We start from the raw sequence: 72,089 nt of genomic DNA, 5'->3' as shown, positions 1-72,089 counted from the left end.
CTTCCTGTAGTATTTAAAAGAAAACTAATACTTCCTATTTCTTAGCTTAGTGACAAATATCAGGAATTTGTCATTGATTCGGAGAGGGAAGAGTTTACTACTAAACTCCAGGAGGTAGAAGATTGGTTGTACGAAGATGGTGAGGATGAAACCAAAGGCGTTTACATTGCTTCATATTAGAGAAGCCTAGGGTAACTCCAAGATTAATTTGCTTGTTCTAAAAGTACATGAATCTATGATGGATTTGGGTTAGATTTAGGTCTCCTAGACCATGATAATTATGTTTAACCATCTTGTGCAATGGCATTTTGAATATTGGTAAATATACAAATGTTTTTTTTTTTTTGAGAAATTTTACAAATACACACATACATTTGTAAATATACAGATGTATGTGTGTATATAATAAATAACAAATTTATTTTATATTTCATAATATGAGTCACTATTTATCTTCATTGGTTGCTAATAACAAATTTGTACAATGGACATGAAAGAAAATATAATCTTTTTGGGTTGGACTGCCTCATTCCAAATCTCAACTCCACTATTCTAATGAATAAAAATTTAGATATATATCTACCTAGTGCCCCCAAGAATATTAATATTATATAAACAATAAACTATGTTGCAATGAATTCCTTATAAAAAATATATATATAGAATTAATAACTAGTAAATATAAAGTAAAAATAAATATATAAATTAAAATTAAATAAATATTAAACATTGAGTTCAAATTAATTTAAACTAACATAATTTAGCATTCTTTGTAACTCTAAAAATCAAATTTACATATATTAATAGGTAAAACTCATAGAAAGTTCAATTAGAATTTCAAATTAGAGTCCAATTTTAGGCCATGTGTCTTGAATTATTTATTTTTAGAAAGTTTAATTTCCTAATCAAATGTGGGATCACATTATAAATATTTAATCAAGTGAGTTATTGAGTACAAAAATTAAAGAGTTTATAATAATTAAAGTGTTTATAATAATTAAAGTGTAAAAAAAAAGTACAATAACAAAAATTAAGAAGTAATAAAAATAAATAAACATGGATAGTTTACATTTTATACCTAATAATATATTCTTACAAGAATTTTTAAAGAATTAACAAAATGTAAGAATGGCTATCAATAATATTTAAATTATGAGAAATGATATGTCCACAACATTTTTACAACATTTTTACAATAAATCCTAAGTGGCAAGTTGTTACTGGTTGTTATTGTTGGGACAAAAAAGTAATCTTAGTGTTAGATTCAAATTTGAACCTATAACAACTAACCACCTATGATTTGTTGTAAAATTGTTGTAAAAATGTTGTGGACGTAGCACCTCTCTTAAATTATATATATATATGAGAATTATACTATGCATCTTATTATATATTTTTAAGTGTATTCATGCATATGCATGAGGTTACAAGTTAGTTAATAATCTATGTATGATGAAGGGAAAAAGCATGTGGCTTTTATAAACTTACTTGGTAAAAATATAAGAAGTGAAAAAATATGAATTTCTATACTGCCTGAATTTATAACTAAGCTATGACCCTCATATTAGATTTTCTATACACATGACTAGTTTTACAATCATGAAACTAATCAAGCACTTCTTGTATGTCTATGATATCTAACTTGACTATCAAAATAGTTGTTTCTTAATAATGCATCAGCATGCTTATAAACAATATGAATCTCCCACTTGCAAGACTCAAAATATGAATTAAACAAATTTGAGCAAACATTTAATTTACATGTGTAAACACAAAAAATGTCGACATTATTCACAAGCTCAAAATACATAAAAATTCTTTGGACTGCCTAAACACAGAAAATCTCTCCATTCCATCCACATGTTTATATAATCCATTGGATTGCCTTAAGGCCATAAATATTGCAATACTCTACATCAAATATGAATCAATTAAATAAATAAATAAACAAATTTCAATACTGAAAAAGAATGTATGTCGTTTGTCGTTATTGGGAAGGAGGCAGGTGGCTTGGAGAAACCATGCTCATGGTGGCATTGGTAGTGATGGGATTGCAACACTATTCCCAGCCATGGTTCTAGCGGCTTCTTCAATGAATTTAATTTGGGGTTAGAGACTGAAGAGGCAAGGAGAGAAGTTTATGGCGAGATGTAGCGAAGTTTGAGGCGAGATGCAATTTGTGTCGTTCCGACGTGAGGCAGAGATGCAATGCCGTGGAGGCAAGTGGCACTGATAAGGCAAAGAGGGAGGTGTCGTTTGTCGTGAGGCAAAGAGGGAATATTTTGTGTCTGATACATTTTAGGTTTAGGATAGAAAGTAAAGCTGATCTGGATTTCTTTTTTGTTTTTTTTAATTAGAATTTGTTCATATCTTATGTGGCATTTTAGTTTTTAAAAAGCTGATGCGAAGAATGCCACATCAGCCGTTTGTAAAATATTTGTAGAATAATTTATGTCTATAGCATTACTTTATAAATAATATAAGTTGTGTATTCTCTATGCTTACTTAATATAGAGAATGACGCTCCCTTCTCTCACATTTATGAGGTGGTCTATTTAGCTACCTTCTCTTACATTTATGGTGTGGTTTATTTATTAAATTCATGGTGGGATTCACCATGAATATGAGAAAATGAAGTATCATTTCACTCCACAAGTATAAATGCTTGTAAGGTGTGGGGGGTAAGGGCCGGAGTTCAAATTTCCAAGAGAGAGTTTCACACATATATACACTTAAATTATATTCGAGTAAAATTATATCTTCTAAAAAAAAAAAAAAACGTACTTAAGAATTTCTCAAAAGTATATAACAAGTCATGCATATCCGAAGGTGACAAGGTGCATTTATTTTGGGTCAGCGCATATTTGAAAATTAATGAGTGATAAATATTCCCATTTTATTAAAACATATTCCAATCTCTGCTAAGGCTAGCAAACGGAATGTTGTTGTTTATGGCATATCACCAGCTTTATGTTGATTACGAAAATAATTAAACTATCACAATAAAATTAATAAAAATGCATGTCTTTCATATTTTATTTACACTTTTTCTTATCTACGGTGAATGTTGATTGCTCATCGTTGATGGAATATTGTTCGCACATTTTTTGCACTAAATTAAAGGCCACTCTTTTTCTCTCTCTCTCAAAGAGTCTTAGAGCAATATTTTTTTAATTTTTATTTGCCGCCTTTACCTTCTCTTCCAAAAGTCTTAAATATTTACTAGGAATTGCAAGAAGCCTTAGCTGCTGATGGCCAATTGAGAGTTATATGACATAACATTCATTTTAGTTGCAAGGAATTATATATATATATATATATATATATATATATATATATATATATATATATATATATGATTGAGTTCCAGTTACACCTGGTGTTACACCACTCAATATTTTTTAATTGGATGCGAATATTGACAAATTCATCTTTAGATTATATTATCTTTGTATATTATTCATACTTGCAAAATTTCAAGGTGATAAAAAATTAATAACCATGTCATCAATCAATTGTTAAATTCAAATTTTTGTAGTTTAAAATAATGCATAAAATATGAGTTTATGGATCAAATGGTAAATAGAATCTAATTGATATGAAAATTGGTATACATGTTAAGAATATAGAGAACATGTAATTCAACAGTTGGATTTTCAAAGTATTAATTCAATAATAAGTTATTAAGTGGTGTAACATTACTTAGAGTTACACCAAATATAACTTGAACCCAACTCATATATATATATATAAACCCAAAATTGGGTTTGTTTAAAAAAAAAACAAAAACAAAACAAAAAATTGTGGCCCACAGCCACTCCAACAACTCTTTTTCCCAAAAAACGCTCTCTGTTGATGTAAGTGCACAATTGCGCCTGGATCCAAAAACACATGTGGACTCAAGCCCAATGAGCCTTAAATAATTAAATTTGTAGAGTGTGGGTTCGCAATCTATTTTAGTGGTGTTCGAAGCTTGATGAACAGGCCAGAATGTTACAGTATTTGCAAACAATGGACGAATAGGGCAAATGAACCTCCTCAGACGTAAGCCGATGACTATTTATGTATATTTTCTCTTTTCCTTTCAAAGATTACAGTTCTTAGTCCTTCTCTCGTTTCTTTCAGCCTCCTTTTCTTTACTTTCTTTCTTCCTTAAATACTTCTTCTCCTTCCCTCTTTATCCACGTGTCACACAAATCTTACCCTCAGAGCCTCTCCCCTACTTTCCACCACCTTCCTGAAGTCCTTCAACAATGGCCAGAAGGTCCCTCCTACTGTTCAGTGGTCACTTCCCCATTAATGCGGCTAGGGAGGTAGGTGCAGGGTCTTTAATGTGGAGGTAGCAGCCTTTTTATGAGATATTTCTCTCACTCTGTAGCGTCTAGAAGGTATCTAGATCCCCCTCTTAACCAACAGTTCATCCAGAACACTGCCTATAATCTTCACGACGAATCTCAGGGTCACCATGGGTCTTTCCGAGGAGAGATTATTCATCGGACGAATTCTCAGACCTTCGCTCTGTGGGCCGACCTACAATCTTAAAGGCCTTTAGTAAAAAACGATCTGGAACCCGTCAATGAAGCCCAAGGGCCAAATACTTGCTCAAGTCCCTTTACTCCCCACAATAGCCCCTCAAAACTTTATTTTTTCCCATTCGAGGAGAAAAATAGAGTTTTGATCCAACCAGAATACCCTCCATACATTTCATACATCACCGTAAGTGTGGGAACCCTTTCGTTTCTCAGGAAATGCCGTCAGGCGCTTCGAATTTCAAAACGCGCGCATTTTTGACCGCAAGTTATACCCTGTTCCCCACGTTCAACAGTGAGATGAACATCTAATGGCCCGTGTCGCCCCCTAAAAATTTGGGCGGGAAGAATCCAATTTCGAGGCCGCCTCCCGCACGTCATGACGCTTGGAAATCTGCACCTTCATTCATTTCTTCAGAGTTTGATCACATCAAAGTATCAGTCATTGCCTTTTCTCTCCAGAAACCCGTGGAAACTCGCACAACTAAACTTTGTAAGTTCTTGCTTTCTTTACTCCTTTCTTCTCGGATTCTGTCCTTGGCTCCCTCCTTAACTGCTTTCCCTCTCAAAACTTGCTTTTTCTTTCCTCCTAAATGGGTAGATTTAAGTGTTTGGTAGATACCGCCGCTGGGATGGAAGGCTTTAGGGCCAAATACCAGATTCCCAGTGACATAGACTTGAAATACTGTCTGGCGGAAGCTGTAGGTGGTTTTAGGAAGACGGGAGAGGTTATTATCCCTATGATTGCCTTCATAGAAGGTGGGATGACCCTCCCTATGAGGAGTGTAACTAGGGAATATCTTCGCAACCATAGATTATGCCCAGATCAATGCGCACCCAATGTATTTAGGGTCTTAGGGAGTGTCGACGCTCTAAACGAGCAGATGAGCATGAACCTCACATGGCACGATATTGCCTTTATGTACGAATACCACAAACTTAGGAGCGTAGGTTATTACATTAAATCACGGTCTAGTGTAGTTAGGTTAATTTCTTGTCTGCCCAAGTCCAATAAAGGCATGAAAGACGACTACCTCATCGCCTCAGGCAACTGGCACGACGGCCCTCACTGCCCAGTCGTATGGGGAGATCTAGGTGTGACTCCTCAGGAGTTAATTTCCCTTCCTCATAACTCAATCTCAACCCCTTTAAATATTTTATTCCTTTTTGCACACTGTTATTTCTGATTTTTCGCATTTATCATAAATCTAACCATATTTGTCATCTCGGGTGTTGCTTTTCGCAGATAAACATCTCGTACGCCCACGCTTGAGCCACTGTAACGTCGCCGACTTAAACCGCGTCCTCCGTTCAGAAGTCTTCGTGAGCGAAGACTTGCAAGTAAGAACGACTCACCTAATATTAGGATACGACCCCATATCCTCGGATTTCCAAGAGATAGAGAACGCGATTATCGTAGGGGACAGGCAACGCCAGAGAATAAACGTAGCAAGGTCGCATTTTCTCGCCAACCACGACATTCCTGACGAGTCCAACACCATCCTATACACGCGACCCATCCCGGCGATACCTCTTTCAACGCACTCTCAGACAACCGCCGCCCTAGAGGAGCAAGTGTCCTCGTCGCACTCGTTGGACGAGGAGATAGACCAATTCCAGCTCGAGGACGTCGAAAGACCCCGAGGAAGCCAGTTTGTCATACTCACTGACGAGGAAGACGAGCCCGCCGAGGCCTCTGGAGTTGCAGGTTTAATAGTTGCCCGTCCTGACGATGATTTCGAGGAGGAAGAAATGGACGTGCTCAAAGGCCTTCTGACTAAGAGAGGCGAGAGAGTCGCCCAAAAAGGAGCGGGAGGGTCCCAAGTTCCTCCGTCCTTGCCACCACCCCCTCCTTCAGCCGATCCTAAGCCTAGGGTTGAGGAGCCCAAGAAGAAAAGAAAGGGGGAGGCCGAGAAGGCTGGTGGTGAAAAACAGAAAAAACTAAAACAGCAGCCACAGCAAGCTCAGCAGCAGAAACTGGACAAAGGCAAGGGACATGCTCATTCAGTTGAAAGCGGGGAGATTAGGGATTTGGCCGACGTGCACCGAGCACCGGCTACCTGGTCTCCCGAGTTAAGACTGGACGGAGCACCAATCTCTTGCCAGTCCAGCATTAGGGCATTCCAACAAGGCCACGCCCACCACCTGGCTGATGCGTTGGAACATCCCCTTCTGCTGCCCAAGGATATGGAAGCCTTGGAAAAAATGAGCCAGCCTCAACTGTTCCTTTCTTTGAAAAGGGAATTAGCCCTGGTAAGTTTCACTCTTTATGTACATTTCGTTTTTCTTGATATCTGACTATTAATGAATGTCTTCCTATGTCTAACCCTCTGATACTTTGTCACAGGCTGTTCAAGAGGTCTTTGCTGCCGAGAAGTTCGTGGAGGACTCTCGGAAGAAGTCTAGAATGAAGCAGGAGATCCGTATGGAGACTGAGAACGAGAAACTTTCCTCTCAACTGTCCATTCTAAAAAGGGAAAGAGATGGCGCCGAGGCCAGACTGAGAACCATGAGAACTCAAGTAGAGGGGTAGCATAAGCTCCTTCATCAAAAGGATGAAGAGCTCTCCAAAACTCAGAAGGCACGCTCTGACTTGGAGAAGGAGCTTGCGAAGATGAGGGAGGAAGCTCGCACCTTCAGGGATTTGCTGGAGGCCACGAAGAAGGCTGGATATGAGGAAGGGGTGGCGGCAACAGAAGACCAGCTGACAGAGGCGTTCGCGGCCTTGTGCCGAGAATACTGTCAGCAGGTTTGGGGCGAAGCCCTAAACGTAGCAGGGGTTCCTTCGGCTTCCGAGCTGAGGAAGCCCGAGAATGTTTGGCTTCCCCTTGACATACAGGAGATAGAAGAGGCTCCTGCTGTCGTACCTGCCCTTGAGACAGCCCCTTCTGCTCTCCCTCCTGCGATCCTAAAGCCCATTCCGGATCCTACAGAACCTATAGGTTCCCAGAAAGAGAAGGAAGTGGATGGAGGCACTGAGAAGGACCTAAGCCAAAGTGCTGAGCCCATAGTTCTTCCGTCAACTACTGCAGACAAAGGGAAACAAGTCTTGTCTTCCTTTGAGTTGGAGTTAAATAATACCGAGGCTCCCAGCACTTCCCAGCTAAACCCCCCTCCAAAATCTTAAGGCCGAACCTAGGGCTTCTTTTTTCTTTGTAATTGAGATTTTCCATGTAATGTATATCAAAACAATTAATGAAAGTCAGTTTCGTTTGATCTTCATCTGTCTTCTATTTATTTTATCTTTGTGTTTACCATTAGAGTTCTCCTTAGCACATAGCGAAAGAATGAATGGAACAATTAACTCCACTTTCAGTAGCTGATCAATTATAACTTTAAGCAGCAGTACGCATACTTGCCTTGTACCTCGCAATTTACATCTTAGGAGTGTAGCAAGCATAACACAATAAAGAACGCCTAACAAGCTAACTTAACTTTTTGCTAACATCTGTAAAGTAAAGTGTTCAAGAACCTAACAAAAACAAACTGGGTTAAGATGATAAGTAGTACCTCACCTTGCAAAGCAATGTGATACTTAGAATTTGTAACCTGAAACGTTAATTTTAGTAAAGTGTGGGGTCCGAGGACTATGCATTTCCAGCTTTCTTTTTGATACTTGAAAATGTATAACTTAAAATTCCATTTAACCATAATTCCGTTTATCAAATAATAAGATATCAATTTTCACAAGGTAGGTGGTCTGAGGACCGGACATAACCAAGTTTCTGTTTGATACTTAGGAACATATGCATTTCCATAAGGTATGTGGTCCGAGGACCATCCATTACCAATTTTCTGTTTGATATTTTGGAACATATCAATTTTCACAAGGTATGTGGCCCGAGAACCATCCATTACCAAGTTTCTGTTTGATATTTTGGAACATATCAATTTTCACAAGGTATGTGGTCCGAGGACCATGCATTACCAAGTTTCTGTTTGATATTTTGGGAGTTGTAATTTATAAGCCCGTATACATTCATAATTTAGACCACAAACGACAAAAGTACCTTACATTAATAATAATACCTTCGGAGGTTGTTTACATTCCACGGGCGTTGTACAACCTTTTCATCTAGATCAGCTAGCTGATATGACCCTATGCCTGCTACAGAATTAATCCGATATGGTCCTTCTCAGTTCGGTCCTAGTTTACCCCAAGCTGAGTTTCTAGCAGTACCCACAACTTTTCTCAGCACCAGATCCCCAGGCGCGAGTGGCTTTAGCTTCACATGGGCATCATACCCTCGTTTAAGCTTATGCTGATAATAAGCCATTTGGACCATAGTTGTCTCTCGCCGTTCCTCAACTAAATCCAGGCCTTTCTCTAGGAGGCCGTTGTTGTTTTTTGGACTAAATGAACTCGTCCTTAGTGTGGGGAAACCAGATTCTAAAGGTATCACTGCCCCGGCCCCATAAGTCATAGAGAATGGTGTTTCTCCTGTGGATCTACGCGGCGTAGTTCGATACGTCCATAGAACATGTGGTAGTTCTTCTACCCATCTGCCCTTCGCATCGTCCAGCCTTTTCTTTAGTCCACTAACTATGACCTTGTTAACGGCCTCGGCTTGCCCGTTTTCCTGAGGATAAGCTAGAGTGGAGTATCTATTTATAATGCCCATGTCACCACAATATTTCCTAAAAGCTCTACTATCAAATTGAACGCCATTGTCCGAAATGAGTGTATTTGGTACCCCAAATCTAGTGATGATGTTTATCCAGATAAACTTCTTGGAATCGACGTCCCTAATATTTGCTAAGGGCTCAGCCTCTACCCATTTAGTGAAGTAGTCAGTCCCCACAAGCTGCCACCTTTTGTTTCCTACAGCCCTCGGAAATGGCCATACTATGTCCAATCCCCATTGAGCGAAAGGCCAAGGACTAGAGAGAGGGTTAAGGACTCTTCCAGGCTGATGAATGTTAGGAGCGAACCTCTGGCATTGGTCACACTTTCTTGCATAGTCCTGAGCTTCCCTCTGCATATTGGGCCACCAATATCCTTGAGTCAGGGCCCTATGAGCTAGGGACCTTCTCCCAGTATGGCTCCCACAAATTCCCTCATGCAGTTCTTCCAAAAGCGCCTCCGTTGATTCGGGGTGCACGCATAACAAATATGGTCCGGAGAAGGATCGTTTATACAATTTTTGATCCTCAGACAACCAGAAATGCGGTGCCTTTCGACGGATCTTGTCTGCTTCAGACTTGTCATCGGGAAGAATGTCGTTTTTCAAAAAAGATATCATAGGATCGATCCAACTAGGTCCAGGCCTTATTAAGTGGATTCGGGCTGCACTAACAGTGGTAAGAGCTGGCTCTAGCAAATCTTCGACGAGGATAATCCTAGGCAAACTCTGAGCCGAGGATGTCACTAAGGTAGCCAAAGAGTCTGCATGTGTATTTCCACTTCTAAAAACATGAGACAGGATAAAGGAATCGAATTTAGATTGTAACCGTTTGACCTGGGTCAAGTATTCTCGCATTCTTGGGTCCCTAGCCTCCATGGTCCCCGTCACCTGGCCGACCACTAACTGAGAATCCGAGAGCATGTGAACCCCCTTTCCGCCCATCTTATGCACCATGTTCATACCGACCAAGACTACTTCGTACTCGGCCTCATTATTAGTAGCCGAGAAAGCCAACCTCAGAGATTTTTTGAAGACAATTCCCTCAGGGGATACCAGGACAAGTCCGATGCCAGACCCTTTCTAGTTAACTGCCTCATCAACGGACACTTCCCAAGTGGGAGGTCCTATGCCCGTGATCACGCCAACTGATTTTTCATCCATGTGTGATTCCTTCACAGCTTCCTCCAACAATGGTTTCGCGAACTCCGCCATCAAATTTGCAAGAACCTGGCCCTTTATCCAGATGCGCGGTATGTATTTGATATCAAAAGCTCCCAAAATAGTTCCCCATTTAGCCACCCTTCCAGAGTAGTCAGCGCTGCGCAACACTGACTTGAGAAGCAGCTGGGTCAAAACTACAACGGTGTGGGACTGGAAATAATGAGGAAGCTTCCGCGTGGCATGAACTACGGCTAAAAGCGCTTTCTCCAAAAGTAGGTAACACACATTGGCGTCATTCAAAGTTTTACTGACGTAGTAGACCGGTCTTTGCACCCCACCGTCGTCCCTTATGAGGACCAGGTTGACCGCATGGACGGCCACTGCTAGATACGCAAAAAGGACCTTATCTACTTCAGGCCGAGACATAATGGGTGGCCAGGAAAGATATTCCTTAAGTTGTTGGAAGGCTACAACGCACTCCTCGGACCATTGGAACCCCCTCCACTTATTCAACAGTTGGAAGAAAGGCTTGCATCGGTCGGCTGACCGAGAGATGAACCTGCTGAGAGCAGCGATCATTCCGGTCAATTTCTGAACTTCCTTTGGATTCCGAGGTGGCTGTAAGGTTCGAATAGCTCTGACTTATGCCGGATTCACCTCTATCCCTCTATGAGTAACCATATAACCCAAGAACTTCCCAGCACCCACGCCAAAAGAACATTCCAAGGCATTAAGACGCAACTTGTACTTTCTAAGTACCTAAAAAGTGTCGTCCAAATCTTTCATGTGTGCAGATATCGTCTTGCTCTTCACTACCATGTCATCCACGTATATCTCAATGGTCTTTCCAAGCTGCAATTCAAATATTCTGGTCATCATCCTTTGGTAAGTACCCAGCATTCTTCAATCCGAACGGCATCACTTTATAGTGATAATTCCCTGTTGGAGTAATAAAGGCAGTTTTCTCCTGATCTTCTACCGCCAGTGGAATTTGGTGATAACCCTGGAAGGCATCCAAAAAACTCATCCGAGGATATCCGACGGTGGCGTCCACTAGCTGGTCGATGCGCAGCATCGGGAACGAGTCTTTTGGGCAGGCTTTGTTTAAATCTGTGAAGTCCACACATACCCGCCATTTTCCATTTTTCTTTTTGACCACAACCGTATGCGCCAACCACTCCAGATAAAAAACTTCCTTAATAGCCCAGCCCTCTTGAACTTGAGCACCTCTTCTTTAACAGCTTCGGAGTGCTCCTTGGAGGAACGCCGAGGGGGCTGCCTTCTAGGAGGAATAGCAGGATTGACGTTCAAATGATGACAAATGAAGCTTGGGTCGACCCCCGGAGCCTCGTAGGGGTCCCAGGCAAAAACATCAATGTTGTTCTTTAGAAACTCCACCAATTCCATCTTCTCTTGGTGTGGTAAACGTACCCCAACCTGGAAGAACCTTTCAGGATCATCGGATATTAGAAACTTCGCCAGGTCCTCGCATATGGCCTTCTCTGCTGTCACCACGTCGGGCGCATCCAGAGTCGTTAATTGCTATAAGTCTTTCATAGTCGAGGTCGAGGACTGTGCTTCGGTCTGATGCAGCACTGCGGCCGATATGCATTGTCTGGCCATCAATTGGCTGCCGAGAATCTCTTCAATGTACTCCCCCGAAGGGAACTTAACCTTAACATGCAAGGTGGAGGAGACAGCCCCCAGAGCGTGCAGCCAGGGCCAGGCAAGGATGGCTGTGTATGGGGAATATGCATCGATCACAATAAAATCCACCTCAACCGTCTCCGAGCCAGATTGCACGGGCAACCGAATCTATCCTTTTGGTATAACGGCCTTCCCTTCAAAACTTATTAACGGTGAGTCGTAAGGGGTGAGGTCCTCCAATTTCAGCTTCAGCCCCTTAAACAAGTCAGGATACATGATATCTGCGCCGCTGCCTTGATCAATCATCACTCTTTTCACATCATAATTCCCTATCCTCAGAGTGACCACTAGGGCGTCGTTATGGGGTTGGATGGTCCCAACCTTATCTTCCTCTGAAAATCCCAAGACGGGCACATTCAACTTCAATCTCTTCGACTTGGAGCCCGCCTTCTCAGCTTGGGAGTGCGAAACTGCCATCACCCTGGTGGGACATGAGCCAGTCTTGCTAGGCGCAGCGAAGATAACGTTGATCGTTCCCAAGGGAGGCCGAGATGAATTATTTCATTGATTATTCGAGCTAGATTAACTGCCCTGTCCGTTAGGTTGGTACAGGTGCTACTTTAATTTTCCTTCGCTGACAAGCTTTCCAAGTGGTTCTAAAGGGTCCGACAGTTTTCGGTAGTATGACCCACATCTTGATGGTACTGACAAAAGAGATTCTGATTCCTCTTGTCAGGATCTCCCGCCATCTTACTGGGCCATCTGAAGTAGGGTTCCTTACGGACCTTCTCTAGTAGCTGATGCACTGGCTCTCAGAATACAGTATTAACAGTCTGAGATGCTGTCGAGCCAGACTGCCCGGAGTAATCTCTTCTCGGCTTGTTGTTGTGATATCTGTTCGACCTGAAATTCCTTTGCTTCTGCGGGATAACCTTCGCCTTACCCTTCCCCTGCTGTTGGTCTTCCTCGACCCTTTTGTATTCGTCAATACGATCCATGAGGCGACGTACACTTCGTACGGGTCTTTTGGTCAAGGACTTCCTCAAGTCATGATCAGTTGGAAGGCCTACTTTAAAGGTATTGATCGCCACCTCATCAAAATCACCATTTATCTCATTAAACATCTCCCAATACCTGTCGGAGTATGCTTTCAATGCCTCGCCATTCTTCATAGCCATAGACAACAGGGAGTCCAACGGTCGAGGAACTCTGCTGCATGTAATAAACCATGACGCGAATGCTCTAGTCAGTTCCCCAAACGAACCTACAGACCCTGATTTAAGACCGTTGAACCACCTCATAGCAACAGGTCCCAAGCTAGAAGGGAAGACTTTGCACATCAGGGTTTCATTATGAGAATGCACCGCCATTCTCTGGTTAAAGTGGCTCACATGTTCCATCGGGTCAGTCCGGCCGTTATAAATGGTGAAGGTGGGTTGGGTGAACCTCCTAAGGAGCCTCTCATTCTCAATCCTGCGTGAGAATGGCGATTTGGAGAGTTGGTGCAACGCCCGGCTCATGGCATCGTTCCCTAAGCCCCTGGAGGGGAGCTTCCTGTTCCTACGACCTGGTGGGTCATCCTCTTCGCAAGAGGATGTTTTACTGGGGGGCGACCATGACCTCGAACTGTAACTACTTCCCCGGGATTCCCCTGAAGAGGTATTAGATGAGGGCGAAGCACGCCTCCGCCTGACGCGACGCAGCTTCTTCTTAAGGTGATCAATCTCTTTCTGCATGGCCTTAGCATCATCTTCGTGGGTGGCCCTGCCTCCACCGTGAGTATGACTTGCTCTAGGATATTCAGTGTGAACACTACCCTCTCGATCCTCCCAGCGTTCAAGACGTTCGAAAGGATTCTCAGGTTGCGATCCCTGAGATTCTGCATGGTACGAGCCTAAGCCTGCCATGGTGTTCGAGTTCTTCCAACACTAGATTCCCACAGACGGCGCCAATTATAAGTGCACAATTGCGCCTGGACCCAAAAACACACGTGGGCTCAGGCCCAATGAGCCTTAAACAATTAAATTTGTAGAGTGTGGGTTCGCAATCTAGTTTAGTGGTGTTCGAAGCTTGATGAACATGCCAGAATGTTACAGTATTTGCAAACAATGGACGAATAGGGCAAATGAACCTCCTCGGACGTAAGCCGAGGACGATTTATGTATATTTTCTCTTTTCCTTTCAAAGATTACAGTTCTTAGTCCTTCTCTCGTTTCTTTCAGCCTCATTTTCTTTACTCTTTTTCCTCCTTAAATACTTCTTCTCCTTCCCTCTTTATCCATGTGTCACACAAATCTTACCCTCAGAGCCTCTCCCTTACTTTCCACCACCTTCCTGAAGTCCTTAAACAATGGCCAGAAGGTCCCTCCTACTGTTCAGGGGTCACTTCCCCGTTAATGTGGCCAAGGAGGTAGGTGCAGGGTCTTTAATGTGGATGTAGCAGCCTTTTTCTGAGACATTTATCTCACTCCGTAGCGTCTAGAAGGTATTTAGATCCCCCTCTTAACCAACAGTTCGTCCAGAACACTGCCTATAATCTTCACGACGAATCCCAGGGTCACCGTGGGTCTTTCCGAGGAGAGATTATTCCTCGGATGAATCCTCGGACCTTCGCTCTGTGGGCCGACCTACAATCTTAAAGGCCTTTAGTAAAAAACGGTCTGGAACCCGTCAATGAAGCCCAAGGCCCAAATACTTGCTCAGGTCCCCTTACTCCCCACAATTGATACTCCATTTTGCAACCCGCATTTAACCTCACATGGAGGGTAAAATGATAATTTCACCTTGAAAATAGACATCTTAATTATGGCCATTAGATCTTTAATCTCATTTCACCAAGATGATCTTGATGTTATAACGATCAAATTGACTAGTCATAAGCCCTTATCAGACCATCAAATTGAAAGCTATCATCAAATCAAGTTTTAATGGATGAAATGCACTATCACAAATTGAGTCCGATTATATGTGATTATGAACAATTGATTTTAATTGGTTATAGTTATAATTAATTTGAGATTAATGACGTATCATAATTTGATTAGCTAAGCCTATATTTTATGGTAGGTTGCACATAATTAATTAGAAAGTCAAACATTATTTATTCAATAAGTAATTTGTGCAATTATCTTTTTAATTAGGGTAAATTTGGAACTAATTAAGTCTGAAATAGGAGTGATTGGAGCCTATTAATATTAATTGGAAACTAATTTGGAACTGAAATTATTTTTTAACAAATGACTTCTGCTCATTATTTTGTTGATATTTCTTAGAATATTTTTAATATATGAATGAGGTTAATTTTCCTAGAAACTAGACATCCGAGCCTTCAATTTGAGCACAAAACAAGACAATTCCGATCAGAATTGAGTAAAATATGATTTTTTGAATTTGGATCTGCAGGTTGTTACAGTACCTACGGGGAAACCAATTTTTCTTGCTCCTCACTCCCGCCAATCTCTACATTTAATGCGTCAGATTTCTCTAAAGTCTAAAATAAGATTTAGGTTCATGATTCTTTTTTATCCTTTGTCAACCCTCATTAAATGACATTCCATTCATATTTTCTCCACCATGTCTATATAAACTTCTCATCTCCTCCATTCCAAAGCACACAAAAACCCCATCTCTTATCCTCTCTTGAGTTATAGTGAAGTAGAGTAGTCTTGCCATATCTTGATTTTCCTGAGACTCAAGGTATTAAGTGTGACTCATTTTCCCTGTATTAACTTTTCTTTTTTATTCCACCCATAGGACCTCCATCAAAAGTCTCTTCCTCCACCTTGTGAATCTTGCATGAAGGTATAATCTATTTCCCTAACTTTTTTATTTTATTTTATTTTAAATGTTGCTATGATGAGAATTAAAAATTAAAGCATAATAGTTGTGCGGGCCAAATATATGTTGTTCAGGTTTTTGGGCTCACAATCTATTTATTTATGGGCTTTGAGTTCTCCTACTGTGGGCGATCCCTCGCTTTAAGACCCATGCAAACACTCAAGACCCTACGAGCTCCTCCCTTTGTCTTAATTTCTCCCCTTCTTCTTATGATAGTCTCTCTCTTCTCTCTGTGTTTCTCTTTACCCAATTGCCAACCCCCATCTCCCCTTCCATTCTTCTATTTATAGCCTTAAGTAAGTGGAGGTGTCATGATTACCTTGTCTCACTAGTGCAAATAGGGGTCCAATTCTCTTAGTTTTAGGTGAGTTTCTGATAAGAAAGCGGTAGTGGCATTGGAACTGGTTCCCACCCTCATGACTTTGCCTGGCAACAATGTTCCTGAAAGCACTACTGAGTAACGAGGTGCGGGGGTCCTCCGAGCAATGATATCCCCAACCAGATTAAAGACGATAGAGAGAAAGGGGGGGGGGGGAACTTACCTGTGGTGTTCAACTTAGTGAGGCTTTGTTTCGGTTTTGGGTGCACATATTGGTGTAGTGTTTAAGCTGATTTTTGTTCCTAAGGTCGTCCTTGAAAATGTATACCACTTAGCTGGTCAGGCTACTAATGTGCCAATTCATGTTTGTTGGCCTCATATGTCTCTTGTTGTGACTTAACTGATTGCATGTCTTCCTTTTTTGGTATTAAAAAAAAAAAACTTGTAACACAATGTTTTAGATTTTTACAAGAAACTCATATTTATTTAATTTTTTTGAGAAGGAAGAAACTCTTTTTTTTTTCTTTTTCTTTTTTTTTGAGAAAGAAGAAACTCATATTTAAACCACTCTTCTTAATGAATGAAAAATAGCATAAGAGGTCAGTTGTGCATATTCAACTCAAAAAATCACCCACATTAGTTTAGCCAAACTTGTGTAAAATAGCATCAAAGTTACAATAACCATGTAAATATATATATAAATATGGCAAAATGCTAAAAATAATTTCCTAAAAATATTTTGCAAAAAAACAAAGAAAGTGTAAAATTCAACTTTGTGTTGATGGAATTAACATTTATCTATATGAATTAGTACATTTTGTGTTGATTTCAAGTTAAGCAGGTCAAATATGAAATTGCTCCCTATCTACCCTAAACACTAACTCACAAAAAAGTTTGTATCAAACATTGTCGTCCAATATATATATTATACAATAATTGAGTTCTAATTAGCTCAAATGCTAGTGTTTTTTTTCATCGAGCAAGAAATTTAGTGGTCAACTTGATGATAAAGAGGAATTCATAGGTTAAAATTCTATTATTTCTATATAATCTATATATATACATATATATTTACATTACCCTAAAATTAAATGGTATAAAAAACATGTCAATTCTCAAATGACATCGTTTATCGGCAATACTCCTCATCACTACACTGTAATTTTAAGCTCTAGCAATTCTTATCTTATATATATGTATTTGTTTTGAGAATTATGCGTAGGGATCAAATTTTGTTAGCTTTAAAAAAAAAAAAAAAAAAAAAACCAATTTTTGTTAGCTTTTGAAATTGAGGTGAAAATTCTATTGAAAGAAATAAGTTCCTTTACCCAAAAAAGAAAAAAGAAAAAAGAAAAAGATAAAAAATAAAAGATAGGGGTATTTTTGGTAATTAAAACTGGAACAAACCCTAATCACTTTTAACCTTATATAGCCGTAACTCCCTCCCCCTCTTTTTAGTTTTGATCTCTCTCTCTCTCCTCCGTTCACTCTTACCCCCTTGGGCTGTCTCGCTGTTTATTTAGCCAGCACCTCTGATTACTTTCTGCTCTAACTATTCGAGAAAGGTCGCATCTTCTACACTACAGTCAAGTCCAGGTAATCATTCTAAAGCTTTCTTAACTAATACCCTTTTTTTATTTATTTATTTATGCGTTTGGAGTGTAACAATTGTGTTGTTTTTTTTGGATTGGGAATCCTACGCATGGTATTGGGTTGGGGATGGAATTTGTTGATACTAGAAGAGCTTAGGCTAAATGGATAAAAATAAATAAATAAATTACTACTACATGAGGGTGTGGTGTGGAGTGGAGTAGTTGGGGAAGTGGTTTTGATATAGGTTAATCTCGGCCATTAATGGGCCCTCGCTCTTAACAAATTAATTAATGCGAGCGGGGGATCATCCTTACTCACGGGCCAAAAGTGATTTTAAGGGGCATCCTCAAGGGGTTTTTATGTTGTTCCTCTTCTATGTTTTAACCCAGGGAAACTGCCCTAAATACATGTACTCTGTCTGGGGGTATCTTAGACATTACTTTTTTTTTTTATTTTTTATTGTTGATCTGAGTGTCAACGAGAGCTTCCCGTTCTCAGTTGCTTTGTCATCAGCAGAGTACTGCTGTTTCAAAAGGCAGAGTTGGTGTATGGAGGAATGGTTCCAGCAGATGTGCAGAAGGCAGTGGAGAAGGAATTTTGAAATGGCTTTGCAAGATAGAATAATGGAAGAAACAAAAGACAGGAAGAATGCCGTTGAGGCCTATGTCTATGACATGAGAAACAAGGTAGCATGCTTAGTGGTAAAAAAATCTGGCTTTTGGTTTTGGGCTTCTAAATTAATACTTTGTTGTGGTATTTAAAAGAAATCTAATACTTCTTGTTTGTTTCTCTGTTTCTCAGCTTAGTGACAAATATCAGGAATTCGTCACTGATTCGGAGAGGGAAGGGTTTACTACTAAACTCCAGGAGGTAGAATATTGGTTGTACGAAGATGGTGAGGATCAAACCAAAGGTGTTTACATTGCCGAGATGGTGATCCCCATTGAGGAGCGTTACAAAGAGTGTTAACAGGGAGCTATAATTGATCAGCTTGTTCGTTGCATTAATAGCTACAGAGTAGCAGCAGTTTCAAATTATCACATTGACATCTCTGAAAAAGAGAAGGTAATATCCGAATTGATCTCTAATACACCCCCCCCCCCCCAAAAAAAAAGAAAAAGAAAAAACCATTTTACAACACGTGTTAACAGAAAACTAACTTTGCTATTCAAACTATACTTTGTATGTTATAGGTCCTAAATGAATGCGTAGAGGCAGAAGCTTGGTTGAGAGAGAAAAGGCTCCAACGGGATTCAATTCCTAAGTATGTGAATCCAGTTCTCTCGTCTGCTGATGTGCTAAAGAAGACTGAAACACTGGAAAGGTAGCTTTTCTTTCTTTTTACCTTTTAATCCAATTACCTTGTTTGGAAAGAATTTAATTTTAGCTTTACTTGTTAAAATTCTGCAAGATTAGTATAATTTTCTGCTTTGTCTTGATTCTGGATTATAATTTTGTCATGTTTTAATTATTTAGTTGCTGCTTTCGTAAGAGTAATGTTAGGGACACGACTAACTGACGTGGTAAGTTGTGATTGGTACACTTTCACTTGGGCTCACCACTGATATTAGTTCTATTGTGCATCAATCACAACATGTTTCTCAGTAGTTAATGAAAAAAAAAAAAGTGTGTCAGTATATTTATTGTTTTCATAATTTATTTATTTCCCAGCTGCCAACCTAAATCCTGGAAATTTGAACCTTTCTTGTCTTCCCTACTTTAATTATAGTAATCTTCTTTGAGGATGTTGAAAGTGTACTTTCTTGCACAGGTTTTATAAACTAATAACGATGAAACCAAGGGCAGCACGAGCCAAGCCAGCTACTCCTGAGGCCCCACCAACCCCACCTCCTCAGGCCAGTGAGCAGCAGCAACCTCGAGGAGTAGATGCTAATGCCAGCCGAGGGGGCAGCAAATGGCAGTGCTGAGACACCGGCTTCTGCAGAACCAATGGATACAGAGATTTCTACAACTTCTGCGCGTGGTCCTTTCAAGTGGTTCTTGCCTCTTAATGTTTGTTTTTCAAGAAAGAATTTGGTTTTTATGTATGAGTACTTTTCTGATTCTGTGTCTAGGGAAAAACTGGGGGGTGGACCTATCATGAAAGCATCTGGAGTGTTTCCACCACTTTCAGGTTGGTGAAACCTTTTCTGTTGTGGGTGGTCCACCAAATTTTATAGTTAATTAAGGTGGATCTCCAGTATCCGGTTTTTATAGATTTTTTGAGGGTTTTCAAGATATACTATTGGTAGTCTTCCTGACAGTTGTAGGGGAAGAACAAGAGAAAAACGTTTGATAAGGTCCTAAGTGTCATTGTTATTATGTTGGTATGCTCTGCATAATTAATTTCTGGAATCTGTTCTTTCAAACGTTATTGTATGCTTGATTTCATGCTTCATTCTGTTATCTTTTTTGTCACTTGGAAGTCCACGGCGATGATTTTGTTGACCTTCTTGTGGATATTTATTCTTGTAAGATTTGCTATGCAAGGATGTCAATCATTATTTTTATCTTTTTGTTTAGTAATCCTTATTCCTCCGATGCTAAAAAGTTCAGGTTCTGCGTAGTTGCTGCGTAGTGCAACTGTAATGAGTTGTTGGATCTGGCACACGGCATTGTGTTTGATACCATGATGTCCATCCTTATAGAGATGCAAGCTCTATTTTTAGCAAATTGGGATATTCGAGTCATCTGTCATTACAAATTATAATGACCCTTTTAAAGTTGTCCATTAATACAGGAAGCGTACCGCTTAGATCCATTGGAAGCTTTTAGCTGGTTCTCGATTATGGCTGCTAGCTTACTGCATAGATGAATAAATTTGATTGTTCAATATATGGTGATGCCTACTCTAGTTTGGAATTTGGAATGGCACTCGTAGTTGTAACTTGTAATGCAATGTTTTAGATTCTTGTAATGCAATGTTTTAGACTTTTATGTTTCTCTAGTTTACCCTATTATTCATCCTTCTGCTATTTTTATATAAACTTTCAATCACTATATTTTGATTTCTAATGGAACTCTTGCCATTTCATTTTAGACCAAACTATAGAGATCTAGCAATTAAAAGTTGGTATGCTGAAATTTGATTGAATCAAACCACAAACAATAAAATATAATTTTACTTTAAAATATACAAAATACATGTCTTAGAGCACTTGCAGCAGTGGAGCTAAATAGCTATATAGCTATTTTAGCTCCACCAAAACACCAAAAAGAAGCATGCAGCAGTGGAGCTAAATCTATATTTTTTTAGCTCATTGCTACAGTGCACATCTATAGATAGATGTGCACTGTTCATGAGAGCTAAAAAAAAGTAATTTTTTATTTTGTGTTCACATTACCTTTTTTATTGTGGTGTTTTTATTGTAGTGAGATGTATTATTTTATTGTGGTAGATATATTATTTTATTGTGATGTTTATATTATTTTATTGTGTTGAAAGCTAAAATAGATCCACTGCTGCAGCATGTGTGTAGGTAAAATAGATAAAGTAACTTTTAGTGGAGCTAAATTGCTAAATTTTTAGCTCCACTGTTGTGGATGCTCTTATAATAAGAGAACAATGGAAAATTGTAGAAGATGTGAAAGCAAGGAAAGAAAAGTAGAACACTATAGAGAGAGAGAGAGAGAGAGAGAGAGAGAGAGAGAGAGAGAGAATTGTGTGCTCTGGCCAGACGGCCACTAAAAATCAAATGACTATATATTTTTGCAGTCACTTGCGATTCATAACATATTACAAAGAAAATCATATTTAGAGCACTTAGAGCAATAGCATCAATATGTATAAAAATTTTCTTATACTTTAGCATAAACACCTACTTTTTCTTTATTTTATACAACTAATTTACAAAAACACCTGCATCGGATTATTTATATTACACATTCTTTTATTTAAATGATACTTTCTCACCTTTTTATTATTATTTCACACCAATCCATGGCCCCACCATCTTACCATACACTCCAATAATTACTTCTTTGTACTCTCTCTCTCTCTCTCTCCTTCATCTTCGTCTTCCTTTTGCATTTTTTCTTCTTTGGCATCTTCTTCTTCTTTTCATTCTCCTTTTTCTTTTTCTTTTGCTATTTTAGTTTGATTATGGGTAGTGATTTTGGGTTTGCAATTTGAGTGGTTATTTTAGGCAGATTTTTCCACTACAGTGGGTAGTAATTTTAGGCTCTTCGCTAGACCATTGTTGCTACTTCTTCTTCTTCGGCATTTTCTTCTTCTTCTACTATTTTTGCATTTTCTTCTTCTTCTTCTTCTTTTTCTTCTTTTGTAATTTGGGTTTGATGATTTTTTTTTAGGAGAGGATTTGATGAATTTGGGATCTAGAGTTAGATTAAGTTTGAAGAACTTGATGATTTGTTGTTGGATTTAAGAGAAGATAAGAGGAGAAAGAGGGTAAAAGAAAAAAGAGAATTGAATGAGAGAGGAGAGATAAAAAATAATAACAAAATCAAATAGAAAATTACTATAGTAGTGTAAATATACACTGTTATAGTAGATTTTGAAAATGTATAGTGTTATAGAAGGATTGATGTGAATAGTTTAGAGCAAAAATTTGTAAAATGATGCAATTGCTCTTACGTCAGTGAATGCAAGATAGCATAAGAGGTCAATTTTGCACATTTAACCAAAAAAATCATTCACATTAATTTAGCTAAACTTGTGTAAAATAACATCAAAGTTACAATAAGTCAACCATGTATTTATGAATATGGCAAAATACTGAAAATGATTTTGGGAAAATATTTTATAGCAAAACAAACAAACCATAAAATTCAAGATTGTATTGATGAAATTAACATTTATCTATATAAATCAGGACATTTTGTGTTGATTTCAAGTTAAGAAGTCAAATACCAAATTGTTCCCTATTTACCCTAAGCACTAACTCACACAAATTTTTGTATCAAACATTGTCATCCATAAAATTTATAATACAATAAGTGAATTTTAATTAGTTCAATTGCTAAATTATTTTGTCATTGAGCAAGAAATCTAGTGTTCAACTTGATGATAAAGAGTAATCAGTAAAGAAATGCATAGATTAAAATTCCATCACCTCTATGTAAAAGAAAAAAAAAATTATATTACCCTAAAAATAAAAAAGGGGAAAAAAAGGGTCAATTCCCAAACGACATCGTTTATCAGCGTACTACAATGTAATTTGGCGGGAAAACACATTACCTATTACATCTTTTTTTTTATATCACTCATTTTCTAGGGTTTTAAGATCAAAACCCAACGTTCTCAATTTTTTCTTTCTCGGGAAAATTTCCCCTAATATTCCCGAGAAAAAACAAAAAAAATCCGAACGGAGAAATAAGAAATGCCGACGTACAAGATCAGAGGCATCGATGTGGATTTTCCATTCGAGGCCTACGATTCTCAGCTTGTTTACATGGAAAAAGTCATTCAGTCTCTCCAACAAGTAAGCGCTTTTTTCAATCCCCCCAAACGTCACCGTTTTGGTAGCTGTATGTATCATTTAATGGTAGCGTGAAAGTACTTTCTTGCTTTTAAAAAAGCGTTTGTTTGTTTGTTTGTTTTTTTTTAATTTAAATTTTTTGGAGAAAGAATTGAAATTGTTGACTGAAGCTGGGAAAGACTGTAGCTTTGTGTGTTTTTTTGATACTCAATTAATCAATTTGGTGTTTTTGTGAAATGGGGTTGTGGTTAAGAAACTTGTAAGTATTTATTTGGACTAAATTGGTATTTGATTGGTTAGATTGTGGTTATTGGGTATATTAGGCCTTCATGGTTTTTGTATTCTTGTGGACAAAAAAATAAAATTCTCCCCCTTGAATTCACTCCTCATAGATGATAGAACATTGGGGTATGTTGTTCAAAGTGGGGTTTAATGCTTAAAGCATAATGTAAGTAGAAATCCTTTCGAAACAGAATATAAATCTCTGAAGTAAATGTCCTAAAACAATATAAGCATTTTTCTAACTGTTAATTATCATAAAAAGATGTTAATAGTGTAACATATAGTCTGAAGCTCTACAGGTTTGGATTGTCTGATATGTACTCTATAAGCTGCATAGTGTCACTAGGCCTATACTCAATTCTATTATCTATTAACTTAATGATACAAAGGTTTCATCATTTCTTATCTCTATTAATACAATGTGCAGAAATGCAATGCACTGTTGGAGAGCCCTACAGGAACTGGGAAAACGTTGTGTCTTCTCTGCGCCACACTTGCTTGGAGGAAGAGGTTGGGGGCTTTCTCGACTGGTATGGGAGTAAGGAGCAGTCAGAGTGAAGGTAGCAAATCAGATGTTTCTCCGTCACAGGGTGCTCGCTCAAAACTTCCCACCATAGTTTATGCTTCACGCACTCACAGCCAGATCCGGCAAGTTATTCAAGAATTAAAGAGAACCTGTTACAGGTCAGAGTTGATTTATAGTTTGACCTCTTTTGCGGTGAGATTTTAAATATTTGATTTATATTAATAAATTATACTCACACTTGATGGGTCTTACACCCGATGGCCTCCCCTTCCATGTTGCTCTCACATGGGGAGAGGTTCCATTTGAGCTAGAGTGCATTGGCAAGATTTTGAATATTGGTAAACCATAGATATTGCTTTTCCTCTTGATACATTACGTTTATTCCATGACACGTTGATTCTCAATAACTTGTTCTTTTGTGATAAGAGCTTCTTGTTGTTATTGCTTTAGGTGAGTTGAATGTTTGAACTTGCTATGTTTAATATATGCAGGCCCAAAATGGTAGTATTAGGATCTCGTGAACAATTGTGCATTCATGATAAAGTGAGTTTGCTTCGTGGAAAAACACAAACAAATGCCGGCCATTTGTTGGGTAGAAAGCGTGGAAAGCGTACTTGTGCCCATTATTCTCATGTTGCTGGTAATTCTGTTAAACTCTAAGCACATGTTTGTCCCTTCATATGTATATATACATATATAATTGGGCTTACTAAAATAAGGGAATTTATAAGCAAGGTCTATTACCTCAACTATCTTCTGGAAACATGAGATTGAATATAAAACCATATATCATATAAAGGATAGAAGAGTGATTCCAGCTCAAAGATCAAGAGAATGAACTATGATAATTTGGATACCATGAATTCTAGATGGTCTAGAACCAAACATCTTTTGGGTGCATAATTACCTTTGCTATCACTATGTTGTTGATTCCAAATTCTTGTTTCCACCTAGATCGTTATGACATTGATAAATGCCTTTAAATAAGGTTGAAGGAATTTTATTTTTTGTGGCATTTTGATTGGATTTTAAGTAACATTTAGTAAGAAGGGACTCATACCCCTTAAAGTATGGGGTGCTTGGCTACTCACACATTTTTGATCATGTGTAAGGCTCTTCGGATAATTGGTCTGGAGATTTGACACGGAGAGAGGCTACCAAACAAAATTTATTCATTGGAAATATGATTCATACAGTTGGGTTTAGCTCACACCCTTCCATTGTAAAATTTGTTTTGTACACTATCATGATATTTGCATAGAACATGCACCACAAGATTAATACTCAATGCTGATCCTTAATGTTATATTAATTTAAAATTTGCTTGTGTTTCCTTCAGTGGTGGAGCCACAGGAGACCAGGCCATGTCCCCCCAAGAATTAGAAAAATCTTTGAGTATATATGCTTATATGGGATGCCTATATAAGCACATATCAAAATGGCCCTCCCACCAACGGATTTATGGAAAAAGGTAGTCCCATTCTTTTTGTAGAAAACATGTCTAATCCCAACCATTTGTTTGCTTTTTTTAAATGAGCCCCAACCATTCATCTTTCTCAAACCAAAACAAGATGGTCTTGCTTGTAGCAGACCATTCTTTCATCAAAATGGGTTTTGTGTGTAGCAGTGGCACTAGTAGACCTTATTTTTGCATGTAGGCTGTAGTAGAAGCTTTATTGCGTGTAGGCTGTGGCTGTAGATTTCTTCTTTTCATGTGTTTTTTTCTCACTGTTTTGAACCCACAACACACCACACCCACTGGTACAAATGAAAAGGGACAAGACTCAAGGTAGCAGGCAGTGCACACCAGTATACCGCAAGAAAAGGCTCTGCTATTGTAGTTTCTTAGTGTTGAAAACCCCCCTAAAAAAAAATCCATCTTAATTTCAATTTTCATATCCAGCTTCGGTTGACATTGGAGAAGAAAATATTGAAATTCTCTCATTTCAAGGCTTTGTTAAAATATATATTTTTTGTAATACATATATTGGGTTATATAATTTTTCCTTTGCATCAAGATTTGTGTTTATAAGGACTTTTTTCCCCCCAATTCTACAATATATGATAAGAACATGGTATATTAAAAAGGAAAAGAATACTTAATTGTCACAATTGGTCCCCCTACACAAATTCCTGGCTTTGCCACTGATTTCCTTGTCTAGCTTTCACTCTAATTACCACTCCGTTAGTTATATTTTTTATGAAATCAATATGCTTCAGAGGAATTCATTGTTTCAAAACACCCAATGCATTAACTCTCTAGTTATCTTATTTATGTTTATTTTTTTTATTTTTATTTTTTATTTTTACAAATTGATAAACCATGTAGACTCCTTCCTCAATATTTCATCATTAGAATGCCACATAAGCTTGTCCATAACTGATGCAAAAATATAAGGACTCCTGATTCTTCTCTAGTAAAAGAAAAAGAAAAAAGAAAACATATATTGGCAAGAAACCTATCTCTCTCTCTCTCTCTCATGCATGAAAACTTTTAAAATGAATGTGTGGATGAGGATAAAGTTGTCGGATTTGCTTGTTTAAGTTGAATAACCCGGTCAGGGTTATATTCATGTGGTTTTCCTACTACTATGCTTGCTTTTGAATGGTTGTGAAGGGGTTGGAAATTATAATCTTTATTTTTTGATTATCTACTAGAGTCAATTGATTGATTGTAATTAGCATTTGTATTTATTTTTAACTTTCATGATCTGTGCTTCTATTGTAGACTACATGAAGAAAAATCCTCATCTTGGAGATGAACCTATTGACATTGAGGATTTGGTCAATGTTGGAAGAAGATTTGGGCCGTAGGTTCTTAATACCTTTTCTCCTTAAAAAAGAAATATCATAGTCAGTTGTTTGGAGTCTTTGGACTTTAGTTGTGTGTTCAAGACTTAATGGGTGTTTGCGTAACCAATGAAAAAAATCAAGTTGTATGGGTTTTGCCTCCTATTTACTTTCTACTTCTTTCTTGTAGGTGTCCTTATTATGTGTCACGGGAGCTCCACAAGGTTGCTGATATATTATTTGCTCCCTATAACTATCTTATTGATCGGAATCTTCGAAAAATTTTAAATGTTGATTGGAACAACAGTATTCTCATATTTGATGAAGCTCACAATCTGGTAAGGGAATATAATTGAAATCTATGACAAAGGAAATCTAATGTCTTTATAACTTTGGAACTATATGTGCTGGTTTTTGAATGTCTCTCTTCTTACTCAGTTGGCTATCAACTCTTGAAACTTGTTAGTGATTTTAAAAAAAAACCCAAAAGTGATCGATATTTATGCAGATTAGCAACTTGATTCATTTGTTACATTGGATAGTTTCTTATGTAATGTGAATATAATGCAGGAAAGCTTAAGTGCAGATGCAGCCTCTTTTGACTTGCCTTCTTGGCTTCTAACAGCTTGTATTTCTGAAGCAAAAAACTGTATTGACCTTTCTATAGCAAGGAGGGAAGAATCAAATGACAAATCACAGAATCCAGATAATTTTGCCATCCTTAAAGGTAAACTCATTAAATTTTGTTTTTTTTGTTTTGTTTTGTTTTTTTATTTTTATTTTTTATTATAAAGAATATTGCCACTATTCTGGCATTTTTTTGAGAGTGATTTGGCCGATCTAGATCCTACTTTTATTTAGTATTTTTCCTTGTACTCAATCACATGCATGTGAGATTTTCATTGTGTTGTAAAGTTTAAGTTAGCTTTCTACAGAACGTTATCAGTATTTTTGATGGGAGCTCTGGCATTCATACTCTACTTAGTCATGTTTCTTATGAGCTAATAAGACATATCTTGCAGCACTTCTTTTGAAGCTTGAGAAGCGGATTGCTGAAGTGCCCATTCAGTCCAAAGAAATGGGATTTACTAGGCCTGGACCTTACATCTATGAACTACTTGCTGATCTAAATGTCACGCATGAAACTACCTCTATGCTCACTAATATAATTGATGATGCTGCTGTGCTTCTTGAGGAAGAAAACCATAACAACTCAAAGGGAACTGTTTGCAGGCTGGAAAGCATTAATGACATTCTTCATTTAATTTTTAGAGATAAGGGCAATGCTCATGCAAAATTTTATCGTGTAAGTAGAATTGAATAGGACAATGGTGAGATTGATTTCAAAATTTTTTTGGCTGTTGCTTTAAAGTGTGCATGTTTCTATATCATATCTTTATTTTGCAATATAGGTATCTGAATTGGAATCCCCCACCCCCCCTTCCCCCCCTTTTTTTTTCATTATAGGTTCATGTGCAAGAACTTGAAGCAAGTGCTGCAGATGGATTAAAGGGTAATTTGGAGATATTTGCTGTTGTTTGGGATAGGTCTTATTTATTATATATCTGTGTGTGTGTGTGTGTGTTGTCATTCTCTATTATGTCTTGATCTCTTTATTTTTGGCTTATGAATCCATAATATCTCATTTGCATTATTTAAGTATTAAATTTAATATCCCATGCGTAATGTGGAATGAGGGGTGCGTAGGTTGAGCACTTTTAACCAAGCCTAGTTGGGTGAATGGTTGTGGCTTTTTAGAGAGGAAAAAACTCATTTGTGGAGGAGGGTGGTTTTATTGAAATATTTTGGTGAAGAATGGGGTTGATGGTCAATGAAAGGGGTAAGAGGTGTGCATGGTTGTAGCTTATGGAGGAGCGTAAGAGCAGGTTGGGATAGATTTGTGGAGGTTGTAAAATATGATGTTGGGGATGTTAAATGTGAGGTTTTTACATGATAAGTGGCATGGATAAATCTTTTTGAGAGAGATATACCCAGAGTTGTATGCGATTGCCGAAGATAAAGAAGCCTCAAAGTTGTATGTGTATGTGTATACCCAGAGTTGTATGTGTATAAAATCTTGGCCAAGGTCTTGGCTAATCGCTTGAGAGTGGTTTTAGATCAGTTGATTTCTGAGAATCAGAATAGCTTTGTGGGCGGGAGACAAATCCTAGACTCGGTTCTCATTGCAAATGAGTGTGTGGACAGTCGTGGTAAGAGCAGGGTTCCTGGAGTCATTTGTAAGCTCGACATGGAGAAAGCTTACGACCATGTGAATTGAGAGGTGTTGTTGTATCTGCTGAATAGGATGAGTTTTGGAGTGAAGTGGTGTAAGTGGATTCGTTCTTGTATATCCACAGTTCAGTTCTCTGTTTTGATTAATGGGTCTTCAGCTGATTTCTTTGGCAGCTCGAGGGGTTTACGACAAGGAGACCCGCTATCTCCTATGCTGTTCTTGATCTTGATGGAGGTGTTTAGTAGGATATTGAGAAGAATGAAGGGAGCTGGCTTGATTCGTGGTTTTAATCTCGGGGGTAGGAGGGATGGTGGGGAACGTGTTTCTCATCTTTTATTTGCAGATGATACTATCCTTTTTTGTGATGCTGAGGTGGAGCAAATTCTCCATATTCGGTTGTTGCTCCTCAGCTTTCAGGCGGTTACAGGTTTGAAGGTCAATGTGCATAAGAGCGAGATGGTTCCTATAGGGGAGGTTGGTGATGTGCATGCTCTGACTGATATCTTGGGCTGCAGAGTTGGATCTTTACCTATGTTGTATCTTGGTATGCCGTTGGGGGCTTCTCACAATTCCCCTTCAATTTGGAATACAATTTTGGAAAATTTCAAGCGGAAATTATCTAGGTGGAAGAAGTTGTACCTGTCTAAGGGGGGTCGATTGATGTTACTCAAGAGTACGCTTTCTAGTCTTCCGACTTACTTTCTATCGTTATTCACCATTCCTACTCTTGTGGCTAATAAAATTGAAAAGTTGCAAAGGGATTTCCTATGGGGAGATAGCAAGATTCATTTGGTAGGATGGGATAAAGTTTGTGCGCCTATAGCCAATGGTGGCTTAGGGATAAGAAAACTCACTACTTTTAATAGAGCTTTATTGGGGAAATGGTTGTGGCGGTTTGGAAAGGAAGAGGGTCGGTTATGGAGGCGGGTAGTAGCCTCAAAATACGGGGAAGACTGGGGGGGATGGACCTCAAAGCTGGGTAGGGGAGCTCATGGGTGTGGTTTGTGGAGAAGTATTCGCATGGGTTGGGAGAATTTCAGCAAAAATTGTCAGTTTGTGGCCGGATTGGGGAATAGGGTGAGATTCTGGCAGGATGGGTGGTATGGGGATCAACCTTTTCAATTGGCTTTTCCAAGGCTGTATGGCATTGCTATTGATAAGGAGGCTTCTATTGAAGCTTCTTTGCATTGGCAGGGGGCGGAGGGTAGAAGATCTTGGAATGTTCGTTTTAGCAGATTCTTTAATGATTGAGAGATGGATGAAGGGCTGCAATTTCTTCGTATTTTGGGTGCTTTAACCCCTCCTATGGATGTTGGAGACCGGATGAGATGGAAATTGAAGCCTAATGGGGCTTTTGATATCCGGTCGTACTATTACAAATTAAGAAATTCCCCTTCAACTATTCTTCCTTGGAAAGCGATTTGGAGAGTAAAGGCCCCTAGGCGAGTTTCTTTTTTCGTTTGGTGTGTAGCTTGGAATAAGATCCTAACGGGAGACAATCTGAGATTGAGGAGATTGAATTTTGTGGATTGGTGCATTATGTGTCGTCATTGTGGAGAGACGGTAGATCACTTACTCCTTCATTGTGAGGTGGCCTATCGATTATGGAGCTTTGTCTTCGGAACTTTCGGCCTGGCTTGGGTTATGCCTAGATTGATTTCAGACTTGCTCTTTGGTTGGTGGAATTGGTTGGGAAAGCATTCATCTCAGATCTGGAATTTAGTCCCGTTGTGCCTCCTTTGGTGTATTTGGAAGGAGCGGAATCGGAGGACTTTTGAGAATTTGGATTGCTCTAATGATCAGTTGCTTGCTTCTTTTAGTGGAACTCTTTTTGATTGGTCTCGGGCGTGGGGACTCACGTCTAGTGACTCCCTCCCTTCTTTTCTATGCTCCCTTTTCCTTTTGTAATTTCTTAGTTGTTTGGTTCTCTCTCTTGTCTCTCTTTGTTTTTCCTCTTGTATTTTCTGGGTTGCTCTATGTTCTTCAGGCATAGAGTAGCCGCTCGTATATATATATCTCTTACTTATCAAAAAAAAAAAAAGAAGCCTCAGTTCAATTTTGTTTAGAAGGCAAGAAGGTAGGACCCACTCTTGGAATATTAGGTTTATTTGTGATTTCAATGACTGGGAGTTAAGAGTCAGTGGTTTCTTTGATATTTTGTATTCCAACATCCCGAATAGGGCTGGTCCAGATTGAACGAGGTGGATGTTGATTGGCAATTTGAGAGGCTCTAGTGATTTGCTATGGTGACATGGGAGAAGATGTGGACTTGGTGAGTCTCATGAGGAGTAGTATTCCAATGGTAGAATGGTTTTACATGTAGAAGTGTAATAGGGAGACTGTGGACCACTTGTTTCTATGTTGTGAAGTCACTTATAATCTCTGTGGCTTCATTTTCTTTGTAGTTGGGGTGGATTTGGTTCTGCAAAAATGCATGTTTGATCTTCTAACTGGATGGAGGAAAGTAATCTAATTTCTTGGGTCATAGAGAATTTCAATCGATAATTAATTTTATTGATTTTCTAAATCTCAGATTGTAATTCGTATATGTTGTAATTCTTTAGAGCTATCTCACGTTATCACCAAGTGTGGATGAGGTAGTTCCTTTTTTTCAATAAAATTTTCGATAATGAAAGAAAGTATTAATCTGATATCCCTAATTGTCATTCACAATTTACTGTGAGTTAGTGAAAATGTGCATTCCAAAAGATCGGCATAGTGTGTGATTGAACAGATGCTATCCTGTCATAGTCTAATTTATATATCTTTATTTATTTTGATTCTGCAGGTAAGGCATCAAGGACTCTCAGCTGGTGGTGTTTCAATCCAGGAATTGCCTTGGAAGAATTCCACAAGTTGGATGTGGGCTCAATCATATTGACATCTGGGACATTATCTCCCATGGATTCCTTTGCCCTGGAACTGAAATTGTAAGCGACTCTTATGCTAATTAGGTTATTCCATGTTTCACAATTTCTAAATAGAAAATGCTATATTGGTTATTCAGAGAATTTCCTGTTCGGTTGGAAAATCCTCACGTCATCACCCCAAGTCAGATATGGGCTGGAGTTGTATCAGCTGGTCCTTCTAGTTGCTCTTTCAATTCTTCTTACCGAAACCGTGATTCTGTAGAATACAAACAAGAGCTTGGAAATGCTATTGGTATGTAAGATAACCGCTACTAATGCTGCTTTTCATAGGCTGTAGGTGTTGTTATTTATTATGACGCAAATGATCGAACACCACCTGTTTTGATAAATGTAAAAGGTTTATTGTTTCTTCAATGAAGGGAAATCTTAGAATGCATGGTCCCTAGTTAAAAGGTGGGATTGTTTAATATTCAACTAACATATCTGTGTGGGATATGTTAAATAGCTTTGGCATGTTGATAACTCACAGTTGATGTGTAAAAGATATATTGGTAGTACAGTGAGGTTTCAATAGAACTTTTCATTCGTATCAGCTAGGATAATCTTCTAGCTTGCTAGCATAAGCGCAGATAACCCTAGAAAGTTGGGGCTTTTGAGAAAAAAAAAAGAATAGAATATTAAAAGAAGTAAAAGTCAAAACTAGCTATGTTTTAATATTTTTATATTCTGGAGGATGACTAAATCTGTCAAGGATCCATAGCTGACCCCAAAATTTTGGGGATAAGGCTTTGTTGGTTTGTTTTTGTTGTGTTCTGGAGGACATCATAGTTTTCTCCCTTAAAAACTCAAGTGGTTCATAACTTTTTAAAAATTTAGGCTTTGCACTAAATTTTAAGCATATTCCCTAATCAGAATTAGAAGTTTATTCAAATCGGTAGCCTGATAAGTTTTTATGCTCATTTGAGAATTTATGCTTATATTTTTGTCTTCCAGTAAACTTTGCTCGAATTGTACCCGATGGACTGCTTGTATTCTTTTCGTCTTACTACATAATGGACCAATGCATTGGGTGCTGGAAGAATATGGTAGGGGTTTGAATACTTGAAAGGGTGAAATCTGTTTGCTTTTATCTCATGAAAAACCATGTTCCATTTTTTGTAGAGTCATGCAAATTCAACTACAATATGGGAAAGAATCTGCAAACATAAGAAACCTGTGATAGAACCTAGACAGTCTTCAATGTTCTCTTTGTCAATTGAGGTAATCAACATTACCTATATATCCAATTAATCTTGTCACATATTTATAAGTATGCTGTCTTCTCTTTTAGCCTTTAGGTAATCCATTTGTTTTGGTTTTGGCAGGACTATATGGCTAAGTTGAAGGACACCTCAGCTTCTGGTGCAATTTTTTTTGCTGTATGTCGTGGGAAGGTATGTTTTTGACTTGGGCTTTAAGGAAATTGTTTCTTTGTTATGCATTTGCTAACTTCTAAATTTTTTTGTGGACCAATTGGATTGGATGAAATTTGCTTTGCATGTTTTTGACTATCATACAACCACCAAGGGGTTTTGGAAGTTTCCAAACTTTATGTGTATACAATGTTTTAAAATTGTTCAATAGAAAGCCTGTATGTCACTCATCTGGCATCATTGTCATTTGGGGGTATTTTCAAATAATTTTTATTTTTATTTTTTATTTATGATAGTCTTTGGAGTGCATGATACAATTTAAAATTGACTAGCTCCAAGATGGTGAGTAGAGATGCTGTAAAGAATCATGAATCTGTCTTCTTGGCTTTTGTGTTTATATAGACGTATGTGTGAGTTGTAACACAAAATTTTTTATTACTAGGAGTGCATATCTCGAAGAAATGGCATGTTGCACACACACACAAGGCAGTGCTGATGGATAATGTTTCATTTGTCATTAGCAAGTTCATTTGATGAGTCCTGTATTGGGAAATATTTATTGTCTACTACCCTCAAAATTTTGTGAATTGGTGCTTTTATTTATTTTTGGACCAATAAAGTAGTAAATGTTTTATTCGACAGAAAAAAAAAGTGACGCCACAGTATGAAGGGCATATGCTATGGAGCACTCAAACAGAGAAAAATTAAAAAGATAAAAACAAGTCAATCAAGAAACATGCTATCTAGGAAAGACAACAAATCAAAACCTCAGTTGGGGAAGGAGAGAAAGCCTGGTTCAATGCTAATAAATTTTCCTTTAATTGCAATTTAAGCTGGGGAACTGAGGAATCTTTATTTTAAAAAATGCGAGAATTCCTTTCTCTTTTAACAATCCACATTAAACAAGATGGAATCACACTCGAAATTGCCAACCTATCATTCTTGACCGGAAGACCAGCCCAACGCAGCAGCAAATTCAACACCAGTTTAGGCATCACTCAATTCACACTCAGAAGACACCACATGAAATCCCATTGCTCTCTTTGGTCCTTGTGTTTTGAGGCAGTTGCAATATGTTGCCTTGAGATGTTCTGTTTGGTGGTGGTCTTATACTTTTGGTTACATGCTTGCTGAGTCACCCAATATTGTGAACAACACTGTTAGTATATAAAAGTATTGGGAGCGATAAAACTAGTAATTTCGGTTGTTGTCTTCCTGGCTAGCAAGTAGTTTTAAAGTTATTCAAGATCTTTCCCAAATTATTTAGCATTTCCTAGGTTTTCAGAAAATGAACTTTTTCTTTGGTTGGCTGATGCTTCATTTCTTGATGCAAATTTGGCAAGCACAATAAAATATGAAGGTTATATATCTGCTACGTCTTTTTTTAGTTCAAGTCCATTTATCATAGCTGATTCTTATCTGTTAATTAGGTAAGTGAAGGACTAGATTTCGCTGACCATGCCGGAAGAGCTGTAGTCATCACTGGTATGCCATTTGCTACGATGAATGATCCTAAGGTTTGATAATCTTTTTGACGTTTTCTTTTTCTTGAGACTTGATTGTTCCTTGAACTTTTGCATATCATGCAAATCCTTTGCCATTTTATCTTTTCTTAAAGAAGTTGCAGTGCGACATCTTCTCTTTAAGGTATTTTTTGATTGATCTGAATTTGGTGACTTTGACTTGATACTTTATAATCAATACGTGACTTTCAAATATCTAGACTGGGTTTTGCTAGCATTTTGATTTCAATTTTTGGACTCCAATTGAAACTTTTTAATGTCGAGATAGACATATGTAATGCTTAGCTCTAACCATTGCTGTTCCTGAAGTTAGCATTCATTTGTGATGGTGATAATTTATAATAGTTGACCCATTGTTTGGGGGCTATGCCCTTCTATGTGTTTACCAAATCTTAATATTTATAAAAAAGGAAACAATAACAAAACCATTGATGTTTAAATCTTAGCTTCTTCGTAAGTGGTTGGTTACGACAATATATTTTCAATCTTAGTTACCTGAGCCTTCATCATTTGATCTTAATTATTTTCAAAAGATGGGATAGCATTATTGTGCATAAATTTCTTGTAGCATTCATTAATTGACAAGCAGGGATTTAAATTTCACTGTGTTATATCACATGGAAGTCTTTACATACACAATTAAAGTCATGTTATTTTATTATGGGTTCCCATTTCTTCTAAATCAATTAGTTTCACAACATATTAGTTCATATGTTCTTTATTACTCATACATCTATAGGGTTTGCTTCTTCATGTTCCTGCATTTGGTTTAGGAAATATCCTTGGGTGCTTGCCATTGGAGTTGGCTATCATGTTTGCTATAATTATAGCACACTGTGTTTTCCACAAATAATGCAAAGTTTATCCATTTTCTGGGATCAGGAATACTAAAATTGTAACAAGTGAATGTCACAATTGATCTTTTTTGCTGTGTAGATACTTAAATAGTTCTGCCATGAATCTTAAGCTTATTTTCACATATTAGCTTTGCTCAACTGATATGAGAAATAAATCAGGTTCGTTTAAAACGTGAGTTCTTGGATCAAGAGGGACAATCCCAAAGCAAAGAGTGTAAGGTAATCATTTTACTGCTTGATTGAGATGTCAATTTTGAGTACCTGATGTTTTTCCTTAGGTTGTGTTCAGTTTGTAGGAATTTAAGGTGAGAATTTAAAGTTATTGAGAGTTATCAAATTATGGGTGTTCGGTTAACTAATATTGTGGAAGTTCTGAAAATCTCAGGATATTGCCATTCCCAAAATTTATGGCATAATAAAGTCTCAACTTTTAAGAATTTTATTCTTCTGTCTTGCACTTAATTAGAATTGTAACAAATCATGCTTAAAGCTAGTTAAAATTTCTTATCAGGTTTCACCTACTATAATGTGCATCTTATAAATCACATTAAAACTATTTTTCCTTATTAGGTTTCGCCTACCATAATGATCACGTGGGTTGTTTTCTCTACATCAATTGTTCATTAAACTCTCAAGATTTCCAAAACTTGTTTTGAGCTACCAAACTCTGAGATCGAATTTTAAATTCTTAGGAATTTAAACTCATGAGAATCTTAAATTCTAAAGAATAAAAAATCTTACCAAAAGAACATGTCCTTTTTATTTTGACAATTGTTTTACCAATTTTTATTTGACTTTGACTTTGTAGGTTCTAACTGGAGAAGATTGGTATAATCAACAAGCATCACGAGCTGTGAATCAGGCTGTTGGACGTGTAATCCGTCATCGTCATGATTATGGAGCTATTATTTTCTGTGATGAAAGGTTTTCTTTCTGTTGGTTCTGTCACTTTGGTCTTTAATTTCAACAGAATGCACAAGCATGTGAATTAGAAAGCAAAAATATCAGGAGATGATCATTTTCTCTACAAATTTTGTGAATTTTCTGGAGCTGAATTTTCTTTTGTCATTCTAATCTTTGTTGAATTTTAAGCTCTAGTTCAAATAGAATCCCCTCCCCTTGTAAAGTGCAAGGTGGAATTCTGCAAAAGATATTTAACAACCTGTTTTGGAAAGTATGCAATATATAATTACTTGCAAAATGCAAAATGATCATTATTGTTTCCAGTCATTGAGAAGGTTATGGAAATCCATCTTGGACTTTGGCTTGCAACCAATTAATGCCTTTCTCATCATTGTTATTTTTTATTGATGTTACTATGTTAAATTTTAATCTTGACATTTATGTGTGTGTATATATATATATATATTTTAAATTGTAATTTTTCTTGTGAGTTATAAACAGGTTTGCACAGCCATATCGGCAATCCCAAATATCACTTTGGATACAGCCTCACATCAAGGTGTGTTGTCATCTTTTGGAACAACCTTCTTAATTCTGATCTTCAAAGTACTAGTGCTAACTCATTTCACTCTTGCAGTGTTACTCCAAATTTGGGGATGTAGTTTTTACATTGACCCGGTTTTTTCGGGATGCAGGAGCTAGAGGTTCTACTCATCTAAGGTTAATACAAACTGAAAATAGAGGTAAGTATCTTCCTGCTAAGAACATAACCAGTTTCATTGTTTTTATGATTTTTATATCTACCTATGTATTCCCCTAGAATTGTCGGGGAAATATATATGTAGGTTGGATCTTTTCTTCTCAGATATTTGAAGTTTTTGTTGAGTAACTATTTGACAAATTGTTTCATGAATGTTTTTAGAATGAGGGCTTTTTATACATTATGCATTGCAGACCCAAATTATATAGATGTGTCTGTGTGCTCATCGGGCTACCAACGCATACAAAATGTAAAAGGTTCTTGCCTTTATGGGTATCAGATCTATTTGAATGGATTAGATCAAGAAATAATCTTAACAAAATATATAAATATGGGTACATGCAGTGGGTTCACCATCGTGAACACATTGGTCTTTTCTCTTTAATAAAATTTCTATTATCTACAAAAAAAAAGGGTACTTCCCTATCATTCTTTTGATATTGTACTCTCTTGCGTTCGCGCACGCGTGCACACACACACACTTGAAACAAAGATTTTAATAAAGGGTCCAATGGCTATCTGTGAGACTTTCTGTTGCCTGGCTGTTCAGTAGTTAGAAAGTAAAGCTATTTGCTCGCAAAGTTATAGGCATGTGAACTCTTGGTGTTTCTAACGAAGACATCCAAGGTTCAATCCTAACATTCCCAACCATCGACATATCAAAAAGTTAGACTTTATTCGTTAAATAATAAGTTGTAGGTATGTGAACTGAAAAGAAATATCCAAACCCTGATCAGTTAGATTACTTGCATCAAATTGCAAGCTTCCCATTAGCTGGGTATGCCTTAAATTTTTTGGGTTAGCTAGAAATAATTTTAACAGAATATATAAAAATGGGTACTGCCCTATCAATCTTGATATCTTACTTTCTCTCTCCCCCCCCCCCCCCCCCCCCCCCTCTCTCTCACACCCTAACACACACGAAAACAAGATATCAATTAAGGGTCCAATGGCTACCTGTGGACACTTTCTTCTGGCTGTTCTGTAGTTTGATAGTAAAGCTATTTGATCATTAAGTTATAGGTATGTGAACTGAAAAGAAATATCCTAACCTTAATCTGTTAGATTGCTTGCATTTGACAGAAAATTGCAGGCTTCCCATTTGCTGGGTCTACCTTATATTTTTTGGGTTAGTAACGTCCTGATCCTGTTGCTTTTACTGGAGTAAAGAAACCAGGAGCCAACCACTTACAAGCCAAGTCTTCACTTAGGTCCTGAAACAACTTCAATCTGGGAGCTTAAAGATTAGGTTTAGGTGTCTATTACAATTTAATGGCTGTGTTAGAGGTATTAGGTTTATGTGTATAGGCCCAAGGGGCCCAATTCTATTGTAAGCCCATGTATGCCTAACCCTAGCTCTCTCCCCCTATATAAACCTTACTTAGGGTTCATTGTAAGTCAAGGATTACTCTTTGTGGATGTAGGCTGTTAGGCCGAACCACATAAACCTTGTGTTCTCTCTCTTCTGTCTATACTCTCTTTCTCTACACTTCATAAAATCTAACATGGTATCAAAGCCACCTTCCTGTGGCCATGGTTTTCTGTCCTTACAATGTGTTCAATAGCAGTCTTTGTCTTCCTCAGTGTTTCTCTGCTGTGTTTGTCTTCTCCAGCCTCACACTACGGCTGTCAAAACTCTCCAGTATAGTCCAGTCGCTGCTAGAAGTCGCATCACACCACAAGACCACTGCCTTTCACAAGCCACTGTCACAGAGCCTCCTTTCAACCATCACCATCAAAGAGTTGATCTTGACCCATTTTTTGTTTGTCTTACACTACCATCAAAAGCCAAAACTCACTGCCGCTGCCTAACACACGACAATACCATCATCTATACCCATGGCTGTGTTTCTATTGCATTCGGCACCAATTGTGTTGGAAGGGACCAACAAGTCTATTATTATTGTATTAGTGACATTCTGGCTGAATGATTTATCAATGTCTTAAAGAATCCTCTTGGCTTGTGATAACAAGTATTGACTGCCGAATGTCATACCAATAGTTCACAGTTGCTCTTGGGTTGTGAGAATTAGCAGGTTCAACGTGTCCTTTATGTATGCAATTCACTCAATCAAGAATGAGTTTGCATATTTAAATATACAAGGCACAGTTTGATTTGCAAGTTTTGGATCTTTTGAGATTATTTTTTACTCCGCAAGTGGGTCTTTTGTCTTTAAATCCGTGGCACTAGTTGTTGAAGACCGCAACATCAGCCCTAGTCAAGTCAACAATACAAGAGTTTTTTTGTTTTTGTTTTTGCCATCGCTATAATCCACTCTACAGAATTATCCTAAATTATTTCTTGTCGTGGATAGAATATGGACAACCTCGACAATTGGGGTGATTTTGGCTATATAGAATGCGCACATGCATCTTTCGCATCTTACCAGTAGCCTCTAAAGGTATACTTTGTATTGTGCTCTTCATTAATCATTGGCTCGTTTGGCTTTTGTTCAAGCCTTAATCATCAGGTGCATCTTGCTTCAAGCATCACCAAACATTGCTTGATTCAGCATTTGACCATTTTGACTTAGATCATTGATTAGAGTTGAGTGATTACTTTTGCGTAGATTCTGATTTTGGGATCCGTTTGTCCATTTGAGGCACCCAAATCACACCCTTGTCTCTTTGGGTTCAACATCTACGACATCATCACATGCTTCATCATAGCGCCTTGTTTGCCAAAGTTCCTCAAGCCTTCAGTGTAGTGGTCCTCAGGTCATAGTAGAGACCCTCCTCCTTGGTCACTGATGTAGCCTTCTTAGGCCCTTATTATCTCCTGGCAGTCTTTTATAGTCGTTGTTTGCTGTCATCTTGAGCAATTCACATGTTCATTATCTGGTCTATTTATAGTCGTCTTCATGGCCATTTTCAAGGCATCTTCGAGGGATCTTTCTTCATCTTCAAGGCTTCTTCATCTTCGCAAGTTACATTCTAACCTCAAGGTTCAATCAAACCTCCACCTTGAGTTTGAGAGGGGGTGTTAGAGGTATTAGGTTCATGTGTGTAGGCTCAAGAGGCCCAATTCTATTGTAAGCCCATTTATGCCTAACACTTGCTCTTTCTTCCTATATAAACCCTACTTAGGTTTCATTGTAACTAAGTGAATTGATAATATAGTGAAGATGTAGCCATCAAGGATTACTCTTTGTGGATGTAGGCCATTAGGCCGAACCGCATAAACCTTGTGTTTTCTCTCCTCTCCATACTCTCTCTACACTTTATAAAATCTAACAGGCTGTTTTGTCTACAATGGCAATAACAAGCAAGTATTAGACCCCAAACTGTGGGGTCCACTTTGGATCCTCAACAAATTAATCAGGGTTGGCCACACACCCCAACTTGTATCTATAATTCATTCATAAGAAAGTGACTAATTTTTATGTTGTTTTCCATCTTTCAACAACTCTCTTATTTTTGGGCTTGGGATTGGTTGTGAACAATATATATGATGACACTATGCACAAACACAGGTGGAGTTTATTGGTTTTTTTGTTTACTTTTGAACCATTGGTTTGTCATTTGTGTCCTTCCTATGGCATGTGTATTATTAAAGCTAATTTTCTGTAATAATGCAGCCTATTTATGCTGCGGCTAATGCGATATGTTCTTTCACAGGAGAAACAAAAGAGACGCAACCTGAGCAGCCCTCAGAAAATTTTTTCACCCTGGTAAACCCTGGACTTTTTATCTGTAAAGATGTTCATATTTAGATGTAAAAGTATTTTCTGATAATGCTATTTGTGTGAACTATTTCTTGGTTATGGGAATTTTCAGGCAACACAAATGAGTCAAGATTCTTCTGTTAAGGCATTGTCTCCCATACGTAACACCAAAAGAGGCAATAGTTCAACTTCAAGCCAATTGGGAGAAGTTCTTCCTGCTAATCGCTCGTCTCTTTCTCCCTTTAAGAGTCAATCTTTAATTTTGAAGCGTCCGGGTGATCTTATTGGCAATGAGACAAAAATTTTGATGCCTGGAAGGAAAAATATGCAACATCAAGATCATGAAATAACTGATATGACTGGTTATTCTATATTAAATGAAAAACCAAGCAAAGAAAAACTTATAGAACCTTGTTCTGCTAGGAAGCGTAAATTATTAAACATAGAAAATGCTGTGATGCAACAAATTGAAGTTTCTCATGATCAGTCATTTGGTGCAAAGAAGTTTGAAACAACTGGCCCTTTGGGTATCAATTCAGTTAATCTTGAGAATTTGCAAAATTCTGATGGCATCAGCACACAAAATACTCAAGTTGGTTCATCAGTACTGCATAAAGATCAAGGAACTTCTCAAGAGAAGCAAGCTCAGTTATTCAGGCAGAAGAACAAAGGTGTTCAGTCCAACCCTGTGCCCAGTGGTAACGAGGAATCCAGGGGATCTGCTTTTCTGATTCAGGTGAAGTGTTTTGACAATATAAAGTAAATTATATAGTTTATGTGATTGTTCCTTTATTGTAAATGAGAAATATGTGGCAACAAACTGGACAGGAGGCTGGCGTCTAACACAAGAAGAAGAGCTTCCACTTGTTAACTGCAAAATAATTGAACTTTTACATGGTTATTACTTATTGGCGACTTGAAATGTTTCTGATTATATGCCATTTTGTCATCATTTTCTGTAACACTTCTAGAATCTTCCCTCCCTTCTTTGCATGCCTCCTAAAAAAGCATTTATCTAATGCAAGTGGTTTTCTTGGAATTTTGCATTGGGTGCCAGAACTATATTAAAGCAGTCATGTTTGTTTGTGTTTCTTCTCTGAAACCAATGAGCTAGAGGCAATTTTTTGACTCACCAAGTTTTTTGTATTGCTTTCTTGATTAAAATGTCAATTAAGAAATTGGTTTTGGATTTTGTTCAAACCTATGCCTACAGGTTAAAGAGAAGCTTAGTGCTGAAGAATATAAAAAATTTGTGGAATTTATGAAGGCACTTAAGTCTAAAGAAATGAAGATAAGTCAAGTTTTACAATCCATTGTGAGATTATTCTCTGGACCAGAGAGGCTTCATCTTCTTCAAAGGTACTCATTGCTATTTGATTTTAATACTATTGGCGGCAATTGCCTATGTGGCTATGCATCTAAAATTTGACTTGAAGGCTGAGGGTTCTTCATAAGATAGTACTTTCTATTAATGCCATGATTGACATTGATTATGGATGCTATTATTGATGGTATAGGTTGGGTGCTTCATTCAGATACTAGTGTTAATAAAATTCTTTTGGGTTACGATATTCATATTTAAGGACAAAAAAATTATTTACCCTTTCATTTGTGTATTATGCTTTCTAAATGATGCTAATATAGTATGATTGATAAATGTTTAAGCCTGAAAATGACAGACGTGACATTTATTTGTTGTTTTTCTATTTCATTATGCATAGAATGTCTCCCCTTCCCCAAGTCTTTTTGAAAATTGAAATATCCAAATTTATCTTCTTCATACATTTTGTTTCTAATATTCAATAATTGTAGCATTTCTGCTCTCACCCTTGCTATTGTCATTGTGAACAGGTTTAAGGACTATCTTCCTGCAAAGTATCATTCTTTGTATGAGCAGCATCTTGAAATAAATAATGACAAACTTTGATGTGCAGTATCGTTCTCCGTATTTTATCCAAGTTTTAATTTTTATCCAATCTTAAGTAAACACATTGGGTTTCTAGAACAATATATGAGAGGGATTGGGTATTAGCAGGATAAAGGTTGAGTTTTTCAATCTTGAAAATTCTGGTATCTCTTGAAGGGGAAAGGTTAGTATTTTGCTTTTCATGTATACAGTGCAGCTCAAATAGTCAGACAACCTTAATATCCCCATTGTAAATTTGGCTTGGAAAGCCAAGGGATCCGTTTGATGCAGATGAATTATGTGAGTAATTTTATAGTTGTGGAACTTTGTTTATTAATTGAGATTTGCAATTAGTAATTACATTGTGTTTGGTTAGTAATGTTTTGTTGGGCTTACCCACAGTTTTGATGGTTGCTTTTTGTCCAGGAAGAAAAGCATACTTATATAAGCAACTCTTTTGTATCGTGGTGAGTCCAATCCTATGCTTTGTATGGCTTTAGAAAAAAGACTGTCAGCTAAAAAAATGCATGGGAAAAAAAGGCAATCTCAACTATTGCTTGTGGGCATCCACAATATTTAGCGCAAGAGAGTTTGGATCGCCATGAATTGGAAGAAGAAAGGAATTGAGTAACATATGCATGATTATACTAGCAATATTTCTCGTCGAAGAAACGGTTTTCTTTTGGTATTATTATTATTACTGTATAATGAAGGAGAGATGCATATTATATACTATTTCAGCCCATACTTGTATAAGCTTTCCTTTTGTTGTATTTTTAGATGTTATTCTTTGACAATGTACATAATTTCCTTTTGTTCTTCGTGGACGGATTTAAATTAAACCATAACTTTGCCAAAAGTTTTGTAGCTTAACTAGTTGTCAACTTTTAGTGTATCCATGGCATTTGGGGTTTAATCCTCTCTTCGATGTAGTTATCTAATTAAAAAAAAAAAAACCATAGTTTTTAAAACATTCAAATTAAATTAAAATTAAAATAGTCTATTTAGAAAGTAAGGAAAAATCAAAGTAAATTGTCCATGAAACTCATCTGAGGAGTCCTGACAGTCATAATAAGAAGATTAAGTTTGAATTAAATTTATGGACAAAATTTAGTTATAAAATTGGTTGTAGTCTTAAACTACAACCTTATTCAATAAAATAAACATTAATTCATATTTTGAAAATCTAACTGTTGAATTGTATGTTCTTTACACTCTTAATACATATGTCAAATTTTATGTGAATTGGATATTATTTGCTATATGATTTATAAGTTTATATATTATGCATAATTTTAAACTACAAAAACTTACAATATAAACAATTTATTGATGACATAGTTATTGATCTTTAATTTTTTAGAAATTTTGCAAGCATAGGAATATAAACTGTCTTAAATTTGTTGTAACTATTAAAATTTATAATACAATTAATTTTGTAGTTAAACTTTATCATAAATTTTAAATAGCGGTCACCATTTATTACAATTCTTTTCTGACAGTTTGATGACTGAAAGCCCATTTTAGAAAAGAAAAACAATCTTATCTAGCCTCTTTCCTTGTGGGCCGGTTATGGTGCTTCTTGTGTCTCCAAGTAAGTAAGCCCCAAATTATTCGATTATTAAAAAAAAAAAACTAAGGTTGACTGACTTGCCGTGTGGAAAAGGAATTGTATGGTTTACAGTTTACGTAATGACTCACGAACGAGTCACGGGGTAAAAGTATGTGGAAGAACTTTCAACCTTGGCTTACCGTGTGGGAAATTATGTTGACCATTGGAAAAAAGCATACCGAGTGGGAAAAAAAGAAAAGAAAAAGGTTTGTATTATTTATTTATGCATGAGCAATTGAGCATGACTAACGAAATAGGCGGGGTTTTTCCACTCACTCGAGTCATCGTCATTGAACTGACCACTGACCGGACCAATCTATCTAGACTACAGTTGGTTCAAACTTAGAAAAAAATTTAAGTAATGTTAGAGAAACATAAAAATGCACAATTTTGTGACATAATTAGTTACGTATTAAGTTGTGAGTGGTTGAAGTGTGTCCTCACATAGTCTACCATCATACATCTACTAATCACAACTTGCTTATAAAATCAAAGAAATAGAAAATGATAACGGATGAGCCAAATTAACACTATTCAAACATCTAGATGAGATATGATATGTCCACAATATTTTTACAATAAATCTTAAGTGGCAGGATGTTTTGGTTGTTATTGTTGGGACAAAAAAGTAATCTTAGTGTTAGGTTCAAATTTGAACCAATAACAACTTACCACCTATGATTTGTTGTAAAAATATTATGGACGTAGCACCTCTCCATTTAGATATAAAAACTGAAGCTTGTAGGTAGGAAAAAAAAAACTTTGATATTTCATAAGCTAACCTCTTTATCTCAAAGAGATTGATTTTATCTGGAACTCATATTTATCAATTTTGTAATAAAAAAAATGTGATGCGCATAACAAAAACAAATGTTAAAATTTGAACTTGAAATTGAAACTTCTAGACAAAAATTAACAACTCCACGTTTAAAAGTACACACAAAATCTCTTTAAATTAAAATAAAAAATAAAAAATCCATACCTTCAACCCGTTAATTAACTACCCTTGGCTAAATCTCAAGTTCTACCACCATAGTTGTGCAATCCCCAAGTGGCCATTAACAAAAGCCATTATGGTTAAAGCAAATCAGCCACTATGAAATCTCAACCCAAGTATTAAAACCTCCGATTCAACAAATTTGAACCTTTGATGCTTTTCTACCCTAATAATCACAGAAGCATACCATTAAAGTCACAAAATTTGAAAAAAAAAAAAATTAAAAGAGATTTTAATAATGTGAAAACTATACCTCATTGTACTATTTCTTCTTAGAGATAGATTGCTTCAAGGATTTGCTGTTCCACCTAAAAACCTAGAAAAGAAAAGAAAAATAAAAACCTAGAAATGTTTTATTACACAATGTAATCAAGTTAATTAGAAAAATGTAACTACAGATTTGAGTTTTATTTTACGTATTTGTACTTAACTTTTATTCATACTCAAAAGTAAGGTGTAGGAGTGATTAAATGTCAGTCAAGTCTGCTCAGAAATGGAATTGTTTGAAAGAGATTTGGAATGAGATAAAGGAAAAAGAAAAAGTAGAAAAAGCAATATGAATCAGACGATTCCTGCAACATGGAAAAAGTGAAAAAGTAGTCTCCGCCGAGTGGAAAATGGGTCCTAGTGCTTTGACTCATGAGGCAGGTAGGCTACTTTACTCTCTAGTCCATACCGTGTGTGGATTCTGACACGAACTTTCGCTTACCGTGTGGAAAAAAATAAAACATTAAACAATGACTTCTATGTTAGTTCACACTTCAGTGATATATATTCATAATTAATGCATGGCTTTCGCTTCATAAAAATCCACAAGACTCATCATTAGCATTGCACTATCAGTAAAATTAAAATACTTCATCATGATTAATAATAATCATACTGTTTTTATTGTATTTCTTCTTTTGTCCTTGGGGACATTCAAACTGGGTTCATGCTCTGATAATGTGACATGCATCAAAAGTGAAAGAGAAGCACTTCTCAGATTCAAGGCAGGCGTTATTGATTTTCCGGGTAAGCTTTCTAAATGGGACGGTGAAGAATGCTGCCAATGGAAAGGCGTAGAGTGCGACAACTCAGGTCATGTTACCAAGCTCAATCTTAGCAACCCAGCTGGACGCCCCAGGCACTTTGATTATTCCGAAATATATCCATATGATCCTAATTATCCTAAGAACCGGAACCGCCGCGCGTGTTTAATTTCAGAGTGCACGGGTCGTCCTGTCAATAATTATTATGATAGGAGCTCTTCGAGGTATAAACGGTTGCTCGGTAAGGTAACTTCTTCTTTGATTCACTTGAAATATCTAAAGCTATTCGAATTCCTGTACTTTTTGGCATGCTAAAGAACTGGATGTATCTAAATCTCTCTTATATATGCATCTTTTTCAGGGGATGTTAATTCATCTTTTTCAAGGGATGTCCATGCATCTCTTTCAGGAGAGATTACTCGTTATCTGGGCAATCTGTCGACCCTGACGCATCTTGACCTTGAAGGAAACTACAATTTGTCTACCAAAAACTTGGATTGGGTCTCAAGTCTCTCTTCTTTAGAGTACCTGTATATGGGGGGAGTGAAGATCAATCCTACCAAAGCAGATTGGCTGCATGCAATTAACATGCTTCCTTCCCTTCGGGAGTTAAGTTTATATTCATGTGAGCTTAACCACCTTCCATCTTCCCTTACTTCCCTTAATTTGGCCTCTCTTCTTGTCCTTGATTTATCATACAACCCATTTAACACCTCCATAGATTTATCATACAACCCATTTAACACCTCCATACCTCAGTGGCTGTTTAATCTTACGAACCTCAAACATCTTGATTTGACTTTTAGCAATCAAAGTGGAAAAATCCCTGATTCATTTGGGAGACTTGGAAGCTTGAAATACCTATATCTCGGCGGTAACCATTTTTATGGTTCAATTCCAGCTTCTATTGGCAATTTGTCATCCTTGAAGGAGTTGGACCTCTCATATACTGAGATGAATGGAACCATTCCAGAAAGTTTTGGGCAACTCTCAACGCTAGTCAAATTGTATCTACTAGAAAATTCTTGGGAAGGTGTCATAACAGAAGCTCAATTGATGAATCTCACAAGTCTAGAAGAGTTTGTACTAAAAACTAATAATAAAAGTCAACCTCTAGTTTTCAATGTGAGATACGACTGGCGTCCTCCTTTCAAGCTCAAAATTCTTCATCTAGAAAGCTGTCGCATTGGCCCCAAATTTCCTATGTGGCTTCAAGTTCAAAGTGAGCTTACCTATGTCATCCTAAACAACGTTGAAATCAAAGGCACTATACCTGAGGAATGGTTCTCTATGATATCTACTAACCTCACCCACTTGGATCTATCCAACAATCGGATAGAAGGGAACTTGTCGCACCAATTAGTATTTCCAAACGTGACTAAGCTCTTTCTGCAAACCAATTTGTTTTCAGGCCCTATCCCACCAAATATTAGTGATCTAATGCCAACCTTGCAATATTTAGATCTATCAGAGAATCGCCTCTATGGTAAAATTCCTCTGTCCATATCAAAAATAAAACATCTTAATATTCTCGTCCTCAGGAGAAATAATCTTTCAGGAGAGCTCCCTCATCAATGGAACGAGTCACAAAAGGGCTTGCGTGTTGTTGATATTTCATACAACAACATATGTGGAAAAATTCCGAGCTCAATGGGTTTCTTAGGAAACCTTTCTATATTAGTGTTGAGCAACAACAATCTTAGTGGAGAAATTCCTTCTTCCTTGCAAAATTGTTCTATTGTGAGCATGGATTTTGGGGGGAATCGTCTCTCGGGGAATCTTCCGTCATGGATAGAATCAGACATCTTCATGCTACGCCTACGATCAAATCTATTCAACGGAACCATCCCTCGAAAATGGTGCAATCTTCATAAACTTCGCATCCTAGATCTTGCACAAAATAATCTTTTTGGTGGCATTCCAAATTGTTTGAACAATTTTACTGCAATGGTTGATCACAACATCTCTGGGTACAAGCCTATTGAGAACTATACAGAGAAAGCATCCATAATGAGAAAAGGAAGAGAGATGGAATATGATCGCACTCTCTCATTAGTTACCTGCATTGATCTTTCAGGGAATAATTTGACAGGAAGAATTCCTTTTGAAATAACAAGCCTCACAAGATTGGATACGCTAAACTTGTCAATGAATCATCTCTTTGGAAACATTCCCAAGAATATAGGAGACCTGCAGTTGCTGGAGTCACTTGATCTCTCAAACAATAAACTTTTTGGACCTATTCCTGAAAGCATGTCTTCTTTGACTTTCTTAGTCCACTTGAACTTGTCTTTTAACAACTTGACAGGAAGAATCCCAAGTGGTGATCAACTTCAAACAATAAATGATGCAACCATGTACAAGGGAAACCCTTTGTTGTGTGGGGCTCCTCTTCTGACCAAGTGCCCTGGAGATGAAACATCTGATGACCCAACTATTACAGATGCTGAAGACAAACCAAATGGAGATGATTATGAAAGGATATGGTTCTATGCTAGCATCGGACTTGGGTTTGTTGTAGGATTTTGGAGTGTTTGTGGCACCATACTATTGAAAAAGTCATGGAGGCACCGTTATTTTCGTTTTTGTGATGACATCAAAGATAGGATAGCATTGCTAATTGCATTTTTTTTTTTTTTTGATGGGAAATCTGCAAATTCAATTACTGAGAAAAGGAAAGAACAACAGGGAGCTAAAACAGGGGAAAAGGAGACTTAAAAACAATCCTGCCTGAGCAGACTTTGAATACATGGAAGATTTATCCCTTTCCAAATCCGAGATTCCCCACTAGCTCTAGCCAACTGAGCAAGCTCATGAGCTGCCATATTGGACTCCCTTTTCAAGTGCTGAATTTTCCAAGAGCGAAAGTCAGAAAGAGCAGAAAGAACTCCCTGAAGAATATGACCGATATTGCCATTTAGCTCCTTCTTTTGGACAGCTTGCACGATAGATAAAGCGTCTGATTCCACTATGATGTCCGTGAGGCTTAACTCCTGAGCCAAGAGCACTCCACATTCCAAAGCAATTGCTTCAACTTCTTCCACTGTGTACTGCGCAGGGAGAACCTTGCTAATGGCAGCTATGACCGAACCATCAGAGCTCCTTATGAGTGCCCCAATACTCGAGAGTCTATGGTCTTGAGAGGTTGCACCATCCACATTGATCTTATAAAAACCACAAGGGGGAGCTGTCCACCCAGGCTGACCAGGAAAAACAATCTGAGGCTGACTGGAATTTGCAGCGTTATAGTCTTGATAAAGCCTTTGAGCCGACATCCAAATATGAAGGGGGGGGCTAAAGCATGCCTCATGAATGACTTGGTTTCTGTTATACCAAATAAACCAGGCTGTAGAAAAAAGCACCTCAAGATCCTGAGCAGAACCAATGTTAAGCAATTCAAGAGCAATATCAGAGATGTCAGACACAGTGTCTTGCAACTTAATAGGGCAATCAGCCCAATTACCCCAAACTTTAGCAGCAGAAACACAATGGATCAAGGCATGAGAAGTGCTTTCACTGCTTTGATTGCAAAGAGGGCAAAGATCTTCCACCGAAATTCCTCTTGAGCGAAGATTTTCCCTAGTTGGAAGGGCATTCTTGCAGGCCCTCCAAGCAAAAATTCTGATTTTGGCAGGAAGGTTTAGATGCCAAACTTTTCTCCAAAGTGGGGCTCTTACATCACCTAAAGAACATTCTCCACCCTCATGTACATCAACAATAGTAGCTGCAATGTGATAAGCACTTTTTACAGAGAAATCCCCCCTTTTGTTTCCCACCCAAATAAGTTTGTCCTCAGGGAGAGAGAAGCTCAATGGGATTCTTAGGATAGTCTCGGCTTCAAAGGGCAAGAAAAGCTCTCTAACCAAATTAACCTTCCAACTCTTAGAGCCTTCATCAATGAGTGAAGATACCATAGGGTAGTCATCAAAGTCCCTTGGACGAGAGATTACCTTGTATGTAATTGGAGTAGGCAACCACTTGTCATCCCAAATGTGTATCATTTTACCATTTCCCACTCTCCATCTTGTGCCTCTTCGAATTACCTCCAAACTATTATAAATGCTTCTCCATGCATATGAGGGGTTGCCACTAAGCTTGGCTGTAAGAACATCTCCATTAGGGAAATATTTAGCCTTGAAGATTTTTGCCACTAAGGAATTTTGGTTGGTGAGGAGCCGCCATCCTTGCTTAGCTAGCATGGCTAAGTTAAAAGCTTGGAGGTTTCTAAACCCCATGCCCCCATTGAGCTTTGAGTGACATAATTTTCTCCATCCAATCCAAGCAATTTTAGATTTCTGCTGCTTTTGGCCCCACCAAAATCTTCTAGTCATACCCTCTAGCTCCTCACAAAGTCCCTTGGGGAGTTGGAAACAACTCATTGAATATGTGGGAATCGCCTGGACTACAGCTTTGATCAAAATTTCTTTGCCCCCCAAAGAGAGGATTTTTTCCTTCCACCCCGAGAGCTTTCTTCCAACCCTTTCCTTGATTTCTGCAAAGATTTGAGATTTTGATTTCCCAATAAGAGAGGGGAGACCAAGATACTTTGAGTGCCTAGTGTCTTGCATTGGACCAAGAATGTTCAACACCTCATCCTTAGTTGCTTGAGTGGTGTTTTTGCTAAAGAAGACTGAAGATTTATCTGTATTTATCATCTGCCCAGAAGCAGCACCATACAAGTCAAGAATTTCGATAAGTTTTCTACACTCTTGCTCCTTGGCTTGGCAAAATAGGAGGCTGTCATCAGCAAACAGCAAATGAGTTACTCTTGGGCATCCACGACATATAGAGATTCCATGGAGAGCTTGATCCCTAGCAGCTTCATTAATAAGCGCTGAAAAACCTTCTGCACATAAGATAAAAAGATATGGGGACAGAGGGTCACCCTGACGCAAACCTCTAGTAGGCATAATACAACCATGAGCAACACCATTAATGAGTACAGAATAAGAGACAGTAGTGATACAATGCATAATAAGCCTAATCCAATTTTCATGAAATCCTAATTTTTCCATGACAGCTTCAACAAAGCCCCACTCAACCCTGTCAAAAGCTTTACTCATATCAAGCTTTATAGACATAAAATTATCCTTGCCATCTCTCTTATTATTCAGATAATGCATAATTTCAAAAGCAACCAAAACATTGTCTGTAATCAGCCTTTCAGAGAGGAATGCGCTCTGATTTTCAGATATAATACAAGGCAAGACAGCTTTTAGTCTATTAGCTAAAACTTTTGCAACAAGCTTATAGACCACATTACTAAGACTGATTGGCCTAAATTCGGACATCTTTGATGGATTCTTAACCTTTGGCACAAGAGTAATATTGGTTCTATTAATTTCAGCTATAGACATGTTTGAATTAAGAACATTAAGAACCATGTTTGTAACATTATTTCCTACAATACTCCAATATTTTTGATAAAATATAGCTGGCATACCATCTGGTCCCGGGGCCTTGGTGGGGTGCATTTGTCGAAGAGCAATCAGGACTTCCTCCCTTGAAAACTCCTCAATAAGCTGTTGATTCATTTCCTAGGTGACCCGTGAGGGGATAGAGCTTATTACCTCACGGATTCTTCTAGGACGGGAGGTGGTGAAGAGGTTTTCAAAGTATGATAAGGCCGCAGCGGCTATACTCTCATCTGTCTCACACCAGATTCCATTAGCATCCCAGATTCCATTAATAGTATTTTTCCTTCGTCTTTCAGAGGCACGACGGTGGAAAAATTTTGTGTTTCGATCACCCTCCTTTAGCCAAAGAGCCTTTGAGCGTTGACTCCACAAGATTTCCTCACTATCCAAAAGATCATTTATCTCCTTTCTAAGCCTGTTTATTTCTGCCCCATGACTGCCATCCCTATCTTGGAGAATTAGAGAATTAAAAACTTTCCTTTTTGCTTGGATTTGTCTCGACACATGACCAAAAACATTTCTGTTCCAATGTGATAAATCAGCCGCACACCTTTTAAGCCCCTCGGCCAAGCCATCAGGGCTATTCATATCCATGCCACTTTCCCAAACATCTTTAATAACCTCCCTGCAATCATCCCTCTTTGTCCACATTGCTTCAAATTGAAAGCGACGTTTTCGAGGAGGTCTGGCTATAAGAGAATCTGAGATTAAAAGTGCACAATGATCTGATGTGGAATCAAATAAATGATGGACTCTTACCTCCGGAAAATGGTCACACCAACCAGTTGTAGCCAGAGCACGATCGAGCCTCATGTAGATTCTGTGGCTTCCTTCTCTATTATTACACCATGTAAAATCTGGGCCTCTATAGCCTAAATCCTTAAATCCACAACTATTTATGGCATTACGAAAGCCATCCATCTGCTGTTGGGATCTTATCGCTCCCCCAAGTTTTTCATCCATGGAGACAATCTCATTAAAATCTCCAAAACATATCCATGGCAAATTATATCGACCACTGAGATTTTCCAACAGCTTCCATGATTCGTGTCTTAGATGAGCTTCCGGGTGACCATAAAAACCAGTAATTCTCCACTGAAAACCAGACGACGATTCTGTAATAATGGCATCAATGTGACATTTTGAGTAACCCATGATCTCTAATTTTACATCCTTTTTCCATAACATAGCAAGCCCACCACTTTGCCCATCACTTGGAACAATCAGACCATCAAAAATCTGAACCTTTCTTTTTATTCTTTCCATACCAGCTCTTTTCAGTTTCGTCTCCGACAAGAAGACGATCTTGGGATCCCACCGTTGCACGAAACCGCACAACACATTAACTGTCCGGGGGTTCCCAAGCCCCCGGCAGTTCCATCCTAGGCAAATCATTGTTCTCGGCGGCGCTGCCCAGCAGTCGCCGCCGTTTCATTGAGGGGGATAGCATTACCTGGGGGCTGTGCTACACAGACTCGCTTTTGAGGCCTGACTTCAGTTTCCTCAGTGGCTTCAAACTCTATCAAACGTTTAACTCCTACTTCTGTTTTATGGGCCGACATTTCTTCTTCTTTATTCTTTCCTTTCCCACGGGCTAATTTCTTCCAGCTACTCTTACTCTTAATTTGCTTATCTTCATCTTGGACCTGGGCTGGCAAATTAACTCCATCAGTGGCCATATGGGCCGCTTGTTTCGTTGGGCTGGTGACTTCTTCCATATCAACATTAACTTGTTTAATTTGGCCCATTTGTGAAAGGAAGCCTTTTGGCCCTTTTGTAATATCAGCATTTGGCACACTCAGCTGAGCACTGGACTTTGCACCAGTTTCTAGAGTGCTCATTACCTGTTCAGAGCTGTCACCTTTTGCCCGATTTTCCGCTGATGGCAGTCTTGTCACACGTGTGCTGTTACCAATTCCACAGACTTCACCTTTCCCAACCCGTGGATTCCCGCCTTCGTTTTCAAAACCCCAACTGCTTCCCCGAGTATGAACACCCATCTCACCGATCACCTGACGGAATTTTTCACCTGTTTCCGGTTCCTCGGAAGCTTCAGAGGCTTCTCGATTTCCACTGCTAGCAGCCTTATCCCTAGTGACTTCTTTCACTGTCCATCCTGCTCTTAACCAGTCTCCATACTGACGAACAACATTTTGCCAGTCAGTGGATGTTGGGCAGTGTTTATCATCATGCCCAAGCTTCCCACAAATGAAACATACTGTAGGAAGCCTTTCGTACTTGAAGGAAAGCCAAATACGTTCACCTTCAGTGCTTGTAATATATCCTCCCCTTCGTAGCGGCTTGTCAATCTCCAAATCTACTCTAACTCTCATAAATTTGGCCTGATCAGATTGCCATGAGCGCTTATCAACTTCAATAAATTTTCCTATTTTACTTCCAATATCCTTCCCTGTTTCTTGTGACATGTGCTCAAATGGAAGTCCCCAAATTTGGACCCAAAAGGGCGAGTGGGTGAAAGTGATATTTGTAGATGAAAGCCCCTTTTTCCATCTGCAAAGCAACAATAGATTATTATCAAAACACCAAGGCCCACTCTTCTCAACCCATTCTAGTTGATATTGAGAACTAAACTTAAATTGAAAAATGTTATTTCCAACATCAACTATCCTCATATCTGAACCCATTTTCCATGCAGATCTAAGTGTGTTCTTCAAAGCTCGCTGGTTCTGTTGCCGATCTGAGAGAAGACGCCCAAAGAGACTTAAGGAGCATTCTTCAAGAAGGTCAGGACTGTTTGTAACTGTAATGGGGATGTCTTCCTCTTCTTCTTTAGTGAGCTGCAGGTTCTGGAGGCTATGGAGAATAGCCTGATCCATAAGACTGGAGAAAATTTTGGCTACTACCTTTTGGGAATTTAGGCGGCCAAGATACAATAAACTTTTTGGACCTATTCCTGAAAGCATGTCTTCTTTGACTTTCTTAGTCCACTTGAACTTGTCTTTTAACAACTTGACAGGAAGAATCCCAAGTGGTGATCAACTTCAAACAATAAATGATGCAACCATGTACAAGGGAAACCCTTTGTTGTGTGGGCCTCCTCTTCTGACCAAGTGCCCTGGAGATGAAACATCTGATGACCCAACTATTACCGATGCTGAAGACAAACCAAATGGAGATGATTATGAAAGGATATGGTTCTATGCTAGCATCGGACTTGGGTTTGTTGTAGGATTTTGGAGTGTTTGTGGCACCATACTATTGAAAAAGTCATGGAGGCACCGTTATTTTCGTTTTTGTGATGACATCAAAGATAGGATAGCATTGCTAATTGCATTGAAAGTAGTTCATTTGAAAAGGAAATTTGGACTGGAAAAAGGTTGAAGTTTGTAGATTGTAAAGCTGTTTCAGTTCTAAAATTGAGGTACACGTGTTTGGTGAAATCTTAAGTTAAATGTTTTTTTTCTTGGTTTTTGTGTTTGAGTTTTTGGTTGTTATGCACGTGCTTTCCTTTGAAGTTGACCTATTTGATGATTTGTCTATGTTCTTTTCCTTTTGGATTTCTGAGTTTACATTTAGGAATTTTAGGGTTTTGTTTCATTTGAATTTATATTGGTATTAGAGATAAGATGTAGAAGATTATATTAATTTTTTTTTCAATTCATTCTTTGTTTGCATTTTTGGCGTTTTAGTTGTGTAGGTAATATGTTTGATAATTTAGATTGTCAACTTCTATTTCATAAATGATTATTTGTTCAATTTCTTTTGGGTATGTATCATAATCTCAATGAGTCCTAAGAAAAATTTTCAAGCATATTCCTATATTTTATGTGAAATTTACACTTTTACCCCTAAAGAAAAGGTTGCTAGTGCTAAATAAACAGAGCAAGACTTTTACTCTTTATCAGCATAGGGAAACCCGAGTAATCAAATAGACATAGAAAAAAAATCAAGTGGTCCAAGGAAGTAATTCTAATCCAAAAGGTCTTGAAAAAGAGAAAGAGGGTCTTGATGAAACCAAAAATCATCAGTTGGGTCACTCGTCCAATTTAAAGCTTTTGATGGGCTTTTGAGATCTACAAGAGAAATAAAGCTGGTCGAAGAGACCACCAAGGTGAGCCTTGGTGGGGGAGCCTTTGATACTTGAGTCAGTATCCACCCATATATTTTGTATATAGATAGAAGTTTATAGCCTTTTTGATGTATCTTAGCAAATGGACAAATTGTCCCTTTTATAGGTAGCTTGGGTAGCTGTTGTGCTCATAAATGTCTTCATGTACACAATTGCAAGTAATTATTTCCTTGTGTGTAACGGTCTTTGTCTTAATGGGAGTTTAAGATTGATGAGTAATGGTCGTCATTAATGTGTTGAATGTGCTTGAGAGTAACATCTTTTTCCATGATGGTCAACTAATGATGTAAGGTCGTCCATTAATATGGACAACCTTAATGATTTTTCTGGACTCATCAATTGCCCCCCATTCCCAAGTCTGCTTTTGTGTTGGTCAGACTTAGGAAATTTTCTTGACTTGTTTAGTTTTAGACTTCTTAGTGTCCGCCTTTTGAAGGTTCTTTTGGATGTTCGAAGGATCATTGCTTGATCTTGTGAGTAAGCAATTTTTTTTTTGGACGACCATTTTTTATCACTACTGAAGAGCAAGGTGATTTCTTTGGACGACCATTCTGGATGCCCCCTATTGAAGATGACGATCACTTGGATCAATTTTTTCTTTGGACAATCCCTTGCCATCAAAATTATTTCCTTGGCAACCATCTGGGTCACCTTCTATTAAAGATGACTATCACTTGGGACAATTATTTCTTTGGATGATCTCTTGCCATTGGAATTATTTCCTTGGTAACCATTTGGATTGCCTTTAGTAGGCATTTTGCCTTTGATTGGGCTTTTGCTTTTTGTTTGAATAAGTAACTTTTTAGTTTTGACTTATCCATGTATAAAGGTTTTATTGCTTTAAATGATTTATTCTTGCATGAAGAATTTATCATTGTGTGAAGAACTTACATAAAGCTTCCCTTCTCTTGCACTTTTAGAAGTTTTTCTTTTGGTAGTATAATCCCCTTTGTTTGTGTGGTTTCAAATTACATCTTAACTTTTAAATTTTTTTAATTTAAGACATGCATAGTTTAAATTATTTCAAATCGCCTTCAGAAAGTTGTTGCTAACTAAAGTAATGAAGAGTCAATTAAATTGTTCACAAGCTTATTTGAGCATTGAACGACTAGTCACTGACACATGAACAATATTTAGTTGGGAGAAAAAACTTACATGAAAATTACGTTTGTATTAAAATTGGTTTATCTAATAGATTATTTTACAATTATTTTGTAAACTTTTGTTGTGTTAAAATATTAAATGTGATTCATTTGGAAACTTATTTTTTTGGGGTATCTAGATAGGTATTGATTACAATTCCTACGAAATTTTATTACTTTATGTTAATAATATATCACTGAGAGGACAAATTCTATAATAAAAATTATAAAAGTTACCAAGACTTTTGAGTGAAATTTGTGGTGTACTTTTATATTTTTCTTCTTTGTGTGTGTGTGTTTGTTTCTAAAAAAATTGATAAAATTTACCCTTTTAAAAATAAAATTTCAGTCAGTTGGCAGGCCTATAATATGTTCTTATTTGAGGGTAAAGATCCTTTTCAATGAAGTAAGAATAATTAAGATTTTTCATATGTGGTATCGTTTGTTTATACTTTACTTATCTGTAGTTTAAAAAGTTTATCTGTGGTGTAAAAAGTTATAATTCAAACTGAGTAATTCATCACTCTGCTTTCTGTAAAAGAAAAAAAAAATCATAAAATTATTTTAAATTTGAAATTTTTAGTAGTCTTGTGCAAACGAAGTAAACCACAAGTTGGTAATATACATTTATCCCTAATTAAACTCATGTAGGTAAAGTTCTAAGACTAATTAATGAAACAACGATGGCCTTCGCCGTGATTTCAAGACAAAAAAGAAAGATTCAAATTCTAACAGCCTGATGACTGATGAGTCAAAGCCCATTGTTTATGTTTAGAAAGGAAAAAACAATGTGGAAAAAGCTAGTCTTTGCTGAGTGAAAAAGGGGTCATACCGTTTAGGCATGACTTTCGTGAGGTTCATTCGATAAAGTCCATACACAAAAGTTTTGTGAGTGATTCTAATACCGCATAAAAGGCCATAATTTTAGGAGAATGATGGCATGAAAAAGAAGTGTTCAACCAAAGAAACAGAGCACAAGACTATAAACTAGAAGAAGGAGATAAACGACTGTAGTTTTTCTTATGATTGTTACTAAACAACTTGTAGCTTAGATTAGTTGTAGATAATCTATTAGTTGACACACACTTAGCACGTGTAAGAGTTAGAGAATTATTTAGTTGGTTAGTATAGTTTATTATGTCATTTGCTTATATCAGCTAGTATATAAAGTTGTTGTAATCTCTTTGATTAGTTAATCAAGCTCATTTTTACCAAATATAATCTTTGACAATTTTTGTCATAATTATTCTATGTTGCACAGTTGCAGATTATGATTAATTGCTTGTTACTTTTATGAGAGGTGCTACGTCCACAACATTTTTACAACAAATCATAGGTGGTTAGTTGTTATTGGTTCAAATTTGAACCTAACACTAAGATTACTTTTTTGCCCCAACAATAACAACCAGTAACATCCTGCCACTTAGGATTTGTTGTAAAAATGTTGTAAAAATGTTGTGGACAAATCATTTCTCTACTTTTATATACAGTTACCACTCTTTCTCTACAACTCAATCTGTCATGTCCAGTGACGGAGCTAAAAATTAATCTTTGGGGGACGCCTAAAAAGTGAGACAATTAATATATATTTTTTTCCTATGTATATACAACATGTATACAATCAATAATATTTTAACAATTATTTTAAAACCGCATATGTTGTCACAAATTTTGTTACAATGATTGTAAATTATTAACAATTACATACATATAAAGTACTCACTACATTTTCTTCATCATTCATAGTCGTATATATTAAGAATATGGCAAGAGTTGTGGTATAAAAGTTGTGTCCATGACTTTTTTATAGTCTAAAATAAAATTATAAATATAATGCAACAATCATTCAATGCATATAAATAGTTTCAAATAATTAATAATATTTAAAAAAAAATAATATTATATCTTTTGTTCATATGTTATATAATATATTTACCGATTTAATTAAAAAAAATACAGAATAGAAGAAGAAAAGACACGTAGTTGGGAGTAAATCAGTAAAATTTTATTTAATATTTTTTAAGAAGAAGTACATTAGTAAAATATATCATATTATCTACTTTTGCTTTTGAGCTTTTAGAAATATGTGTATGGTTTTTATGTATTCTGAAGATAACGTTTGGCTTATAAAAAAAAGTCAAAGTACTGCTCCAAGTTAAAAAAAAGAAAAAGAAAAAGAAAAAAAGAAGGTAAATCGGAAACAGTGAGAAGAATGAGAAAATATGAGAAAACTCAGAATGGAGAGAGATACAAAGCAAGGGAGGCAAAAGGGGAGAATTTCATTTGTGGTACCGGTAGTGTTAATTTTTTGAGGATGATGAAGAAGAGAGGAGAAACACAACCTCTTTCCCCTATCACTATGTGACTGATTCCACATTCTTGTTTCCACCTTCATCATTATGACATTGATAAATGCCTTTAAAGAAAATTGAAAAAAATTTATTAATTGGAAATGATGGGCCAAATATTAATTTTAGTGAAGGAGCATCCTAAGCCCATAAAATACTCTCAGTGTGGCAGCTGAACGTCGGCTAGAAAATCAATACTAAGCCCATAAAATAACATATATATATATATATAGGCCCGTAAATAGTGAGTCCAAACATTCTGTTCTACTCTTTCTGCTCCATTATATACTCCACAAATAAAAATATGTCATATATTCATCTATTTATTTAATGTTAAATTTATGTCTTCTATTATTTCTATTACCTAAATATAATGAGTTATTTATTTATTTATTTTATTAAATTAAAATAATAAAAGATATAAATTTAACATTTAATAAAATAGATTGACATGTGACATGTTTTTATTTGTGAAGTATATAGTGGAGCAGGAAGAATATGATAAAAAATTTGGACTCGTGAACAGTAGGCCATGATTCATTTTGTGAGGGTTGTGATTAAATATGGGAAGAACTTCTTATGGGCTTTGGAAGTTTTGATTTGATCGGTGTGTCACTTTGGCTACATAAATACCATTTTGTCAACCTTCAACCTATATTCCACATTTTTTTTTTTTACCTATTCTTTGTTGGTCTTTTTGTATTTTTTACCTTTACTCTGATATTAATGTATCGTGGGCAGCATAAATGAAATAATTTTTCTCCTTATTTGTGTGAACTATTAGAATTGTATTTGAAATTTTAAATGTGAGGTTTATGATTTAAATGATTTGAGAAAAAAATTGTTATTAGTTAACCTAAAGTTATTTTATATGAATTTTAAAAATCGTATGAGATCTTTTAGAAGTTTTTCTTTTTGATTTGCCTTATATAATATTTGGGCGCTTGGAAGCTTGCTTCAATTTTTTCAGTAGTAGGACATGTGGTGCGCGAAGGCCATATATTCCAATTGCTTTCTTTCCTATGTCCAAGCTCTTCCCTCCTGAAATCAAGGGTTCTTCCCTTTCTTCTTTGTAACTCAAATAAAATATCTTTTTAAAGATATGGTAGCATTTATTGGTTAGAGGACCGCTAGGCAATATTGACATGGCCCTCCCAGTTGTATTATTGTTGGTGTGTTCATGGTGTCCTTTCGTTGCTGAACGAGGTCTCTCTCTATTTATATTTTGAGGATCTGGTTCCATCTCTAATGCCATGTGTCCTTCTCTATTTCGTTCTTTTGCCATCTGTCCCACGTTTATTATTACTTAGTAGCCTCTTATAAACTATAATGATAATCGCCGCTATTATTGTCTATCACGTGCGCCTATAGTGTATCCAATTACTTAAATCATCATGTACCTCTCTTTTGCGGGGTTAAGTGAATCACTGCCTATATATCTGAGCTTCCAATTTCAGGCCTTTGTATCTTTATTACTATATGAGCTTAGTATGTTCCTTTACTAAAAATAATATTTGGCCGAACATTTCCAACGAATAAATTTGTTTGGAAGTCTCTCTCCGTACGTGTCAAACCTCGAAACCAATTATCCAAAGAGACCCGTGACTAAAATTGTGCGAATTGCCAAAGCACCCCATACTTCTGGGGTAGAAGTCCCTTCTTACTAAATGTTACTTAAAACTCCAATCAAAATGCCACTACAAATAAATTCTTTCAACCTTCTTTATCGATGTCATAATGATCCAGGTGGAAACAAGAATGTGGAATCAGGAACAATGCGGAAGGTAACTCTGAACACAAAGGATGTTTGGTTCTAGTCTATAGACCATCTAGAATTCACGGTATCCAAATTATCATTATTCGATCGCCTGATCCTTGAGCTGGAATCACTCTTCTATCCATCATATGATATATGGTTTCGCGAAGATCGTTGAGGTAATAGACCTTGGTTTTAAATTCCCTCAAACATGTGCACTAATTACCCTTTCTACACAGCAAATGACAGGCATATATATATATATATATATATATATATATATATATATATATATATATATATATATATATATTTGTGTTTTTCCAAGAAGCAAAGACGATTGAATGCTTGCTGCTATAACAGAATTGTTGAAATGAGTCATCATGTCTGTTAAGTGTTAACCCAACAATAAGTATATAATTGCGCATCAGAACATTAGTGGTATTTTCCAAATAGTAAAAAATATATTTAAATCAAAATGTAACCGAAAATAAAGCTGGAGCAGTATGGTTTATTTTCATTTTTAATAATAATGGGCCGTTTAGTTGGACTAGGACCCAACTATTTGAAGAAAGAATCTGTGGAACTTAAAATGATCGCAGGCCCATTCAGTGTCCTTCAAGTTGTGATCCGGACAAAATTTAGATTTCAAAAAAAGATCCGTTGTACCCCCATACGGCTATATATTTTTGCAGTCCCTCACATAAAGCCATCTGGACATAGCTTTTAAATCTTAGATTTAAAAAAAAACACACAGAAAGAGAAGGACATACGGGAAAATGTTGGAGTCTCTTTTAAATGAGTTTGGTTGGGTCATTCACTGTTTTGTAGTCTCTCTTTCTTTCTCACTCTTTCCCAATTTGGAGTCTTTGGAATTTTGAGGCTTCCAAAAACCAAAAGTGGTTTTATAATGGTTGGAAATATATTAGCTCATTAGTATAGGCCTAAGCCCAATTCTACTTGTGTGCAAGCCAAATCTTCTACTTGTATAACAAGTTTATTAACTATAATTAGTGTATGGTAAACTATATACACTCGATAGTTCATTGTAATACAAAATTTGTACTACACTGTGGATTTCAATTAGCTCAACTAGTAAAGTTTATAATGGTTAAATAAGAGGTTTGAGGTTTAATCACTGTCTACACCAAAAACCATAGGATGAAACTCTCTAAAAAAAAAGTTTATGCTACACTTTCTTATAATAAAGCTGTAAGAGTAATTGTATCAGTGGGTGTAAAATACAAAAAGTGCAAAAATTTACACAATACAGCATAAAATAGACACGCATCAAAGCTTGCAAAGGTTTGTAAATATCCAAACTTGCTACAGTAACTGTGTATGGTTACTGTAACTTTGTATTTTATTTTTTTAATAGTTTTTTCTCTTACTTCTCGTGTCACATTCTCTCTCTTCTCCCTCTGACTCTCTTCCATCTCTATCTCCTCCATACAAATCATCAAATCTAGACAAATCATCAAACAAACCCTAGATCTAGATCTTAACTCATCAAACCCATATGGTTTCTTAAATCTAGATCTCAAACTCATCAAACCCATATGTGAACCATCAAAGAAGAAGAAGAAGAAGAAGCGGTCAAGACAAACAAGAAAAAAGAAGCAATAGCTATAACAATAGTAGGAAAAAAAAAAAGGCAATGCCAGCAACAACAGAAGAATAAGTAGTGGCAACAACAACAAAAGAAGAAGCAATGGTAACAGCAGATGAAGAAAATGGAGGTCTAGCCATGGAAGTTTTGTGGTGGTCAGAAGAGAAGAGAGCTGAGGGATGAAAGAGAACGTTTGAGAGATGAGAGAAAACGTGTAAGAGAGAGAGAGAATGTGAGAAGAATTAAAGGTAAAAATAATAATAATAAATGAATAAAAATTATTATTTAAATAAAAAAGGGTGTATAATAAATAGTCTAAACATGAGTGTTTTGTAAAAATAATAGTGTAAATTAAAAGAAGTGGGTTTTTATGCTAAAATAGACAAGAGATTTTACATATATTGATGTTAATGCTCTAACTTTTAAGGATTTCTTCTATGGACGTAAGCCGTTAGATTGAATCATGTAACCCTTGTGTCCTATACTTTATGCTTCCGCTTTTGCATCTATTCTAGCACATTCAATATGGTATATCAATGCTAATATTTAGCAATGATAATAAAAAATATGCAAAGCAAATTTCTTCCCGCCCATACAAATTTCAGAAGTCTACAAAAGCGTAACAAACAACCAAAAACACTATGCTATCTAGAAGCTGAGGTGTCTTGCAACTTAGCCATATAGTCCTGCCAAAACCAATCTAGATGGATCAGCTAAAGGTTGAAGAGAAGATGGCATACTTATAAAAATGTGATAAAATTAATTGGATATATTGGTCATGATAGTTACCTCAATTGACAAAGAAAATAATGTAGATTGTGTGGGCTCTACCACAGGTTTCTTATGTTTTCAAATTCATAATTCCCATATTGTTGTAGAATTTGCATAATTCTATACCAAAAATGGGACATAATTTTTCATGAGATAAAAGCAATCAAATTTCACTCCTTTTAAGTGTTTCAACCCCTACCATATTCCTCCAGCACCCAATGCATGGGTCCATTTTGTAGTAAGATGGAAAGAATAAAAGCATTCCATCAGGTACAATTTGAGCAAAGTTTATTGGAAGACACCTTCCTAGGACTTCTCTCAAAGATACAAATGGACTAGCTCTGAGAGTATTCCAAAAGTTTCTAGAATGGTTCCATTCATCTCATTATAAGAGCATCAGCAGTGAGTGTGGTATATGCCAAATGTAAGGTGTATTTGGCATTTAGACTCAAATACTGCTCAGCAATGAAAATGGCAAATTGGAAAAGTCAAATTTTTTTTGCCATATAGCTACAGTACCATCGTAAATGTAAGATGGTACTGTAGCTAAATGGGATAAAAAAATATAATTTTTTAATACTCCTTCTGTTTATTTACCCGGCAATTTCTCTCTCCTCTCTCATTCTTTCTCTCTCTCTTTTTTTTTTTTTTTTTTTTCCTTTCTCATTTGCTCTCTACTCTCTCCAGACCCAAGACTCTCTCCGATGACCCTTTCTCTTGCCGATGATCCTCTCTCTCACCGATGACCCTCGCTCTCGCCGATGACCCTCTCTCTCTGATAGTGATTCCGACGAGGCATCGGTGCTCCGATCCCTTTACCGATTCACTCAACCGACGAGGCATCGGTGCTCCGATGACCCTCTTCAAACCGACATTCTTGCATGTGTGGATGACCCTCTCTCTTCAAACCGACAAAATCAACATATCGGTGAGTGATGAGTTTCTTGTTTTGATTTGGATCGGAGATCGGAGATCGGTGACTGATGTGGGCATGGGTCAGGTGGTGCAGCGGCGGCATGGGTTTCTTGTTTTGATTTGGATCGGAGATTGGTGAGTGATTTGGGTTTTTACCGGTGGAGATCGGCGAGTTGTGTGGATTTCTGGCGGTGGTGGGTTTGTGACTGATGTGGGTGTGGGTCAGTGGTGCAATGGTGGCGGGGGATTTTTGGTTTGTGATTTCTGGATGATTTTTGGTTTGTGAATTTAACTAGTTTGTGAATGATTTTCTCTCTCTGGTTTATGAATGATTTTTGTGTAACTGAGAGAAGTTGGATGGTGGACGGTGGTGGTGTGACTGAGAGAAGGTGGACGGTGGTGTTGGTGTAACTGAAAGAAGTTTGACAGAGTAAAGAGATACAGAGATCAGAGAGAGAATTGGGAAATATTTTTATATTATTATATTTATATTATTTTAATGTGTAGTATGGTAAAATAGAAGATTGAATGTTGAGGAATTGTAAAATTGTATTGTATAATCGATAAAGTAACTTTTTGAATGGTAAAATAGGATAGAATTAGAATAAATGAATGTGGATGCTCTAAGAGAGGTCCAACTCCTGCAAGGATGACAAGTTGCCAATAGAAGTTAGAATTGAATCCCATAAAGAGTTCCAATAGGGATTGAGGTATCTCAAGCTTTTAAACAACCTTATACACATTTCCACACACTTTTTCACCCACATGTATTTTAAAAAACTACAAACAACATTACTCAAACTCTTCTACCAAATAGGCCCTAAGTGTCCCTAATAAATTAGGAATTTTTCCTACTAATTCGCTACCACCCAAATCTAGGTACTCCAGGTTATTGCGGAGGCAAGCCGAGAAATTACCAAAGAATCCATCAATATTGTGGTTGAAGTATCACAATGAAAGATCTAAAGTCTTCAATTTACAAAGATTTCAAAAGAAGCTTGGCAATTCAGTACTTATGTTTGGATTTCCACTCAAATCAAGGTGCTCTAGATTTCTTAGGTTCACAAAATTGTATTGAATGCCTAGTTATATGTGCGTGCGGTTTACTTTAAAGACTTTTTGTAATAATGAAATTATGGAAATAGCCTTGGCCATTTGATAAATCACTATCCGCGATTATGTTTCAGTTGTTATATGATTATTATAAGTGGGTACTGAGTGATAGCAAATGTGAGAAATAACAAGTGTGGGACATTTGAAGAAAAAAAAAAAGTGTCGTAGCATTTTAGTATTATTTAATTAAAATGAGTTATTATGACATTATAAATATAAAAATATGAGAGTTAATATCGAAGATATATAAGGAGTTAGTCAAATGTTTAATCTCATATTAAAAATGAAAGGTTCGAGGTTTTTACAATCGAACCATTAGGGCTATCCACGGCTCGACTCGAGTTTGGGCCTGACCCGGACTCGACCTGACTGGATCGGGTTACCAAAAGTGTGACCAACAACCGACCCGATATATGGGTCAGACCCGGCGATTCGAGTCATCAGTTGAATGGGTCGGATTCTTGGGGTAGGTGGGTTTTGGTTTTGAATTAGGCTAAATTTGTGAATTTGCATGAATTTTTTTTAACTCAATTTTTGACTGGCCTTTTGGGCCCAAAATAATGGGCTTACTTTTAACAAAGATTTATATATTTTTGAACCATGTATATATATCATATGGGCCTCTTTTCACATCCTTTATTTCAAATTGGGCCTTCAAGCTCAGCTTGTATGCCATTACACAACTTTGAATCTTTTGAGCCTCCATGCTTTATTAGTCAAAACTTAATGTTTTTAGCTTACATATAATAATAACAAATACTGTAAATAACAAGTAAAAACCTAGGCAATTAGCAAGCACATAAAAACACACATAACATCACTTTCTAACCACCTGTTAAAACCATACAATATAAGAAAGAAATATTTTTCAAAATTCCTTAGCCTTAAGACTTGGGCAGTACCTTAAAAATCCAAAAACAAATCAAGAAAAGTCTAATAACCACAAAAGCACATCCTAACCTATTAAACTTGCCAAGTTGTGCCACCCATTCCATACATGTAACACAACTTACACAAGCCAGCAAACAAATTCTAACAAATAAATCAATCACAACCACACCACAAGTCTGGCAACAAAAGATAATAAGAGCATCTTGCAATATTTTCATAGAGTCAGAATAGGCAGAAAGGTAGTTACTACAAGTGTGTAAGGCAGTAAACTAAAGACAGTAGCTAGTTATAATTAGTTGCAGCTATGAAATACCTAAGTATTTCCAAAAAAATAGTTTTTCTAAAAAAAGAAAACCTATAAACTTAATAAGTTTTCTTTCCTATAAGCAAGTTGATTTATAAATTATAAGTTAGAAAAGCACTATGTCCAAAATGTATTTGCCTCCTATACAAAATGTGTCTCTCCTCTTACAAGAAAATGGGCAAAAAAATATTTATCAATAGAAATATAAGGACAAGACCAAAAAATACAAAATAGTAACCAAAACAATAGAGAGGGCAGAACCAAACTCAATAGAAATAATAGTAAGGGCAGAAACTTACCCAGTTAGTGATTAGTCATCAACACTAATTGAGATACCTTTGCTTGAGCTTGAACTTCCACCACTTGTTGATGCTTGACGTATAACTAGAAAAGAGAAAAAAATGAAGGCTATTAGATTAAATTTCATTTGCATAAGACACATTTAATAGCACTTAATAGCCAAAAACTTTGGAAGTTAACATATTACCAAAATCATGAAATTCATCTTCGAAGGCCTCTAACTCATCCTTTGATTTGTGAAAAGAAATTGGAACCAAGACTTGAAGCCAATCTTGTGCACAAACAAGATTTTGAACCATGAGTGGAGAAAGTGAACTCCGAAATGGATCAAGTATGCATCTACCTATTTGAATTGGCCTTCCACCACCCCAATATCTCAAATTTCACATCGCCCTTTCTACTTTCACAATTTTCAGCCAAATATTTGTCAATCTCATTGCTACACCCTATGGACTGCTCAGCTTCCAAGAAACGCTCAAACCTAGAATTAACCATCGCATATGGATCGCTACAACCAATTGACTCACTTTCAATGTGTGTCCTCTCACTCCTACTTGATACTTGTACATTTGGTGAATCTACACAAGAGTAATAATCATAAAACTTGACCAAGGAACCCCTCACCAATTCAATCATCTCATCAGCCACTTCAATCCCATAAATTTCAGAAAAATAAAACTTCAAAAACCTCAACTTCTTTCTTGGATCAAGAACCACAGCCACATACAAGAGATGATTCATTTTATCCCCTTTCCCCCAATGCTAATATTTAGCAATGATAATAAAAAATATGCAAAGCAAATTTCTTCCCGCCCACGCAAAATTCAAAAGTCTACAAGAGCATAACGAACAACCAGAAACACCATGCCAGCTAGAAGCTGAGGTGTCTTGCAACTTAGCCATGTAGTCCTCAGGAGCGGCGCTATAGCTAGCCTAGGGGGTTCATTTGAACCCCCTCACTTGGCCAAAAAATAAATATATTATATATAATTTTTTATTTTGTTTTGACCTGTAAGTAAAAAATTTGAACACCTTAAACCTAATTTTTTTTTAAACTTAGCTAAAATAAGCTTAAATACAATTATTTTAGTGCTACTTTCATAATATTTTCGCAATAATTTTACAATAAAAGTTAAGTGGTATGTTGTAATTGGTTTTTATCTGGACTCGCAATTGACATCACTTTTTTACATACCTATAACAACTTGCCACCTAGATTTTATTATGAAAGTTTTGCAAAAATTGCTTCTTCGTTAAACAAAATAAATAAATAAACTTTCTCTTCTGACTATTTCTAACTCCGACACTATTAACCATCGAGAAAAAAAATCCTGAAGCCGCCACTGATAGTCTTGCCAAAACCAATCTAGATGGATCAGCTAAAGGCTGAAGAGAAGATGGCATACTTATAAAAATTTGACAAAATTAATTGGATATATTGGTCATGGTAGTTACCTCAATTGACAAAGCAAATAATGTAGATTGTGTAGGTTCTACCACAGGTTTCTTATGATTTCAAATTCATAATTCCCATATTGTTGTAGAATTTGCATAATTCTATAACAAAAATGGGACATAATTTTTCATGAGATAAAAGCAATCAAATTTCACTCCTTTAAGTGTTTTGACCCCTACCATATTCCTCCAGCACCCAATGCATGGATCCATTTTGTAGTAAGATGGAAAGAATAAAAGCATTCCATCAAGTACAATTTGAGCAAAGTTTATTGGAAGACACCTTCCTAGGAATTCTCTCAGAGATACAAATGGACTAGCTCTGAGAGTATTCCAAAAGTTTCTGGAATGGTTCCATTCATCTCAATATAAGAGAGGTCCAACTCCTGCAAGGATGACAAGTTGCCAATAGAAGTTAGAATTGAATCCCATAAAGAGTTCCAATAGGGATTGAGGTATCTCAAGCTTTTAAGTGTCCCTAATGAATTAGGAATTTTTCCTACTAGTTTGCTACCACCCAAATCTAGGTACTCCAGGCTATTGCGGAGGCAAGCCGAGAAATTACCAAAGAATCCATCAATATTGTGGCTGAAGTAGCACAACGAGAGATCTAAAGTCTTCAATTTACAAAGATTTCTTAAGAAGTTAGGCAATTCAGTACTTATGTTTGGATTTCCACTCAAATCAAGGTGCTCCAGAATTCTTAGGTTCACAAAATTGTATTGAATGCCCAGTTATCTGTGCATGCGGTATACTTTAAAGATTTTTCGTAATAATGAAATTATGGAAATAGCCCTAGCCATTTGATAAATCACTATTAGTGTTTTTTTTTTCTTTTTTAATAAATACTATTGGTTTTTTTTTTTCTTCTAATTTCCTTATTCCAGCTCGGCGTCGGTAATACCCCGAATATGTAATAATTTGACTTGACGTGATTAGAATCATTAGAATAGTACAAAATCTTTTCACGTTGGCTATGACTTGGAAGCCCAATTATTGGGAATTTGAGTTTATATCATAATACATTCTATTTTGCAATATAACTAAATGATGTCTCATATGATGATAGGATACTTTATAATTTCAAATTAGAATTCATTTCTATGAAACGAAAGCCATGTTTGAGGATGGATATTAATCGGTGGGATGGGATCACTCATTTGGAAGATTTTACAGTCACAGAATAATCTGGTCAATGATGAAAGTTTTTCCACAAGAATTGTTTGTGCATGAGTGTTTTTCTTTCCAAAGCGTAAACAATGGTTTTGCCTTATGCGTGCGGTTTAGTTTAAAGTTTTTTTATAATGGAATTATGGAAATAGCCCTGGTCACTTGACAAATAACTATTATTTTCTTTTTTCTTTTTAATGGACACTATTGGTTTTTTTTTTCGTGAGTGAGTTAACAGTATGGACCAAATTGATTGCAAGTTAAAAATAATAGGGGCTAAATTGACTGCTACTAAAATGTAAGGACCAAAATGATTTTTTCACCTAAAAAGAAAAATTGAATGGGCAAATATACCGGAAGAACCCAGTAATAATCAAACAAACAGTCTATTTTCTTCCCTTCCTTTCGTTAATTTCACCTCTCTTTTTGCCCTTGATTTATGGAACAATGAATTTTACTCTTCAATACCACAGTGGTCGTTTAATCTTACCAGCCTCACAAAACTTGATCTTGGCATGAGTAAGTTACAAGGTACCATTCCATATGATTTTGTGAACGTAGGAAAACTTGAGCGCCTTGATTTGCATGGAAATGAAAACATCACAGGCCAATTGCCAAGCTGTTTTGGAAATCTTTGTAAATTAAAGACTCTAGATCTTTCAGAGAACAATTTTAGCGGCAATATTGATGGGTTTTTAGGTAATTTCTCGACTTGCTTGAACAATAACCTGGAGTCCCTTGCTTTGCATTCTAATAAGCTGATTGGAAAAATTCCTGGTTCATTAGGGATATTTGGAAGCTTAAGACAACTCTCTTTGGTATACAACTTTTTTGGGGGTTCAATTCTAGCATCTATTGACAATTTGTCATCCTTGCACCTGTTGCACCTTTCTTATAATGAGATGAATGGAACCATTCCTAAAAGTATTGGACAACTCTTAGAGTTAGTCACTTTGCTCCTTGACAACAATTCCTGGGAAGGTGTCATTACTGAAGCCCATTTGATGAATCTCACAAGACTAGAAGATTTTATACTAAACACTGAAAAAAACCAGTCCCTAGTATTCAATGCGGCATATGAATAGGTTCCTCCTTTTAGGCTCAAAGAGCTTCAACTAGAAAGTAGTGTTGTTGGCCCCAGATTTCCTGTATGGCTTCAAGTTCAAAGTGAGCTTAAGTTTGTCAACCTTAGAAACACTGCAATCTTAGACACTATTCCTGCGGAATGGTTCTCTAAGATATCTTCTCAACCCAATTACTTGGATTTATCCAACAATCAGATCATGGGGAAGTTACCACACCAATTATTATATCCATATGTTTTTTTTATTGATTTAAGCTATAACCGCTTTAAGGGTCTTATTCCACTTTTGTTTTCTAATATAACCCAGCTATATTTGAAAAGAAATTTATTTTCGGGCAATATCCCATCAAATATTGGCGATCTAGTGCCACATTTACAAACATTAGATCTCTTGGAGAACCTCTTAGATGGTAAAATTCCCTTTTCGATTTGGAAAATGAATGATCTTATTATACTTAACCTTAGGAGCAATCAAATTTCAGGGGAGCTCCCTAATAATTGGAATGATTCACACTCACAATACCAAAAGGTTGTGGATGTTGCATACAACAACTTATCTGGAAAAATTTCGAGCTCAATGGGTTTCTTGAGCACCCTTTTTTTATTAGTGTTGAGCAACAACAATTTTTATGGAGAATTTCCTTCTTCCTTACAAAATTGTTCTCTTATCAGCATTGATCTTGGTGAGAATCATTTCTCAGGGAACCTTCCTTCGTGGATAGGATCAGGCATCTACATAATACGACTACGGTCAAATCTATTTGGTGGAATCATTTCTCGACAATGGTGCAATCTTTCGGTTCTTCATGTCTTGGATCTTGCACAAAACAATCTTTTCAGGGGCATTCCAGATTGTATAGACAATTTGACTACTTTGACTTATAGCAACAACACCATTGGGTACTTTGGTTATCAATCCTATTTTGAAAAATTAATCGTGGTGACAAAAGGAAGAGAGCTTGAATATGGTTCCACTCTCAGATTTGTTAACAACATTGATCCTTTAGGGAATAGTTTAACGGGAGAAATTCCTGATGAACTAACAAGGCTAGTAGGATTGGGTACACTAAACCTCTCAATGAATCATCTAATTGGAATTGTTCCTAAGAACATCGGAAACATGCGATGGCTGGAAACACTTGATTTCTCGAATAATAGTCTTTCTAGACCGATTCCTAAAAGTTTGTCTTCCTTGACTTTCTTGGCAC

General features: G+C 36.9%; 2 protein-coding genes and 2 pseudogenes across 6 annotated transcripts; all 4 read left to right on the top strand.

The window, feature by feature from the left end:
- Positions 1–17,574: 17,574 nt before the first annotated feature.
- On the top strand, positions 17,575–43,694 carry LOC142633916 (regulator of telomere elongation helicase 1 homolog). 5 transcript variants are annotated; one of them, XR_012843991.1, is made up of 27 exons: positions 17,575–17,714; positions 18,210–18,397; positions 18,513–18,776; positions 18,905–19,035; positions 19,483–19,845; positions 23,859–24,115; positions 24,449–24,597; positions 26,686–26,767; positions 26,938–27,085; positions 27,318–27,474; positions 27,770–28,053; positions 28,215–28,260; positions 31,769–31,910; positions 31,988–32,142; positions 32,844–32,935; positions 33,012–33,110; positions 33,215–33,283; positions 34,693–34,779; positions 35,802–35,861; positions 36,451–36,566; positions 37,047–37,104; positions 37,183–37,288; positions 40,924–40,976; positions 41,083–41,706; positions 42,184–42,329; positions 42,822–43,176; positions 43,303–43,694. XR_012843991.1 is itself a non-coding variant. In XM_075808178.1 (22 exons), exons 1-22 carry the CDS (start codon positions 23,051–23,053, stop codon positions 42,895–42,897), a joined length of 3,108 nt encoding a protein of 1,035 aa, XP_075664293.1. In that variant the 5' UTR covers positions 22,963–23,050; the 3' UTR covers positions 42,898–43,177. The 5 variants fall into 5 exon arrangements, 1 of the variants encoding a protein (XP_075664293.1); XR_012843992.1 differs by having other exon boundaries at positions 17,587–17,714; positions 18,228–18,397; XR_012843993.1 differs by having other exon boundaries at positions 17,587–17,714; positions 18,210–18,412.
- LOC142634896 (heat shock 70 kDa protein 15-like) lies at positions 18,314–19,639 on the top strand. Its single transcript, XM_075809140.1, has 5 exons — positions 18,314–18,397; positions 18,513–18,581; positions 18,684–18,776; positions 18,905–19,035; positions 19,483–19,639. Exons 1-5 carry the CDS (start codon positions 18,314–18,316, stop codon positions 19,637–19,639), a joined length of 534 nt encoding a protein of 177 aa, XP_075665255.1.
- A 2,589-nt stretch (positions 43,695–46,283) lies between the features above and the next one.
- Positions 46,284–55,404, top strand: LOC142633990 (receptor-like protein EIX1; annotated as a pseudogene).
- A 14,908-nt stretch (positions 55,405–70,312) lies between these two features.
- The window catches only part of LOC142634895 (receptor-like protein EIX2), a 2,174-nt pseudogene continuing 397 nt past the window's right edge, over positions 70,313–72,089 (top strand).

Source organism: Castanea sativa, chromosome 5, assembly GCF_040712315.1.
Source record: "Castanea sativa cultivar Marrone di Chiusa Pesio chromosome 5, ASM4071231v1".
NCBI classification, from domain to species: Eukaryota; Viridiplantae; Streptophyta; class Magnoliopsida; order Fagales; family Fagaceae; genus Castanea; species Castanea sativa.
The sequence above is the reverse complement of the archived record's forward strand: the minus strand, read 5'-3'. Positions and strand labels throughout refer to the sequence as shown.

What these genes read in the sequence shown, in the direction of transcription:
- LOC142633916 (XM_075808178.1), top strand. Translation starts at nt 23,051, where the DNA reads ATGCCGACGTACAAGATCAGAGGCATCGATGTGGATTTTCCATTCGAG. An exon ending in TGCTGCAGATGGATTAAAGG is followed by an intron (nt 28,261 to 31,768) that starts GTAATTTGGAGA and finishes TTGATTCTGCAG; the next exon opens with GTAAGGCATCAAGGACTCTC. An exon ending in GGATACAGCCTCACATCAAG is followed by an intron (nt 37,105 to 37,182) that starts GTGTGTTGTCAT and finishes TCACTCTTGCAG; the next exon opens with TGTTACTCCAAATTTGGGGA.
- LOC142634896 (XM_075809140.1), top strand. Translation starts at nt 18,314, where the DNA reads ATGGCTTTGCAAGATAGAATAATGGAAGAAACAAAAGACAGGAAGAAT. An exon ending in TTACTACTAAACTCCAGGAG is followed by an intron (nt 18,582 to 18,683) that starts GTAGAATATTGG and finishes GAGTGTTAACAG; the next exon opens with GGAGCTATAATTGATCAGCT. An exon ending in AAGACTGAAACACTGGAAAG is followed by an intron (nt 19,036 to 19,482) that starts GTAGCTTTTCTT and finishes TTTCTTGCACAG; the next exon opens with GTTTTATAAACTAATAACGA.